The sequence below is a fragment of the Ambystoma mexicanum genome, chromosome 2q, assembly GCF_040938575.1.
Source record: "Ambystoma mexicanum isolate Mex_15411 chromosome 2q, UKY_AmexF1_1, whole genome shotgun sequence".
In the NCBI taxonomy this organism is placed as follows: domain Eukaryota; kingdom Metazoa; phylum Chordata; class Amphibia; order Caudata; family Ambystomatidae; genus Ambystoma; species Ambystoma mexicanum.
In genome coordinates, this window is record NC_090924.1 from 37,963,872 (window position 1) to 38,035,960 (window position 72,089).

Genomic DNA, 72,089 nt, shown 5'->3' on the forward strand with positions numbered 1-72,089 from the left:
CATTTTGTCTAGAGCTGAACTAGCAATTGTTAGATGTAGCACGGTTAACCCTGCAAGGTTCCTAGCAGAAGTAATTGAGGAGGGAGATTACGCCCACGACTGCACCCAAATAACTGAAATGTACTCATGTACTAGAAAAGTTGAAGAAAACGCACTCGAGGGAGGTGAGCTTTTGTTTATTGATGGGTCATCAACTATTGATCAAGGAGATGGGATACGGAGGACTGGGGCAGCAGTGGTAAAAATGATGGAGGCGCCGGTGTGTGTGGCTATGAAATGGGTACAATTACCACAGCATTACTCTGCTCAAGCCGCGGAACTGGTTGCACTAATATTGGCATTGAAGGAAAGTTTTGACAAACGAGTAACCATATATTCCGACAGTGCATATGTTACATCCACTGTCCACTCAGGGCTATCAAAATGGAGAAGAAGAGGGTTTAGGAGAGCTGATGGCACTCCAGTGCAACATGCCCTCTTATTGGCTGAACTAATTGAAGTAATAAACGACCCCCAAGAACTAGCCCTAGTAAAATGCACCGCACACACCCATGGTGAAGACCACGTCTCAAAAGGAAATGCAGCAGCAGACGCACATGCGAAATATGCTGCATACTTTGGTGAGATATGGAACCCCACAGACTCACAGAGAGGGAGAGGGAGGGGAATGGCTAGGGAGATGTTGATAAGAGAAGGGTACACCCATCTCCCAGCCACACAGATTATGGAGCTACAAGCGGCTGCACCAATGGCCGAAAAAGAAATATGGGTAAAAAGAGGATGTACAATGTCACCAACCGACGCACTATGGGCCAGGGTGGCACTGGAAAAGTTGTAATACCGTTGGCACTTTTAAACACCGCCCTGAGCCAATTACATCACCCAGCCCATACAGGCAAGGAAATAATTGCAGCACGAATTAGAGAAGATTGGTTCTGTCCCGAGTTAAATTCTCATGTGTCGAATTTTATCAGCAATTGTCTCACATGTCAACAGTTTACGGCCGGTCATACCCTAAAAGTGATAAGAGGTACCATACCCCGGCCAGAGGGACCTTTTCGGCACCTTCACATTGACTATGTTGATATGATCAACATATGTCAAGGTAATAGGTATATGATTGTAGTAGTATGTCCATTCTGTAGGTGGATTGAAGCAGGGCCCTGTTCACACCCAGATGCATTTAGAGCAGCCAAATTCCTAGTAAGGGAGGTCTTCCCCAGGTGGGGAGTGTGCGAGGTGTTAAGGTCAGACAATGGCCCGCATTTCGCAAACGAAATGTTCCAGCATATCACATCCTTGCTGAGCATAAAACACAAATTTGCATGTGCATACCACCCACAGGCTAACGGTGTATGTGAACGCCTGAATGGCCTATTGAAGGAGGCAATTGCAAAAATACAACAAACAACAAAGAAAAGCTGGTTGTATTGCCTTCCATTAGCCCTATTTGAATTGAGGAATAGGCCAGGGTCCGACCACCACCTCACCCCTCACGAGGTGGTTACTGGACGTCAAATGCGCCTTCCCCTAACGCCAACGTCAAGGGCATTCACTGACCACGAAAGTTCAGCGAGTGTGTTAGGTGATGAAATGTATCAATATGTGTCTTCTTTGATTACTAGTGTTGTGTTTGTGTCTCAACAGCTCGAGCGCACACGGGGCGGGTCTACCAGCAATCAAGAAGAAGGCGCCAGTACAGAATTGGAAAAGGAGAACTTGTGCAAACTTGCCAAAGGTGACCACGTGCTACTTCGCAATTTCAATAGGAAGTGGAACGATAAGCGGTTCACTGGCCCCCATCTGGTAGAGGACGTATCAACAAGAGCAGTAAAACTAAAGGACAAGCGTGCCTGGAACCACCTACATGATGTAAAGATCTACAAACTGCAGACCCGCCCCAGCGCCAACGACAGGTCTATTGGAAGAACAGCAACAAAATCCCCGACAGCGGAAGGAAGCTCTACCACAGACAACGACCCAATTGTTCCCTTACCGTGTCACTACCCAGCTTCCCCGGAAACAATAACTGACGAAGAAAGGTGTGATCCCCATACTGCCCACCCCATGGTCACACGCTCAAAGAGTAAAAATACTTCCGCCATCTGAGCCCAAACCCCCCGCCCATTGACCCCCAAGTATAGTTATAACTGAACTGAAGGACATTGCCTGCACAAATACACATGTAAACACGTGAATGTTCTCTTTTTTCTCTCGCACATACAGGAACTGCGTATTATTGTATTGTTAAGAAAATAGCTTACTAACAAGTTCACTGCCCAGGCGTAGATGGTACTCCCAGACGATAACTACCCAGAAGAATTGTCACACCAATTTGTATACGAAATAAAAAGGCCAACGTACCTAAAAAGGAGAAGGGTACGTGTCTACTACACAGCATTCCTCTTGGCCATAGAATATTCCATGCCCCACCTCCGCCCATACTTGCCGGTCTTAAGAGACAGATCACTTAGAGTAGCGTGGGAACAGCTCTTCGCCTGGGCACTGAATGACTATTTGATAGGGAGAGCTTAAAGGAAACAAACAACTAACATTTAATAACAAGCATTTTGAGAATTTTTAGGCGGGCAACTTTAACATCGCAAGAATACGCTGCCAGGACTGCAGCAAGGTAAGAGCAAAATGCCGGTGAGATTAGCATATGTAATAAAAGTAATAGGGATTTTGATGATCACCGGGTTCTTGGTTGCCTCTGTATGGCAGTACAGCTATGCTATTAATTTTATTGCTGCACCCAAACCTAATATACCCCCGTCCCCTGCTGCAACAGGTGTTACGTCAGGTGATAGTATTAACATTGCACCCAAGCAAAATAGAGTTAAACGCAGCACATAGTCAGACAATAAAGGTATTGATAATTATATACAAGATTCAGCACACGTCACAAACAACATATGGTACCAACACATGACCCGCATTGGTAAGCAGACAACTGAGGACAGCTGCTACGTTTGCTCATTAATACCATACGCCATGAGTGCTTCACGAACATTTGTTGCCACAGAAATAGATGAAAAGACAGCACAGTGCATAATATACTTGGCACTGTTCCAAACGAAAGGAAGATTTCAAGGGACAGTAGTGCACATGACATGGAAAACACGAGACTCATACCCATATGAAAACAACTTCCTCAAGACCTATTTGAGTTACCACAAGAGCAGTTTACATGCTGAAGCATTCAGATACATAACAAGTGGCCCTGCAAAAGGAGAAACAAAGAAAGTAACACTGCAGTATCTACCATGTGAATGGTACGCCACTGAAGTTCCGGGTAAACAAGGATGTTGGGAGAGGCCGCTGGTGACAATAACAGGAAAGGTGTATCTGGACAACAGCTGGGAGATAGGAGTGATTGGCAGCAACATGGTAACAAAAGAAACTATCTCAACTATCGAGGCACACAATCACCGATGTTGGACGACGTGGATCAAGTATGTACCAATGCTCACGTGGGTAGAAACAGATGAAGACCCAATAACAATACTACCGCTGACTGCGCCCAAGGTATGCTACCAGCATAAAGGAGAGGTGGACGTAGGATATAACACCAATTGTGCAAGTGTGATGGAGTTACCTGAGGGGGGAGCAGGAACAGCAGTAATAATGGACCATTATTGGGCCTGTGGAGAAAAGGCATACCATACACTGCCTCCACTGTGGAATGGTGTGTGCACAATGGTGCACGTCAATGTACCATCACTAGTGGTACCTAAGAAGCATGTCAATGTGGCGAACTTTCCCAAAATGGATGAAGGGGACAAGAGAAAAAAGAGATCTGCACCACTTCAGGAGGAGCAAGGGAACAGGACCAACAGCAAAGATGCTGTCCTAAATAGAAGAAAAAGACAAGGAGAGCCACTGACAGGAAATTACCTGTGGGGAAGGTCGGAAACGGCACTAACCTCAATACCGCCAGAACACAGACTATTCAGCAGAGCAGCAATGGTCTTCTCCTCAATAATACACCCGGGACTGCAGGCTTACGCAAACGCAAAATGGCTCCAAATAACTAGATGGGAACTAATGATGACCATCAATTCTACAGTAAATGGGTTTAACGCAATAAAAGAGGAGCTGCGAGCTATAAGGATGGTAGCACTCCAGAACAGATATGTATTGGACCTTCTCACAGCAATGGAAGGAGGAGTTTGTGCAAAGATAGGACAATCATGCTGCACGTTCATACCTGCCAACGATGCTGACAATGGCACACTGACAGAAGCAGTTTCACAATTGGCCCAGATGCACTCCAAAATGATGGATGAAAGTAACGGTGTAAACAAGGATAAGAGCTGGTTTTCACTATTATGGTCATGGATGCCATCCTGGCTGTCAGATGGACTGAAAATAATAGTGGGTTGTAGTATTTTGGCTGGAGCTACGCTGATCATAATTAGATTTTGGAAGGCCCGGAAGGCACGTACCACTGACGAGTTGCTCGAAATGGTGGGAATGCACCCCTTGATGCCAGCAGATGACGGCCAACATACAGGTGTGATAATACAGGAGAGGGAGAAGTTGCGCACCCAAATCATCACCAACCATCTAGACCCACCATCAGTGAAGATCGAGAACCCAAGAAACCCCAGGAGCTACATAGGGAAATGGGTATACTGTACTCCTGGAGGAACCTGTGAATATATGTATTGGTCATTTGAAGATCATGTAAACCATTATGGACATCTAGGAGGAATAACTAAGATATGGCGAGTAAGAGGAGATAACGAGAAGGATATGTTTGTGGTCGACAAGTCGACCAGAGGGGGGACTGAAGTGGGAGAATGGAAGACCAGGCTCCCGTCCTTCACCTCTCGCGCTTGGCCTAAAGGGTCACGACCCAGACACCCGCCACGAGAAGAGTTTGTCCATTTACCAGACGACCAGATACCCTGGTACAGGAACATACGGATGTGTCCATCTGCCTGCCCAGCAGCCCGCACTGGCCATGCCGACACCTGCGGCACGGACCAACTAGACTAAAATCTACACGTCGTTAGAGATGCCATGACGACCTAGACAACGGGAAGCACATCTGTACAAATATACACACTGGACATTCCCACACCGATCTACACGAAGAATATACTCAGTGCTATGACGTAGGCGACAGGCATATTCACGGACGTGCATCTTTATTATTTTTACATAGGCTTTCAGAATGCAGAAACGCAAGACGCGTCATGAACTCATCTACAAAGCTTGCTCACGCTTCTCTTGAAACCAGTTACCACCATGAGAAGTATAATGAAGACACGATACTGGTCATGGAACTATATGCTACTATAACCTAAAGCACCTATGTACCAAACGGACCACTTATGCACCCGGCCCAAGTAGGCCTCAAACAAGAGCTCCCGTGGACATTAACAAAGCAAGAGTCAGGTTGCTGATCCTGCAGAATGAGCCCGGTGAAACAACCAGCCAAGGTCGCAATGTTGCAAACCCACATTCCAAGAACAAATCATCAAAGGCACGATGTTGCAACCTCGCACTCCGCGCACCAACGTTAAGGTCACACCTGCAAATTAAACCAGACACACAGTGGAAAAGCAATATTAATTGTGCAGAATTCTGCCTCAAACACGGTCCCTCCCCACGTGACCAAGCCGAACCTGACGAGATGCCAAACCCAGGAGAGAAGAGGCGTCTGGATCCCTTGCTACGAGACACAGGCAGATACACTTGAAAGGCTCAATGGACATCTGCGACAGTGGGAGCGGTCAGCCTCCCAGCTATGAATAAATCCTCACATTGTCTGCACGTACCCATAGTGAAACATTGTTGCAAATTGCAGGTACACCGAGAGCTGGGAACAGCGGCGGTCCCAGGCTGGGAAGCTCACGGGCGCACCAATCAGAACATGGGGCTCTTATCACTGACGCCAGTAATATTAACCAATCCTCAGGAGTCTTCATGTAACAATTCTCATGTATCTAATTGTAGGGACAACCCAGATATATCACCTGACTACCCTTTGTCCACTAACATTGTTCTCTATATGTGTGCTATACTAACCCTACCACTCGAGCAACCAATTAAGAGTGGCGATAGGTTTTTTGTTAACTTTCTGAAGTGACGCAAGTAGCGCGTCATAATACAGTAAAAAGGGCCTGCGTGTGTGTGTCAGGACGGACGCGTACGCTCCTTGACCCATCCCTGCCGTTTTGTCTAATAAACAGCAGAGTCACCTTGCTCCTTGTGTGTGTCTCATACTCTATCTCATCTGGGATACACGGGAGGAGTTGGGGCCTCCCTGCCTGGAGGTCTGCGGACGGCCCGGCCGACCCCGGCAGAATTTCCCCCCGACAGTAGTATTAATTGCAACGCCTTTTTTTTTACTTTTTGTATTAAGATGATGTTAAAGATTTTAATTGAGATGTCTAATATTAATTCTTGTATGTGTGTTCATTTTATATTTTGATAAATACATGTGTGCCTAAAGTTTTGCAAATAAATGAATGCACAATAACAAATAAAAAATAAAAAGAGTAAAAGCAACACTAAAGGTAAAACATTGTTTCTCTCCTAAAGAAAACACCAGTATCTCTAAAGTGGAAGTTGTGGCAGAGCAATCAGCTTTAAATACATGTCAGTGACAGAATGCCATCTGGCACTGGTGTGAAAGCTCTTTTGATTGTTATCATAATAAAATGATGCAGGTTATTCTGTTTCCGAAAGGAAGGCATTATAAACAGACCTCCTGTCAGGAATTCGACCATCTGAACAGTGGGTTTGCGCTTGCCTTGGCTTTTTAACATTTTTAAATAAAATTGAATGATGGTAGATCAACCTCCGTAGACATATGGATAGACCCATGTACTCTGGTTGTCATATTAGTTGGGATCTGACAGTTGGAGGAAACAATGCATCTCCAGAAGAGGGAGGACCAAACTTTCCCCCTGTTATGGCAAGCCCCCATGGATCCGCCTTGTCCTTTTGTTTAGCCTTGTAGCTGGTGGCAGCATAGGCATACTAATCAAAGTTTAATTCAAACAGGCCCACATGGGTATCAGGTGGCAGGCAGTTCAGCGTGAGAAGTTGGACAGGCTGCTGCAGGCTGGCCTACACAGCCAGAATCATTGTCTCAGGGCTGTCTGCAGAGGCTCTGCAGAGGCTAACAAAGGAGACAGGAAACCCTAAAACCCTTTTATATGCACTGTGTCAATCTGAAGTCAGCTTCAGTATCGATTGATAGTGAAATGTCATGTCTAGGATTGCATGTTTACAGTAGTCATCCCCAAAAGGGGACCCCATTCAGAAGGTACAAGAGTGTGGTTTGGCAAAGCCAGAGAGTCTGGTCTCGCCGCAACTTCAAGGGAGACCTGTTACTTAAATCAGGAACCACAGGGTGCTCCATTAACCAGAGAGACCCTTTGATCCACAACAGACAGGAAGATGGGTGGATTTATAAGTACATGTTTTCACCAATTTACCTTTTCTGTTGCAAGTAACTCTGGTTACGCCCTCACACATACAGAAGATTGTTGGTGGGTACGCAGGATAGGTTTGTTAATGTAGGCTTAGCCTGCACCAATCCCTCTGGTCGATTTGGTTTTGAAAGAGGGTCAAACCGATAAGCAGATCATCTGAAGACTTCCCCAGAAGCAGACAAGAAGATCTCCTCATTGGATCCTGTCTGAAGGTACAGTCTGCCTTACATCTTTTGCCAGTGAAGATAGGCCAGGAACTCCAGGATGGAAGGAAGATCCCTCCCCTAAACTTCCTCCACGCAACAGACAGAGACACTGAATCCAGAAGACCCTCCAGTAGCTCCAGAACTGGTACCCAGCCAGGACACAGCATGCCTTGCTAGGCTCTATTTATTTATTTATGTATTTATTTATTTATTACATTTGTTGATAGCGCCCAGGCCCGGAGGTCTAGGGTGCTAGGAGAAAGCTTCCTAGGTGGGAAGTTCCAGAGAGTCTCTGAACCAAACTAAGGACTATGCAGCTGCCTGCAACACTCTTCTCAGCTTTGGGCCATTAACCTTAAAGGACGACACAAGCCCAGTGAAGAAGATAGGAGAAGTGCATCAACAAACATCTACTGACGTCTGCCTTAAAGGACATTATTTTGTGCCAGTTTAGCCCCTCAAACTGCCAATGACTGCATCACTGACTGTTGTTATGCCTCAGTCGCTAAAGCCGTCCAAGATGCCCCAACCAGTGCTTCAGAACTGCTAACCTACCCTGAGATAATGATTCCTGACCCGAGCCACCGTGTAGGCCAGCCTGCAGTCACCTGCCCAGCTTTGGGTGCCAAATTGATGCCTGATACCCGCAGGTGTCTCCCATCTTGAACTCTGTAGCAGAAGCTGCAAAGTACCCTGAAACTGACTGAAGCCTGTGGAGCACCAAGAACATCTCCATCACAAGGTACATTGTTGTCCTGCCCCCTAGTCCTTCTCCGAAGGTCCTTAGTGACATTTTAAGACTCATTGCTTCCTTGGTACTGAAACCAAGTATCCTTGAATTATTGTGATTATTTACTATACCAACTACTCTCCTGTCAGTATCCAGAATGCATCCCCTTCCCTTCTTTGTAAATGTCTGTCCTCTACATTCCTTGAGAGGGTGTGTTGTATTTTGTAGTGTGCTAGATTTTTCTGTTGTGATAATAATAAAGTAAATATTATACAACCTTGACTGGATAGTTCCTTTTATCATTGGGTAATAATTGCATTTTTCCCTGTGTTGCACCTAACGAATGATCCACAAACTTTTGTGTCTATAAACACTTGTATACAGGCACGTTATTAATGCCATATCATATCATAAGCCTGCTGCTCTGTCCAAGTTACCAAAATTGGACAAGGAGGTTTAAAATTGACTTGCGTTTCCAATCAGTTTGGAACGCCTCTGGCGCACTAGAGGTGTGAGCCTGATTGAAGGTTTAGAAAATAATATTCATCTGTGCACCAGTGATCCCCCTGAAGTTGATTTGTTACACCTCCCCTTTTCATAGAAGCTTCATGCCAAAATCAAATTGCATCCATGTACTATTTTTCTGCACTAGTCTCCTGTCATTGTAGCTCCTGCTCGAGAATTGCAGGAGGAATGTTCAAACGTCACCTGTGTAGGCCTCTCAGCTGTAGTGAGCCAAAGTCACCACAGGCCGAAGTAGGATTCTAACTTTAGCGTCTCTGATATACAGAGTAAACATTGTCTACCTTAATCAGTCTGGTGAAAGAGTAAAGACCATGTCTGGCTGTACAATGGTAACTGATCAGAGCACATAATTATCAAAGCTACACCAATTTAATATCATGAAAATTTCAACTCTGTTAGCCCAGGGACAAGCTATGTAACACACTGTGTATTCATGACTACCCTGGATGTCTCCATTCAACTAAGTGAGAAAATACCCAGAATGCTTTCTCTGTTGGTTTCCCGGGAGGAAGGGCAGCACCTCCCCTCAAGGTCCACCAACTCTCGGTAGGCCATCTCATTGGATTCTGTGCTTCAAAGGTAGAAGTGAAATAAAGTAAACAGACACACACCAGGGTGCAAAACACCAGACAGCTTTTGAAGTCACATGCATTGGAAGGTGTAGGAGAATCCAGAAAGGGATGGTAAGTCTGAGACGGGCCCACCATATTTGTTTTCTTCCAGGTCTCCTTTGCATTACTGTCCCCTCCACCTCCAGCAGGATAAGGCATAACGTGTCTGACATCAGAAGGAAAGGTTCATGTTACTACAACAGGGATTGGACTCCTTAAAGTAGGCTTGCTTTTGACCATTCCCCTATGACATTTTGCTTTTATAAGGAAGGGGTCTTCCACTCCTTCCTTGATTCACCTTTGGACACCAAGAAGAAGAAGAATACTCCTCTTGACCTTTGTTGGGAGTGCAGTCTATTTCAAAGGAAATCTCTGCTTTCAACCATCCAGGAGGAACAGTGGGGTGAACTGCTTTGGACGGCCTGTCTGTCAGCTGTGCTGGTACCAGGTGCCTTACTGGAGGTGACGGAACCCTCAAGGTTCCTGCTAAACTCCATGGACTGGTAGTGCCAAGTAAGAATGAGTCATCAAGTCCTGGAACCCCTGGTTTGAGTCTATCAGCAACCTGAACGTCCAAGAGCAGCTGGAATCCTGTTTCGCCACTTCAAATCATCTTCAAGCTCCTTCGACTGTGTTTGACACCCTTTGAAATGAGACCTGTGGTGCTGTCTTTGGCACTTTAGGCTTGATCTTCGTGTGAGCTACGGACTCGAGGTGCGCCGCAACCTGCAGGAGGCCATTCAACTCATCATTGTAAACGCTGACGTGACCCAGTAGAATATATGTTCTCCCTGCTGACTTGACAGTTAATCGATTCCTCTGAAGACATTGCCTCACCGTTTCTAATGCTGACTCAACCCTTTAGGAGCCTGGGATGACATTGAGATTGGTTCATCTCAAACTGCCTCAAGATCAACACGATGCTAATGCACCAAGAAGCCAAGTTTGACACAGTTGTACTTCCTAATACTGGAATAAGGTACTGTTAAGAAGCCCTGTCCCCTGGTCTACTTTCTAGGACCATATTAACATGTAAACCACCCTTTTCATCTTATTCTTCAAAGACATATCCATTTTGAACAGTGACCTTGTTGTATTGTCTTGCCTGAACACCCCTGCTCTTGTACCCATAGTGCCATACTGTATTGGTCTACATTTTCTGTGTTGTCTTGCATTTTAGTTAGTTATTTGCAAGTTTATTGTTTAAATGGAAGTAGGCCCTTGTTAAAAGTTTGGCGGTGCCAATTTATTTGGTGGTATTGAAATTACCAGAGTCGTGCTGCACTGCCAAATTATAGGTTTTGGCATATTTATTGCTGGTGGAATTACTGCATGATACATCTGTTTTTTGGAGCAAAAGTGGTGGATACCTAAAACATCTAGTAGATTTACTGCACTGTAATACTGCCAGCAATAAATCCATCAGCAGTCCGCATGGAGTCATTGGGACTCAAATACAAAGTATAACACCACCCTACCACCACTGGTAATCCTGTGGTAAATCCAAAGGACCAAGTGGCAGTAAAAGTAATCGAGTTTGCTGGTAATTCATAAGAATTAATGCAGAATTACCACAAAGCCCATATTTTTATAGAACTTTGATTGGACATGCTTTACTTTTGGACTAAAGTACTTTAGTTGTTTGAGTTACTTCTGCCTTCACCTCACACCTCTCCTAAGACTATAGCCTGCCATTGCTCCATGTTAGCACAAAAGTCGAAGGAGGTATACCCATCAGGCTGTGTCTGTTTTTCTCTTTATGATTGGGGTGACTGCTGGTTTAGTAGCAGTGCAAGGCTATGAAAGTGGTTTCACCAATCATCTCAGCCATCCTGCACAACAGTAGTAATGTAATCACAAAGTTTTAATGTCAAATAAGTTCTTAGGTCAAAACATAACAAATATTAAAGCACACAGACATATAAAACAGTAATGGTCAAATAAGCCCAATCACATTTCTAATCTACTCTCACTATATTGTTATAGTCAAATTCCAGGGCTAAGAGGTGGGAAGGGAAAGGGAACTCTAGAAAAGAAAAATATACATTAACATAGTCATGATCAGGATCCAATTTGCCAATACAGAACACAATTACTGTTATTTCTGAACCTCTAGTACATAGTTGTGTAACAAAAAATGTCAGTCTGCTATGATGGAACACGCTTATCAGCTGCTAGAGTAGCACTGTAAAAAGGCAGCAGGCTTGTTGTAATAAAAGTGAAATTAAAGGATTACAACTAATCCATAAATGCTGGGGCAAAGGTAAGTTTAATGATGTGTAGTGGTAGAATGAAATGCGGTAAATAGGCCCTAAAAGCTTGCTTCTGCTTTAAAATGTCTGCAAGCATTTTTTCCTGGCAAAAGGCTGTTGCAGCTGGTGAACTAGTGCAGAGTTTTCGATCCCAGGCCTGAGCTGCAGAAGAACACAGTGGTTGTTTTTTTTTCTCGAGGTCAATAGATTAGAACTCACAGGTTCTGCCAACAAGTAATGAATATATTACCATTTTATAATTCAAAATCATTTATGAAATGCAATTTTCTACTGGAGCCCGCAAGAACCACAGCAGTTTCAAATCACACCATAGACTTTTTTCCCTGGGAAAAGGGTTGAGTGTCCCCGATATGCACCATTTGTGCAGCAGTATGTCCGTGGTTCAAGGCTCTTATGGTGACATGGTGGATAGTCATTCTCATGACAATAAGGATGAGGCGACCAGGGCAGATTATCAAAGTTCCGCTGGTCATCTCAAATGTTTTAACAACTTAATTTTGTGCTGTGGGAATTGGGGTGGATTGTGACATCAGAGGGCATAATTGGGGCCAGTGTGGGAAGGTCTGCAAACCAAATAATTGCTTGCAATGTATGTGTTTCTATATGGCTTCAAAATGCAAGTTCCAATCAAACTTGTGTGGGGAGATTTTTTCATGTTGCACGATCGCAAATGCTAATTAGTTTGTTTTCTATAAACGTTTTTAATATAGGGGTGTATCTTTGACAGCGCCTTTTCATGGAGTTCTGTTCTGCATAAGGTTTGATTTGGCTGTCTCAGATGCATCTGGGGCACTGAATAAAATAGTGTTACTTCTTGCACTGGCATACACTCCTTTTTGACTACTTTTGTAATTTTTTGGTGAGTTCTATGAGGTGAACCCCACTACATTTTTGGAGACCCCAGCGAGATATCTCTGCTGTTTGACCGAGGCACAAGAATTCCTGCCGTGCTCCCGGAGGAGCGCGAGACATCATCGGTTGGCCACTACAAAGAGCTTGAGCCAAGAGAGGGCTATGGATGCTACTTCCCAAAGCTCTAGCTGATCCAGTGTTGCCTTCACTCTGACCGAAAGTGGAGGTCTTTAAAGGGAAACTCCAAGGTCGAAAGAAGTGACAAATCTCCTAGAAGGATACATGAGTATATTAGTACATGAAAGGGCTAGGGGTGGGATGTACTCTCTTTTTATGGTGTATAGAACGCACCCCCATTAGTGGTGAAGAGGGCAATTAGCCATAGTAGCATCAGATATTAGGTCTACCATCGCAATGGGGAGCATGTACATGGTAGCACATCTCTGCTAGAGCAGAGGGTTGCATAGTAAGTGGCAGACCTTGAAAGAAAAGACTTGTGCGTAGTGCAGGCTATTGGTATAGTTGCGTAATTATATTTTCTTGGGAAAGATTTTATTTGTGGTATATGCATGCACGTGTTTGTGAGTAACAGCAGTTTTGTTTTAGAATCTTGGAGAGTTATCTTAGTGTTTGTTTTATGTGGCTGTGGAAAGGACAGAAGAGCCAGAGCCAAATTAACTTGTAAATAGTGCAAAGCTGCGTTGTGCGAGTTGCTGGTATAGTTGAGCGAGAAGAGGAGCAACAGCTTTTTCTAACATGCTAATATCAGGCTTCGTTGTTAAGGTGGTGGGCCTGAGGAGAAGACCATTTTATCCTAATGCTATATAACAAAGCGGGCCTGTGGAGAAGGCCAATGTGTGCAAGTATTGAGTACAAGGTGTGAAAGGGCAGGGCCTGCAGAGAAAGCCAGAGCGAGTGAAACTAGTGCGATCTAGCAAAGTTGTAAGTATAAAAATGGTGTGAGTGGGACTGTTTGACAAGAGAATGAGAGCGTAAGGGATACAAATAATAAAGGGAAGGAAGGGAAGGGAAGAGGAGAATTGTCATGGGCACTACACTGCTGTTAGGGCATTCCTCTACTTTGGCTTTCAGGGGGCTTCAGAACATGCATTTGGGGGCTAAATGGGTGTTAGCGTGGCGTTCCTGGCACCACTTGCACTCACAGCCCACTCATGCCATTGGGGAATAAGCACTTCCTGGTTCCTCAAGATGGCAACCTCAAAGGGCCTCTGGTATCACTCTGAAGGACTCTAGTCTCTGAATGTGGCTGCCTACTTAAGCCATGCCCAGAAACCAGTCTGTGCTTTGTGTAGTTTCTGCTTCTGCAGCTCCACGCTTACCACAGCTCCGTCCCGATCTGCAAAGAACAAGACAACTTTGATTAATACAAACACTTCACCACCAACAGAAAATAATACTTACAAGCATTGCGTGTGTCCGTCAGCAGTCTCCGCTGGGCTCAGACACTCAGCAGCATCCTTACATCTGGATCCTGCATGCTTCCGATTTTTGGAGTCCTCTGTGCCACATTCCCACAGCTGCAGTGGATGGGAGAAAATAAGAGGACACAGATCAGCACAGCGCTCGCAAAAATAGCAGCGCACGCCTCATTTCACTGTGCGCATTGCCAGAATGAATACCAAAAGCCTCTGCACACAGCCACAGGGTTTTGCAGACACTACCTTCTCACACCAATAGACGCTCCCAAGCCACGAGGCAACACCCAACAGGTGCTAGAACTCGCAGCAAGACACACATCCAAGCACGCATATTGGAACTCATCTTTCAGCACAGGATTTGCATCCAAGAGGCCTGTCCATTGATCCTCAGCACCTGGAGAAGGAAGGACAAAGGATTAGGAAAGGAACCCAAGTCTTTGTGCTAAGCGCTCACTGCACACCACAACACGTCCTCCCTCCAATCAGAACCACAGAAAGACTCACCCATAGTTTGTACTCTTACCAAACAGGCTGCATATCTCTAACCGCTGCAAGACGAGTCTAGAGAGCCAGTGAAGCAACTGGCAGCAGCTCATCTTCAGGACTTAGCGCCCCTGCATATCGCAGGACTGAGAGCTCACCCTTCTTACCATACAGGTGAGCTTGCACAACAAACTAGGGAGTCCACTTGCAGGGGGGGAAGGGATACCAGGGGGGACAAGAAGGGAAATCTATTGACCAGAAGAGCCAACTAGTGAGTAATCCCAGGTTTTTGTATTGACAGACCCAGCACCCATTCTGGCCTTGTGCTCTTCCAAGCATCTTTAAGGTGCTGTCTCCAGCACCCCCGCAGAGTTCAGGTAAGCGTGACAAGAATATTTTAAATAGAAAGGAATAAGGTGGCGACAATGTCATCATGTCCTGTTCTAGCAGTAATTGAAGACCATGAGGAGGAACCTGAGGTAGCAGTTCAGATAGGACAGAGGGGATTTTCCTTTCTTATAGATACTAAGGCAAGCAGATCATGTATTTGGAAGAAGGATTTCCATTATCTAACAAAGGTTGGACACCCAAGGCTTTTCAGGGACAATTTTGAAAGTTTCTTTGACAAAAGATTTACCCTTGAAGATAGGGATGCAGCATATTTTAGCACCTTTGCTGCATTCAAAATACATTCCCATCAACATTCTGGGGAGGGACCTACTCAGCAAATTGACCACCACAATTTCATTCTCGGAGAATAGGATGGTGTGCACCACACCCAAGATGTATCCAGCTAGGGTGGCAGTACTGATTCAGGCATACTATGCACATAGCACAATGAGGGGGTACCCACACACATAGAGGTGTTTGTGTATGGGATACATGTGTTGTTGGGATAGGTGCCAGGTATTGAAGGAAAGGTGTTCCGCCGGTTCACATTTTATTTTTTCAGGCCTCACTGTCCCTCCTCAGTAAGTTCATGAACACACACTCTACTGTACTTGGAGGAAGTAGTGGTACGAAAAGACATAATTATAGCAGTTGCCATGGATGAGAACAACATGGCATGGTGTTCAATATTATGTATTGACCCCACACTGACATTAACAGGAGTAAGTGACACATGGTTTTTGGCAACAAAAGACAATGAAGAAGGAGAGGTAGTGTTCAAACTGAGCCTACCTTGTCCCGTACAGTAACAGAAAGGGATGTGCCCCAGATGACCCAGATCACGAAACAAAAAGCGTAATATCTGCAGGAAGATTTGGTAAAACTGCCCAAGAATCTGTGGACAAAAGGACCCCATGATGTAGGAATATTCAAAGGGACAGTGGCGGTACATATCAAGTTAAAAGAGGGAGCATTTTATGCCACGAGTAAAGCATTATCCACTCTCACGAGAAGCAGATGAGAGCCTATATGAGCCACTGCATGCCCTATTGCAGCAAGGCATAATACAGGTGAGCTCACCACTTTGCAATGCTGCTATCTCTCCAATTAAGAAGGAAAAGGGTGGGGCATGGCATTTTATACAGGATTTACGCCCTCTGAATGACCTTATTGAGACAGAACATCCATTGGTTCTCAACCCTGTGACAAATTATTTGCAGTATTTCCACGGGAGCACACTATTTCAGTTTGGTTGACTTAAAAAACACCTTTTTTGCATCGCACTACACCCAGACTCCAGGTAGCTCACCACCTTTACGTATTGCAGGACCCAGTTCGAACATACTAGAATGCCTCAGGGATACTGCGAAGGGCCTAGCATATTCAACAAAGTGATACAAATGGATTTGAGCAATTCACGGGTTGCTAGCACAGTAATACAGTGCGTTGACGATTGATTGGTGTGCATCAAGACAGAAGCGGAGTGTATAGAGGACTCAGTGACACTATAGACTTTACTAACAGAAAACGGATAGAAAGTGGACAGAGAGAAGTTACAATACTGTCAAAAAGAGGTGGTATACTTGGGTCACATTGTGTCAGCAGACAGGAGAAAAATAACTCCAGAAAGAGTAAAGGCCATACACAAGACTCCACAAACAACAACAGTGAAACAGATGCAGTAGTGTTTGGGCTTGTGCAATTATTGCAGAGCATGGGTCTTTGATTACTCCACATACACCAGGCCATTGTTGCAAACACTAAAGGAGGCACAGAAAAACAAAACACACATAACATGGAAAGCTGAGATGGGCGAAAGTTTTGATGAGCTAAAAAATGAGTTCGCACATGCACCAGTGTTAGCAACACACAATTAGAAAGAGAGGTTTCACCTGTTTTCACACTGAGATGGAAAAGTGATGACAGCAGTACTGACATAGAAAAAGGGACACCGATGCAAGCCACTTGCATATTACAGAGGGTCACTGGGTGCAGTTATGCAGGGACACTTCCCAGCTGAGCAGGCACTTGCTGCTGCTTCCTTCACTATTGAAAAAGCTTCCACAATAACCATGGGGTGGTTAGTAGTTCTGTACGTGGAACATGCATTGTTTGCCATACTGGAGAAAACAAAATCAACACTGACAACTCAGAGGTCTTCAGGGTACGAGGTAATAACAACAAACACAGCAATAGAAGTGGTGAGGTGCAGGACAATAAACCAGGCAGAGTTCAATGTAGAACAAGTAGAAGAAGGAGATTATATGCACGACTATGTAGCATGCATCGATTGGAGTGTAGGTAACCTCCTAGTGAAGGAAGAAGTTATCAAAGGGGGTGCATGGTTTTCGTTGACGTGAGTTCCAACATTGATCAAACCATGGGGCAAAGGCACTCAGGGTGCACAGTAGTATGGTATGGCGATGAGTACAAAAAGGGGAGTAATTGATAATGTACACAAAGACACAACTAGCAAACCATAACTCTGCATAAGCGGTAGATCTAGAGGCCTTGATTGAAGCACTAAACATTTCAGAAAGCCAAGCTGTGAACGTCTTCTCTGATTCAGCCTGTGTTACCTCTACAGTGCATTCAGGACTAGCAAGGTGGGAAAGGAGAGGGTTCAAAAGAAGTGACAACACTTCTGTTCAGCATGCAGCATTACTGAGTAAACTGCTAGAAATGTTACGGCTCTCAGTAGAAATATCATTGATAAAGTACATAGCCCATACAGGAGGGCAAGATTTTATCTCACAAGGAAATGAAAGGGCAGAAAGAGTAGCAAAAGAAACAGCATATATGCCAGTGGGATCAAATGTGCTGTACCCGGAAGAAAACATACCACTAATAGCAGTACTGAAAGTGAGCAAAGGGTTCAATACAATCCCAATATTGCAGATAATTGAGTTGCAGGGAGAAGCATCAGATGCTGAAAAAGAACTGTGGAAAAGGATAGGATGCTCTCTGTCCCCAACTGATTCGGTTTGGCGACATGATAGCACAGGAAGGTTGTTATGCCATAGGAATTGTTACAATTAGCATTGGAACAGCTTCACTATCCTTCCTGCATATCGAAAGAGGATGTGGCTGCACGGATAAGTGAAGACTGGTTTGTGCCAAATCAGTATGAGTGTGTTTCTGAATATGTAAGTAATTGTAGGATCTGTCAGAGGTTTGTAAGAGGTCACACATTGAGAGTTGTACAGGGAACATTGCCACGACTGCAAGGCCCCTTCCGGCACTTGCATATCTATTATGTTGATATGCAAAAGAGATTTACTTCTTACAAGTACATGCTTGTAGTTGTGTGTCCATTCTCACATAGGCTTGAGGCAGGTCCCTGTGCCCACAATGATGCCCGCTCTGCAGCAACATTTCTGGTGAGGGAGGTGTTCCCAATGTGGGGATTCCAGATCAAATTCACTCTGATAATGGGCAGTATTTTGCCAACGATGTAATAAAGGAAATGACAACTTTCCTGGAGATAAAGCATAAACAGTGTACAGTTTACCATCCTCAAGCCAATGGTTAGGTAAAGAAGATGAATGGACTGCTGAAAATGTGGAGGGCTAAGCTTATGCAAACTCTTGAAAAATCATGGGGCGACTGCATGCCTCTTGCTTTGTTTGTGCTAAGAAATACACCTGGGGGAGATGATCATTTGACTACCCATGAGATTGTTACAGGGTGGAAAATGTATGTGCTAATTCCGCGGTTGCGTACAATCTCTGATGTTCCCTCTACCTCTGCTATTCTTGGGGGGATTTGATCTGTATCTTAAAGAACTTACCAAGTTTCTAAAGTATATCTCCTCACAGAGGAGGCCTAAAAATCAATCTGGAAAATCAGGTGATCCAAACCAACATTTCCCACTGGCAACACCTCTTTTTCCGGGTATCCATATCTTTGTGCGCAACCACGTGAGGAGGTGGAGCGAAGAACACTTCACATGCACGCACGTGATCATCTATTCAACAGCAACAGCTGTTAAAATTCAAGGACAACGCGGATAGGTCCACATCACTGATGTTTGCAGAGACAAAAGTACAGTATCCCAAAGCACAACCTAATGGGAAGTATTACAGAGTTTTCTTTTCCTTATGTTACAGCCCTCAGAATTTATAAAAGCCTGTCAAAGAGGGAACTGAAGAAGATTACAATGCAAAATGGGTGACAAAGAAAAAGACATTTCCAGGTTTCTGGAGCATAATTATGTTAACATGTATTAGTGTAATTTTAAATTCTTTCATTTTACTTGCTTTTTAAAGAACAAAGTGAAACACATGGCCAAATCACATCTTCCCCACTGTCAGTGGTCGAAGTGGGCGGGAGCGGTCAGGAGCGGTGCTCCTCTACTTCTTTTTTACCGTTCCTATACTTTTATTTTAAAAAGAAACCGTTCCGGAATGGTTTTGTTTTAGAATAAAAGTGTAGGAAGAGGTTGGATCTTGCAGTTTCAGTACACTGCACAGGACGTTTCCTTAAAGAGCAGGCACATGTGTTTTGGGGTTTTTATTCTTTTCGTACACTTCGTACATGTTCCCCTTCATCCGCCCAGTGAACTGGTACATTTTTTTCCCATGGAATAAACTTTGCATTCTACAGAGAGACAGACGCATTAGGCATCCCATCTCCTCATAGGACACAACCTGGGGCAGGAGAACTTTTAACATTCCAACTACATGTGGAATGATAGAGCACGTGTAGCATGTGCCATTTACTCTCTCTTCCCACATACATCATTTCATCATTCCAGATATTGCCTGTCAATGAATTATGCTCTTTGTCAGTGCCATGGTGGAAGCCGTCCACATTCATCACATTTTGCTTTACATTTTTCTTTTTGCATTCAATTGTGTTTCACTTGTGTTTTTTTCACTACATTTTGGAATTTGCTGGGCATTGTGGGTAATAGATTGTTGTGCGACACACACAAGTGAGACCTCTCTGGATTCCCGTGACTGTCTTATTTTTAGAAATGTATGTGGTTCCCTGTTTTCCTTGGCGGCTGCGACACATGAAGCCCAAAAATGTGTTTTGTCCGGATGGCCAAATCCAGTCTTCCCAGCTGCGTTTGGTGTACCAGTGGTTTAGCATTTTCCCTTTGCGCCCAGGTCAGTGCACCCACACATGTGAAATGCCGTTTTCATTGAGAAACCTGTGGGAATGTGGGAAGGTAGGACACGTGTTGTCGCAAATTTTTTTCGGAGGTTTCCTGGTCGCAAATGTCTCAAAATTGTGTTTTTTCCCCAACATTTTGGAATTTGTAAGGCATTCTGGGAAATAATTTGTAGCATGACCCACACAAGTAAGACCTCTTTGGATTCCTACTGGCATCTTCTTTTCAGAAATGAATGGAGTTCCCTGTTTTACTTGGTGGCCGCAACACCTCAGGCCCAAATCTGTGTGTTGTCTAACAGCCCAACAACACTATCAATTTCGTTTCCCCAGGGTATTTGGTGTACCAATAGTTTAGCTTTTTCCCTTTGCACCCAGGTCATGCACCCACACACGTGACGTTCTGATTTCATCGGGACACCTGTGGGGCCATGGAAAGGTAGGACATGTATTGAAGCACGCGTGTTTCGGTGGTTTCCTGGTTGCAAATGCCTCAACATTTTGTTTTTTACCCATTGTGTTGGAATTTACTAAGCATTCTGGGTAGTAAATTGTAGAGCGACACACGCAAGTGAGACCTCTTTGGATTTCTATGGGCATCTTCTTTTCTGAAATGCATGGGTTCCCTGTTTTCCTTAGTGGCTGCAACACCCCCAAGCTAAAATCTGTGAGTTCTCCATTAGTCCAAAAACACTATAAATATTGTCTCCCCAGGGTGTTCAGTGTTCCTGTGGTTTAGCCTTTTCCCTTTGCATCCAGGTCAGTGAACCCACTCATGTGAGGTACTCTTTTCATTGGGGCACCTGTGGAAACGTGGGAAGGTTGAACATGTGTTGTTGCACACTTGTTCTAGTGGTTTCCTGGTGGCAAACGTGTTTTTCCCCTACATTCTGGAATTTGCTGGGCATTCTGGGTAATACATTGTAGTGCAACACATACAAGTGAGTCATTTTTGGATTATCATCGATGTCTTCTTTTCAGAAATGCATGTGGTTCCCTGTTTTCTTTGGTGACTGCGATACACAAGGCCCAAATCTGTGGGTGTATCAGTTGTACCCGTTGTTTGGCATTTCCCCTTGTGCCCAGGTCAATTCACCCATACATATGAGATACTGTTTTCATCGAGACACCTGAGGGAACGTCAAACAGTAGGATATGTGTTGTTGCCCACATGCTTTGGTGGTTTCCTGGTCACAAATGTCTCAACATTTGCTTTTTTCCCCTACATTTTGGAAATTGCAAAACATTCTGGTAAATCATTTGTAGCACAACACACGTAAGTGAATCCTCTTTGGATTCCTACACGTTTTCTTTTCAGAAATGAATGAGGTTCTCTGTTTTCCTTGGTGGCTACAACATCCCAGGCTCCAAACTGTGGGTTGTTCAGGATGCCAAAACACTATCAATTTGGTTTCCCCAAGGCGTTCTGTGTACCAGTGGTTGAGCCTTTTCCCGTTTTGCCCAGGCCAGTGCACCAACACATGTGAGGTACCGTTTTCATTGGGACAAATGTGGGAACATGCAAAGGTAGATCATCTGTTGTAGCACTCGGATTTCAGAGGTTTCCTGGTTGCAAATGTCTCATGCGACACATGCAAGTGAGACCTCTTTGGATTCTTACTGGCGTCTTCTTTTCAGAAATGCATCGGGTTCCCTGCTTTCCTTGATGGCTGCAATATGCCAGGTCCAACTCTGTGGGTTGTCTAGAAGGCCAAAAATACTATAAATATAGTCTCCCCAGGGCGTTCGGCGTGCCAATGGTTTAGCCTTTTCCCTTTGCGCCCAGGTCAGTGCACCCATACGTGTGAGGTACCGTTTTCATCAGGACATCTGTGGGAACGTGGAAACGTAGAACATGTGTTGTTGCACATGTGTTTCTTTTGTTTCCTGATTGCAAATGTCTCAAGATTGTTTTTTCCCTACATTTTGCAATTTGGAAGGGATTCTGGGAAATAAAATGTTTTGTGACAAATGGAGGTGAGATCTGTTTGGATTCCAACGGGATTCTTCTTTTCGAAAAATGCATGTGGTTCCCTGTTTTCCTTGGTGGCTGCAACACTCCAGGTCCAAATCTGTGGTTTGTCCAGAAGGCCAAATCCTGTCTTCGCCATAGCATTCGGTGAACCAGTGTTTTAGCCTTTTCCCTTTGCGCCCAGGTAAGTACACCCCAACATGTGAGAATCTGTTTTTATTAGGACAACTTTTGGATGTGGTACGGTAGGACATGTGTCGTTGCACTCGTGTTTAGGTGGTTTCCTGTTGAAGATGTCGCAAAAATATGCTGTTTTAGCTACATTGTGGACTTTGCTGGGTATTCTGTGTAATACATTGTAGGCGACAGATGCAAATGAGACATCTTTGGATTCCCACCTGTGTCTTCATTTGAGAAATGCATGAGTTTCCCTGTTTTCCTTTGTGGCTGTGACACGCCAGGCCCAAATCTATGGGTTGTCTAGAAGGCCAATTCCAGTGTTCCCCACGGCGTTCAGTATAGCAGTGGTTTTGCCTTTTCCCTTTGCGCCCAAGTCAGTGCACCCACCCATTTGAGGTAACATTTTTATCAGGACACCTGAGGGAACGTGGGAAAGTAGGAAATGTGTTGTTATACAAGTGTTTCAGTGGTTTCATGGTCGCAAATGTCAGAAGATTGTCATTTATTTCCCTACATTTTTGGAATTTGCAGGGCATTCTGGGTAATACATTGTAGCGTGATACAAGCAAGTGAGATCTCTTTGAGTTTCCATGGGTGTCTTCTTTTCATAAATGCATGGGGTTTCCTGTTTTCCTTGGTGGCTGCAACAAGCCAGGCCCACGTATGTGGGTTGCCCCGAAGGCCAAAAACACTATAAATATCGTCTCCCTCAGGATGTTCAGTATACCAGTGGTTTATCCCTTTCCCTTTGCGCCCAGGTCAGTGCACCCACACATGTAAGGTACTGTTTACATTGGGACATGTGTGGGAACATGGCAAGGTAGGACATGTGTCATTGCACATGTGTTTCAATGGTTTCCTGGTGGCAAATGTTTAAAAAACATTGAATTTGCTCAAAGTTTGGATTTTTCTGGGCATTCTGGGTAATAAATTAAAGGCAACACATACAAATGAGGCCCCTTTGCATTCCCACGGGTGTCTTCTTTTCAGACATGCATGGGGTTCCCTGTTTTCTTTGGTGGCTGGGATACACAAAGCCCAAATCTGTGGTTTGTCCAGAAGGTCAAAAACACTATAAATATTGTCTCCCCAGGGTGGTCGGTGTACCAGTGTTTTAGCCTTTTCCATTTGCGCCCAGGTCAGTGCACTCACACATGTGAGGTACTATTTTCATCGGGACACATGTGGCAACATGAAAAGGTGGTACATGTGTTGTTGCACACATGTTCTGGTGGTTTCCTGGTGGCAAATGTCTCACATTTCAGTTTTTTTCTCTACATTTTGGACTTTGCTGGGCATTCTGGGTAATACATTGTAAGCAACACACACAAGTGACACCTCTTTGGATTCATTGGGTGTCTTCTTTACAGAAATGTATGGGTTTCCCAGTTTTCCTTTGTGACTGCGACACACCAGGCCCAATTCTGTGGTTTGTCCAGAAGGCCAAATCCAGTTTTCCTCAAGACGTTCAGTTTACCAGTGGTTTCGCCTTTTCCTTTTCTGCCCAAGTCAGTCCAACCACACATGTGAGATAATGTTTTTATTGGGAAACCTATGGCAATGTGGAAAGGTAGAACATATGTTGTTGCATGTGTGTTTCTGTGGTTTGCTGGTCGCATATGTCTCATAATTGTGCTTTTTTCACAACATTTTGGAATTTAGAAGGCATACTGGGTAATAAATTGTAGAGAGACACAAGTAAGTGAGACCTCTTTGGATTCCCACGGGTATCTTCTTTTGAGACATGCATGTGGTTCACTATTTTCCTTCGTGGCTGGGACACGCCAGGCCCAAATCAGTGGTTGTCCAAAAGACCTAAAACACTATAAATATTGTCTCCACAGGGCGTTGGGTACACCCTTTGAGCCCAGGTCAGTGCACCCACACATGTGATGTAGCTTTTTCATTGGGATACGGTAGGAATATGGTAAGGTACGAAATGTGTTCTTGCACATGTGTTTAAGGTGTTTCCTGGTGGCAAATGTCTAAAAATGGTGTTGTGTTCCCGACATTTTGGACTTTGCTGTCATTCTGGGTCATAAATTGTAGTGCGACACACGCAAGTGAGATATCTTTGGATTCCCATGGGTGGCTTTTTTTCAGAAATGCATGGGTTTCCCTGTTTTCCCTGCTGGCTGCACACACCAGGCCAAAATGTGTGGATTGTCCAGAAGGCCAAATCCATTCTTCCCAAGGGCATTCGGTGTACCAGTGGTTTAGCCTTTTCCATTTTGGAACTTGTAAGGCATTCTGGGTAATAAATTGTAGCGCGACAGAAGCAAATGAGACCTCTTTGCATTTCCTCGGGTTTCTTCTTTCGAGACATACATGTGGTTCCCTGTTTTCCTTGGCGGCTGGGACATGCCAGGCCCAAATCTGTGGGTTGTGCAGAAGGCCAAAGACACCATAAATATCATCTCCCCAGGTCGTTCAGTACACTATTGGTTTAGCCTTTTCCCTTTCCACCCAGGCCAGTGCACCCGCACATGTGAGGTATAATTTTCATTGGGGCACGTGTGGGAACATGACAAGGTAGGAGATGTGCTGTTGCACGCGTGTTTCAAGTGTTTCCTGGTGGCAAATATCTCAGAATTGTGCTGTGTTCCCGACTTTTTGGACTTTGATGGGATTCTGGGTCATAATTTGTAGTGCGACACACGCAAGTGAGACATCTTTGGATTCCTAAGGGTGGCTTCTTTTCAGAAATGCATGGGTTTCCCTGTTTTCCTTGGTGGCTGCGACACACCACGATAAAATCTGTTGATTGTCCAGAAGGCCAAAACGAGTCTTCCCAAGGGCATTCGCTGTACCAGTGGTTTAGCCTTTTCTCTTTGCGCCCAAGTCAGTGCACTCACACATGTGAGATACCGTTTTCATCGGGACATGTACGGAAATATGTACATGTAGGACATGTGTTGTTGCATGTGTGTTGCAGGTGATTCCTGGTGGCAAATGTCTCAAAATTGTGTTTTTTCCCTTGCATTTTGGACTTTGCTGGGCATTACGGGTCATAAATTGCACTGCAGGACACACAAGTGAGACCTCTGTGGCTTCCCACAACTGTGTTCTTTTCAGAAATGGATGGGGTTCCCTGTTGTCCTTAGTGGCTGCAACATGCCAGGCCCAAATCTGTGGATTATCCAGAAGGCCAAATCCAGCCTTCCCCAGAGCATTCGGTGTACCATTGGTTTAGCCTTTTCCCTTTACGCTTAGGTAAGTGCGCCCACACATGTGAGGTATGTTTTCATCAGGACACGTGTGCGGGAAGGTAGAACATGTGTGGTTGCATGCGTGTTTCGGTGGTGTCCAGGTGGCAAATTTCTCAAAATTGAGGTTTTTTTCTACATTTTGGAATTTGCTGGGCATTCTATGTCATAAATTATAGCGCGACACACACAAGTGAGACCTCTTTGGATTCCCACGGGTGCCTTCTTTTGAGAAAGGCATGGTTTTCCCTGTTTTCCTTGGTGGCTGCAACACAAAAGGTTCCAAATCTGTTGCTTATTCAGAAGGCCAAATCCAGTGTTCCCCAGGGAATTCGGTGTACCAGTGATTTAGCCTTTTCGTTTTGTGCCCAGGTCACTGCACCCATACATGTGGGATACCATTTTAATTGGAACACATGTGAGAATGTAGGGAGTTATGACATGTGTTGTTGTACCCATGTCTAGGTGGTTTCCTGGTGGCGAATGTCGCAAAATTGTGCTTTTGTCCCTATATTTTGGACTTCGCATGGCATTCTGGGCAATACATTGTAGTGTGACAGATGCAAATGAGACCTCTTTAGATTTCTACGAGTGCTTCTTTTCAGAAATGCAAGTGGTTCCATTTTTTCCTTGGTGTCTGTGACACCTCATGCCCAAATGTGTGCATTGTCCCCAAGGCCACATACAGTCTTCCCCAGGATGTTTGGTGTACCAGTGGTTTAGCCTTTTCTCTTTTTGCCCAGGTAAGTGCACCTACACAGGTGAGGTACCATTTTTATAGGGACACCTGTGGGAAGGAGGGAAGGTAGGACATGGTGTTGTTTTCTCTTGGTTGTGATAATGTTTTCATACATTTACCTACCGCTATTTGTTACACAACACTATCATTTCGCAAATGTGCCCTACATTTATTCTCTGATTAATGCACTGTACTCTTTTGTGACCTACGCACGTCACCTATCCTTCAAAAGTTCCTCATGTGCTCTTTTTAAAAATGTATGCCCGACATTCTTCACGACAATGGTTTTCAAATGCTTAGTAAGTCAGTTCATGCCATCAGCATAACAATACTGTGCACCATGGCTTGGTTTTTGGCTCGTGGTATTGCCTGTTTTGTGAAACCTTTTGAAAACCTGTGGGATTTCCTAACTAGAAGATTTGGGGGAATGTAGCGGTGCATTGATTTTCTCAATCTTCACAGAAGCCATTACCTTATTAGTGCAAACATGTCCAGCACTTGCTGTTCTTTTCTGTCACTATTACAATTGTCTGTCAAACTATTGGAATTATGGGTACATAGTTGTTACCTGACTTGTGCAAATGACCCCTTCCTGAACTTGTAATTTTATCTATTTTCAGAAATGCATGCTTTTCTGTGTTCCCATTGAGGTTTCCTACACTGCTCTTACATTCTGTGCAAGGATGTCCTATTAAAAAAAGGGTACACATCGCCTACCACCCACAAACTGAAGGTACATGTATGTAAAAAAAAAAAAATTCCACTCAACCTGTTCTTGAAAGCTTAGAAAATTGCAAATTCAGAACTGCAAACCTTTGTTCCTAGCTCTTATAAGAAAGAAGAAAAAAAACACTGGCCTCGTTGTACAGCATGTTAGTGGCATTTTATGAAAAAACACAACATTTCGTAACTTTTGTGTTACTTTCTGACACCACCCTACAGCAAACCATGAATCCTTGCAGGCATTATGACCACCTACATGTGGGAAGAAAAGGGTGCACGTTTTGCCAGGATCTCACTTGTAAAAAAAAAAGAAAAAAACGTTATAATAGATTGTAAGCCAACAATTTGAAATGTCCAAAAAAGGGCCCAACACTGGCAGTGGAAACACTCAGCAGTTAAGGGGTTAAGTAAGGGCAGCCCCAAACCCCAAGATCAATCCTTTCCAAAGTTGTAATCCCTCCTTTCTGATCCCTAAACAGGATCTTGGAAATGCTAGCTACAACGATATTGGATAAAGATGACTTAATGGCAGCAATCCACTTCTGGTTCTTTTGACTCCACCTGTAACTCTGGAAATGTTACCATCAGCAGGGTAATGGGGCAGCTTCTGATTGAGAATTAACTGTAGAGCCTTGTGGTGGATCCCAGAAATACGATTCTCAATGCTGCCCAGCTTAATCTGTGGACATACCACAATAGGAGGGCAATACAATGTTTTGGGGATCGTTGATTTTTGGGCCAGGACCATGCACTAGTGCCTCACCTTTCTCCAAGAGGTTTGAAGGATAAGCAAGGATTGATAATTCTGCTATTCATTCCAGACCACAGATATTCAACCAATAAGTGTCAAAGGGATTATGTAGCATCCTTACATTCCAGTGGGAGAGTCAGGAATACAAATGTGGTATGTGGTGTGTGGGTGTTCAGGGAAGGTCAGTTAACATGAGCTTGGTGAGATGCTGGAGGGGACTAATGGAGTAGCTCAATAAAGAGTACTGACTTACCAGATGCGCCCACTGTGATTTCTTCAAGGGTTATGAGCTGCATGACGGCCAGTGTCCCAAACCGAGTAGCCGGTTGCCTGGTCCCCAATGCTACATGGAGGTCCTTCTGTCCATTGTCTGTGGCTTCGCTGTCCATGCCTGACATCTGTTAACAGTTGAACAAGCCCTGTGTGTCCTATGAGCTGTCCCATTATAAAAGAGGGGCAGGCGGTGAAAATTGGGAGTCTCTAGCTGCATGCGTCATTGGAGAGCTACTGAGGGCAAGCGTGTTGTGCCATTGGCCGAAGACACATTATTAGAGAAATGGCCCTCTAGACGTAATCATATGTGTACCAGGAAGACAACAAAGGGCTTGGAAAAAAGGACCCTATAACCTAGGGGATGTGCAGCCATTTTGGACTTTCTTCTTCAGCACGAACAAAGTAACCGTTATTTGTTCTTCTTCATCTCAGTGGAAACAACAGGAACAAAATGGAGGACACAGCAATCGTTATCATTGTTCTTCTTTGTGTCAGTGCTGCTGGAGATGGGTGGCAGAATTGGGGTTAATCAATTGCATAGGAGTCTGGAAGGTGCAGTTTGATCAATTGCTAAGGGATCTTGAAGGTGCAGATGTATGCACTGGACACACTTGAATAAGACAAATGGACCAAAGGCAAATTCAAAGTGCAAAAACATACAAGGGGTGCCTCAAACCAATTACTTTTTGGAGACACATGGGGAAACCGTGCAAGTGATGGAAGCAACGCTTTGATCACTATGTGCAGTTAGTGGATGATCCATGTTTCCAGTGAAAGGAAAACTGTTTGTTGAAGCATTATTTGGCAATTAATGCCAAAATCAATTTGAGCACCTTCCAGCCCTATCTGAGGAAGAGTCCGGCAAATTAATGTTTGCTTGTTTATTTATTTGCATTGCGCACCAAACCTGACGGCATCAGGGCGCAGAGGTTACAAGGAAGTTCACAGCTTAGTTACAGAAATAAATTATACATGGTAAATATAGCACAGAGTCAGGTGACAGTTAGCAATTGCATATCATTACAAAACAGTGAGGTAGTAACAGTTACAAATCATTTCAAAGCGTGAGGGTGACAGATCTTAGTGGACTGTTGTCTTGAGCCAGTTAATGCAGTTATATCTAAAGTTCTGGTATGAAATATGCGTTAGAATGCTTGACAGATGTTATAAGTAAAAGCCTCAGTATTGTTCTGGAAAGGTGTCATTTTGGTAAGAGGAAGCTGGAGCACAATTTGTCATTGGAACAATATGTGACGGTACTGAGGGGTTTGGCCTCAACGTGTCACTTTGAAAACAAGACATCCTCCAAGAATGCTTGCGAGAACAATCCATGCTTAAATGCAGTGACAGTTAAGTGAGGGATGCCCTCTGATCAAAAACAATCCATCTTTGGAGGAAGTGCTCAGAGTGGCAAATGAAGTCGAACATACACACAAGTGTGTAAAAGCGCTAACCAGAGGCAATAAAGGAAAAAAGGGGTTCAGGCTGTAGAAATCTTAGCTGTACAAAGGAAAATGGAGAGGAAGATGGAGAAGAAGATACAAGTTGTGGAGAAAAACTGATCAGGTTCAAGGAAAGGAAAGTTGAAGAAGAAAGAAGGAAACATGTTAGTTGCCACAGCATATATCACTTTGCAAACACCGAGAAATCTCCAGGTTTGAAGGCTCTCTGTAAGAAATGCAACAGCAGAGGACATTTTACAAACTGCTGCAGGAGCAATGTAGAATACAACAGCTGTGTGAATACGTTGTTTTAAACGATGGAAGAATGAACTTATGCTGTGGAGGAACTAACAAACTCTATTGGAACAGTTGATGGTAATGCTGATGCTGAGAAACCGATTGCGATTATCAAAATAAAAGGGCAAGACATAAATATGGTGACAGATTCAAGGGCCAAGTACAGACTTATATCCAAAGGGATCTTAGAGAAGCACCTGCATGATAATGGGTCTTTGAACAAAGTGGAAATTAAACCCACAGCATATGAGGGCAGACACATTGAGCTTATAGGATGGTTCTGGACCATACTGGGATTCAAGGACAGATGTGCAGAGGTGAAAGTATATGTATCTAGCAAAGGGAGTCATCCACTTCTGAGCTGGTCACATAAATAAATGTTAAGTATAACATGCATTTGATACAAAACCGCTTGAGGCTGTGTATTTGGTGTATTTGGTGTAGTATAATGTAATTTACAGAGGGATACATGAAATACACCATGAGATATTCAAGGATGAGCAGGGATGCATGAAGGGGTACATGCATGAAATCAGAATGAAGGCACATCTGTTGTGCAAAAAGTGAAGGACATTCCCATCAAATTAAGACAAGAAGTGAAAACAGATCTGGAACTAACAGATAAAAAGGCTGTTATAAAAAACGCAGACTCATCTGAGTGGGTGTCTCCTTTGGGAGTTGTGGGACTCTCTGTAAACAATTGTATAGTCCCAGGTGGACATCCTCTTCCAAATATAAATGGGATACTAGGAACAATTGGAGGTGCTAGTGGATTTAGCACATTGGACTTTGTAGTAGTTGCTCGCGCCTCCGCGAGCTGTTGTCAAAGGTTCCAGGCGCGTGGAAGGTTGATTAGTTCCACGCTCGGGGCGGCGGTTGGGTTTTGAAAGGAAGGAGCTGGGAGGTGATGGTGGTTTACGGTGTACGGGTTTGAAGAATAAACATAACTTCCACTTACCTGTTGTTCTACGTTATTACACTGGCGACGAGGATCTTCAAACCTGTCCCACGCGCCTTGACAAGCCGTTAACATCATCAGGTGCCTCAGCTGGTTGTCCGGGCTGCGCTCCTGGACGTGGTCGAGCGCGGCCCCCGGCGTGATTGGTGTCTGCTGGGCCAGCGCTACCTTCGCTTTCAGTGACCGGCCGAGCCGCGCTCCCGGAGGAGGTCGAGCGCGGCACACGGCGGGGAGTGCAGCCGTGCCTCGGCTTAGCGGCCGCTGTTCATACGCAGAAGATCCTGCCGAGCCGCGCTCCCGGAGGAGGTCGAGTGCGGCTTGAGGGAAGGTGCGGCTGACGCCTTTCAGTAAAAAAAAAAAGGGGACTGAAGAGCAGAGCAGGTGAGAGGTGGACCCTGGGAGGGGGCACAGCCCTGCGCTCTTCATAGCCGGGAAGGCGCTAATAGACTACGGGTGTCACGCAGTTCGGCTCCGCCCACTACATGAGGAAGCGAGCCGAAGGCTTCCTATTCATTGGTGGGTGTGTCTGCACTACATTAACTGCAAGGAGAGGAGGGTTAACTCCTTGAGTGCAGACGTTAAAAGAACTGCACGTTTCTGTTGTCCACAATTGTTCAAAGAGGAGGGAAGTGATTAGAGCCTGCCGGTGTAACCATATGGTGCAAACCATTCCACGTATTCTCTGCCAGTAAAGGGTTTTATGTGGAGTAATTCATCATACTAGTCTGCTGTTTAGGACAAGGTGTAGGTGATAGCACCTTATTATTCGAGGAAGTGCGCAGACATTTTCACCTGTTCCATTGCATTGACTTCAGTCAGTGGCTATGTCGGTTCCATTGACCATGCAGCACAGCAATGCTCGCCCTCCCCCAGCATTTCTCCCCAATCCGGGGGAGCCCCCCATTGCATGGGAGCTTTGGGTGGACACTTTCAAGGTATACCTGAGAGCGTCAGGTGGTTCCAGAATGCCTGATGATGACAAGGAAGCGACTCTGCTCAATTGCCTTGGTACGGAGGGTTTGAGGGTGTTCAGGCATCTTCCGGGCCAGGATGTTTTGGCTTTGTCTTCAGGCGAAGGAGATGGAGAAGGGGGGCAGGCAGTGATTTTGGCATTTGAGACTGCTCTTAAAAAGCTAGAGACACGCTTTGGCAAGAGAGCTAACATTGTGCTTGAGAGGTATCATTTCTTCTCAAGGGCACAAGGTCCTGGCGAGAACATTGATTCGTATGTGACGGCACTGCGCACCCTCATTTCTACGTGTAAGTTCACGGGCATGGCGGATGAATACATTCGTGACCAGATCATGATGAGGACTAGTGACTCAAAAGTTAGGGAGAGATTATGGACAGAGAAGGATCCTCCGTTAGAGAAAGTGATAGAAATAGCTCGTGCCCTGGAGGAGTCAAGGAAGAGTGTCAAGGAAGTGACGAAAAAGGCGGACATTGTACACATGGTTAAGCCACGCAAGAATGAAGAAAATCGGGCCAGGGACAAGGATCAAAGAGTGACGCCGAATAGCAGAGATTTCTGCAAGAAATGTGGTTGGAGGGGTCATGTTGCTGGAGCTAGGGAGTGTCCTGCTTCTGCTGTTGTGTGCAGAAAATGCAAGGGAAGAGGACATTTTGCCCGGATGTGTAAGGCTATTCCACAGAAGGAAGTTGTGCGGATGGTGGACCCTGAAGAGGACGATAGTAATGTAACGGTTGTAGGATATGTTAGTCCCTCTGTTATGGCGGATGTGCTTCCAAAAGAAGGTGCGCTGTTGAGTGTGGGACCGTCAAAAAAAAGTGCGTGGGCTACCCTTAATGTGAATGGAGTTTCTCTCAGTGTGTTGGTTGACACGGGTTCTACTTACACTATGATTTCTCCTGAGATGTACAAATCTAAGTTCCATAAGGAGGTGTCTAGTTTGAATCCGTCTGATATTAATCCTTGTGCTTATGGGCGTGTTCCAATGAAAGTATTGGGATACGAGTGGGTTGATATTGAATTTCATGGCCGGAAAACCAGAGGAAAACTGTATGTGGCTTGTAAGGGTGATCCAGTAATTGGGTGGGATGAGCAGGCTGCCCTGGAAATGGAGGTTCGCCCTGGCAAAGCTGTACCTGTGTTGTGTGTGAGCAAGGGAAGAGAAAGTGGTTTGAGTCAAGGGAGTGCGTTGACAGCTGATATTCTCCAAGAGAGGTTTCCGTCAGTTTTCTCCTCTGTCCTGGGCAAGTTGCGGGGTTTCTCACACAAGATCGTGCTCAAGAGGAGTGCTGTTCCCGTTGTGCACAGAGTTAGGCGTGTACCCATCATGGCACGTGAAAGTCTCCAGACAGAACTTAAAAAGCTGATGGAAGCTGGTGTAATTGAGGAGGTAGAATCTTCTGAGTGGTTAGCCCCGGTTGTATTGGCACGTAAATCCGATGGTGGTATGAGGATGTGTGTTGATCTAAGAGATTTAAATTCAAGCATCTGGATAGACAGGCGTCCCTTACCGAATATACACGAAATGCTTTCACTTGTAGGAGGGGCATCTTGTTTCTCCACCTTAGATTTGTCCTCTGCCTATCACCAGGTGGATCTACACATCGAATCACGCCCTCTAACTTCGTTCATTACGCCATTTGGAGCTTTTCGTTTCCGGCGCATGCCATTTGGTTTGGCATCTGCCTCCGCTGTTTTCCAGCGGGTGATGCAAAAGTTGTTTTGTGGAGTGGATGGTGTGGAGTATTTCCAGGACGATATCTTGGTGTGGGGCAGGTCCCGTGAGGAACACAATGAGAGGATTCTACGAGTTTTGGGCATTTTGGAGAAGAGTGGGTTGACGGTCAAATTGAGTAAGTGTAAGATAGGGGTGGAGAGTGTGACTTATTTAGGACACACACTGGATGCCAAAGGGATACATCCCAAGGCTGAATTGGTGAAGGCGTTATGTGAAATATCTCCACCCACCAGTAAGGACCAATTACGGTCGTTTTTGGGATTGGCTGAATATTATAGCAGGTTTATTCCCAAGTACTCCGACAAGACAGTGGCCATGAGAGCGTTGCTCAAAAAGGGTGTACGTTTTGAGTGGTCAGAGTCGTGCCAACTTGAATTTGAAGGCTTGAAGGCTCAGGTGGACCAGGCTCCATCGTTAGCTTCCTTTTCTCCATCTAGGAAGACAGTTTTGACAGTGGATGCTAGTGAGTATGGGGTAGGGGCTGTTCTTGAACAGTGTTTTGATGGATCGTACCGCCCCATTGCTTTTGCGTCTAGGGTTCTTAGTGAAGCAGAACGTAGATATGCTGTCATAGAGAGGGAGGCCTTGGCTGCTATCTGGGCATCCAAACATTTTAGAACATTCTTGTGGGGAGTAGAATACACTATACGCACCGATCATAAACCCCTAGTGCATGTATTGACATCTAAGGGTTTGTTCCAGGCATCCTCTAGGGTGATGCGCTGGATGGCAGACATGAGTGAGTATAATTTTAAGGTGGAGTATTTACCTGGCACTAAAAATATGGTTGCAGATGGTCTCTCTCGTTTTCCCCGCCATGATGTAACTGGGGAAGACTCAACACAGGCTGTGACGAGTGATGAATATGTGTTGGTGGCCAAGGTGTTTCCGGCCGTCAATGAGCAGGAATGGGGTAGAGAGTGTGCAATGGATCCCGTGTTGAACAACATCAAGGTTGCTCTCGCTACCGGTGCTGGAATGGATGAATTGGATAAATCGTTCGGACAAGTATGGTCTGAGCTGTCTGTGGGTCCGTGGGGTATTGCCAGGGGTACCAGGTTAATACCACCTGAATCTCTTAAGGTCAAGTTAGTGGAGTTGGCTCATGAAGGGCACATCGGTAGATCTATGACGAAAAGAAGGCTTAGAGAGGGGTATTGGTGGCCCAAGATGGATGAGGAGGTTGAGAAAGTAGTTAAGGATTGTGTGGCTTGTTCAGTCAGTGATAAGAGTCGGACAACGTCGCCCCAACCCGTACAGCCTGTGGAAGTGCCGCAAGACGTGTGGTCAAAGGTGGCCGTAGACATTATGGGTCCCATGGACACTTTGGGTGGAGGTTTCAGATATTTTGTAGTGTTGGTTGACTACACATCTAGGTGGGTGGAGGCCACGGCTTTGTCCTCGATCACCACTGAGAAGGTGATTGACTTCTTGTCGGCGGTGTTTGACAGGGAGGGGGTTCCTGCAGGAGTAGTCACCGATAATGGTCCCCAATTTGTGTCTGTCGCCATGCAAGAATTCTTCTCCAAACTAGGAATTCGTCACCATAGGATGGCTTTGTACAATCCAGAGGCCAATGGATTAGTTGAGCGGATGAACCGGTTCGTGAAAGGGGCGGTTCAGTTGGCCCTCGCAAATGGTTTGCCGTGGTGCAGTGTAGTGACTGAGGCCCTAAAGGCTTATAGGGTTACCCCTTCATCATTTACTGGTGTGTCTCCGTTTGAATTAATGAGAGGTAGGAAACCAGGCTCTAAACTCCGGGTGGCCGCTCTTGGGGGTGGTGTGCAAAGTTGCATCGACATGCAGGAAGTTCTTGACAAGGTGCGCATTAAACAATCCCGTTTTTGGGAATCTCAGCTCACCAAAAGGAAACCCCTGCGTGTGCAAGTTGGTGATCTTGTGGTGGTGAAAAATCCAAGATTTGTAGCCAAGGGTTTGTCCAAATTCATGAAACCGTGTGTTGTGACCAAAGTAGGTCATGGATATGTTAAACTGCAAGATGGTACCAGATGGAGTTTGAGGCGGGTGGTCCTTGTTAAAGGAAAGCTGGCGAATACTAAGGACCAGTGTTGTGAAGGAGGTGGTGCTACAGTTGGGGATGGTCCCGATTGTGCGTCTGAAAGAGTGGTTCCCCTACGGAGCGATAAGGGTTCCAGTTGTGCTGTGGCAGTTCCTGGACAAGCTACTCGGGTGGGGCATGGAAGTATGGAGATGCCTGTCTCGAGAAGTGATGGTGTTGCGCCATTAGATGGAGCATCTTGTGCGAAAGGGGTGGATGACTCTTCTGAGTGTGATTCTGATAATTGTGCTTTTGGCCCGACTGGGGTGGAAACAAGGGTTGCAGAGGAGTCTTCAGTGCTTGTGTCTGGTAATTCCGTCTTGGTTCCACACGGAAAGGGACTATGCGAGGACTCTGTTTTAGCGGAAGCCTCCAACAAGGTGAATAATCGCCCGACCCGAATGAAGAAAATTCCAGCAAAGTACAAGGATTTTGTTTTAGAATTTGCAGATGATTAATTCTTGAACTGTAGATAATTAGCAATTTTCTATATATGTATTTTCCTGCATATTACCTTGTTTCTTCCTTATTTCCCTATTTCCTTATTTGGTGTTCATATTTGATGTATTTCCATTTGTTTTTGAGGTTTACAGGGGGAGATGTGTAGTAGTTGCTCGCGCCTCCGCGAGCTGTTGTCAAAGGTTCCAGGCGCGTGGAAGGTTGATTAGTTCCATGCTCGGGGCGGCGGTTGGGTTTTGAAAGGAAGGAGCTGGGAGGTGATGGTGGTTTACGGTGTACGGGTTTGAAGAATAAACATAACTTCCACTTACCTGTTGTTCTACGTTATTACAGACTTCAAATCCGTGTAACAACAAATAGTATTACATCCATCATCAAAGAACATCACTGCCTTTATCACTCCAGAGGGTTTATTTCAGTGTGGATGTTGTATTTCAGCATGCGATTTATCAACAGTTTCACAATGAGAAAGGTGTGCTATGCTTCCAAGATAATAATGTATTGGTGTATGGTAAGGATTTAAATGTACATAATGAAAGGTTAACCAGAGTATTGAACAAATGAAGAAATGCTGGTTTGACAATCAGCGAAAAGAAGTTTGAGTTCCACAAGGAAGTAATAAAGTATTTAGGGCATAAGATATTGAGGCATGGAATCCGACCTAAAGAGGCTTTGATTACTGGTATCGAAAAATGTTGCCAGTACGAGTAACAAATAACAGATTGTCTTGTACCTAGTGATGGAATATTATGGCAATTCTTTTTTAAACAAACTGGCCAGCAAAACATACAACATGAGAACGTTAGTGAAGAAAGTTATATATTTTCAGTGGGTTGGAAAGTATGAGGCAGAACATAGAGAAGGCAAAGTGGCAATCACTTTGAGCAGTTTTGATCACATGTGGAAGAGTATTTTGACTACTCATGAGAGTAACTATCATTGTACTGTATTGTCACAGAAGGGTGAAGTAGGAGAGTGCATACTAGCATTTGCCTCCAGAGCGTTTAAGGAAGTGGAAGTGAACTATTTGACTATATAAATGGAATTGTTCCCAGAAACCCAGAAAAGTGGGCAATTGATACATCTGGACCTTATTATATTATTATAATTCTCCTTTTATAATGTGCTTAACACCGGAGATCAGTTTCTAAGGACAAGATCAAGATTCAAACCTGTGTTGGTATGCGTTGTCTTGTTTCTGGCTCTTTTGTGTAGGGTTCATGATTTATGGTTCGTACTGATCACAACACATTATGGGAGGTGATGATCATGAAAGGGTTAGATAATGTATCCTTCAGAATAAGGAATTGGATCACAGGATTGCAGGAGTATACATGGGAGGTAGAGTTTGTGCCTCTGTGAGGAACAAAGTGATTGATATACTTTTTGAGATTGACCAATGTGGTAGAGGACATTGATGAGGGTGATGAGAGTAATGATCAAGTGCTGGAGGTTAGTCAGGATGTGGTGTCAGAGGAGCAATGAAATGAAGCCATGCTTGCAGATCCGCTAATGATGGAGATAAAGGTGAAAAATAGTAGTGGTTTAAGGAGTGAACAAATACAGAACAGTGTACTTCCGGATGCTGTGAGGCTAATATTTGATGAATTGCATGCCAAAGGGAGCACAGTTTAGAGGGGCAACAAAGGATTTCCTACCGAAGGAGAAACAAGCAGGATTCTGGAAGTGGCGCATGAGGGACATCAAGGGATGTTCATGACTAAATGTCTTATACAACAGGATTATTGGTGGCCAGGGATGGATTTGCAAGTTGAGCAGTTAATCATAGACTGAATTGCATTTGAGAACTCTTTGAAGGGTTGCACCAGTCAGGTCAAGCCGATGTCACTGATGACTATTCTGCTGATTCCATGGGAATGTCTAGGTCTGGATATAGTGGGTACAGTGAGAAGTGAAGGGATTTTGAGGTACTGTATTGTGCTTGTGGATATGCTTTTGAGATGGGCGGACACATCATGGGTGTACCAGAGATATCATCACATTTCTTGATGTGGTCTTTAGGAGGGAGGGCTATCCCTCTATATTGGTGACAGCTAGTCTTGTGGAAATGGAGAATTATCTGAAAATTAATGGTATAGAGCACCGCACCAGTGCATTGTATCATCCTGAAACAAATGATATAGTGACCACTTGAACAGAGTTATTAAGGACAGTATTTGCGTTGCCATTTCAGAAGGGGGTGATTGGAGGAAGGCTGTGGATGGCACAGTTGTAGCTCACCGGTGTAGACCCCAGTCTACCACAGGAATATCTCCTTTTGAGGTGGTGAGAGGGAGGAAGCCCAACACTAGTGTATGTCCGCTGTGGTTAGGTGGGGCTGGTTTTAGTAAGGTTGATTTTGGTGCTGACAGGGAGAACATTAAAAGGAGATAGGAAGACAATAAAGTTTGTTTTGACCTGCGTAAGTTGGCTAAGGAGGTGAATGTTGGAGCAAGTGATTGGGTGGGTGTAAAGCTTCCTGTGGGAAGAAGTGGTTGGTCCCATCCCATCAAAGTACTGAAGAGGTTGCATGGTTCTGTTAGGACATCAGATGGAAGGGCCTAGAACTTAAATAAAGTGTGGAAGTAGTCACAAGTGAGATATGTTACTGGGAGCACAATGTGGGAAATGAGGGATGGAGGAATATTGCAAGGGGAAGAGAGTAGGGATGTGTGAAGGATGGGTAGGCCAAAGAGGGAATGTCTAAGACCGAGTTTTTTTAAAGAGTATGTGAGTTAAGTCTTTTCCTACGTTGTCATGTGATAGCAAGGGCTATATATAGTTAGTGGTTTTGGTTCATTTTTTGTTTTTTCATATCATTAAGGTTTGTATTTTAGATTTTTCTGTTTTGTTTGTTGTATTGTAAAGAAGCGAGTTGTGTTGCATCCTTAAATTCCAGTGGGAGAATCTGGAATATGAATGCGAAATGTGGTGTGTAGGCATTCAGGGAAAGTCAGCTAACATGAGCTTGGTGAGATGCATGTGGGGACTAATGGAGTAGCTCAGTAAAGAGTGCTTACCTGATGAGTCACTGTGATTTCTTCAGAATAGGAACAAAGTGGTTATATCTGGGCTTCCTCCATTGTTTCGATATGGGGCCTTTGACCCCTTGGGTGGAGCAAAATCTATCTTAGTCTGAATCATACTACTGCCCACTGCTTTCATTCTTTCATTGGCTCTTGAAGCACGTTACTGAGGTGCATTTATTTTGGCAGCCATATTATAAAAATGCATAACATGCAGAACAATATGATGCTACTGCTAAATTAACAGGCATATGATCTTTACTCAAAACAAATGTGCAAACTGTCTTTTCTGAAATATAGTTTCTTTGCAACCTGGCATTCTTTTATTGGCTAATGTGAATAGTGAAATCTTTGTTTGTTTTACAAATGATGATGCTTTTGCAGAAATTCATATAAGAGGGACATCAATGATTTTAATCAGACTTAGAATGAACAGTGTTATTTACAATATAATGTATATAATATTCAGACCTGCTACAAACATCACACATAGAACTTAATTAGCATTTGTCAATTTATTTCAAGAGGGGCAATGTACAAAGATGCTTCACATTTTCCCATCATAATAGAGTATTTAGTTTTGCATTCACAATGCAAAGGATATAGTAAATACAAAATAATTGTAGAACACAGTGGTATGAACCACTGACAAATCGCATTGCGTTAGCTGAAGTTAGCATTATTGATACTGTGCCCAAATATGTTTGGGCACAAGGTATCAGTGATCCATTTGCAATAGGTATCTTCAATATCATTACAATAGGTAAGGTATTTTATGGATATATTACAACATGTACACTTCCCTGTTTGTCCACTGGAATCCTGCATTCAAATGATATAATCAAAAGGAAGTCAAGAAAGAAAACATTAATTTCGTTTTTTTACATTTAAGAAAGCTTATAAATGCCACCTGGCCATAAACATATCGTTCCACTTTTACCTTAGTTTAGGGACAAAAGATCTCTTAGTTATTCAGGAAGACTGCTCTGTGAATCAATATACACCCTTTACTGGCTCCCCGTGATGCAGCGGATTAGGTTTAAAGCGTTGTGCATTGTGCACAGAGCATTGGACGGCCAAGGGGCTGAATACCTTCAAGCAAAATGAATCCGCTATTTTCCTGCCTGACACCTCCGCTCTGCTGAGGCTGGCCTTTTGGTCATCCCTAAATTCGACAGATCTCGCTTAGGAGGTCGTGCATTTTCAGTTTGTTTGTTTGTTTGTTTGTTTGATTTATTTTTTATAGTGCGCGCCAGACCCGAGGGTATCAGGGCGCAAAGAATAACAAGGAAATGTTCAGCTTCAGTTACATTGCTGTACAGCTATATACATATATATATATATATATATATATATATATACAAATACAATACAAATTATGTACACATTATGTACAAAAGGAATACAGGCAGAAGGGAGACAGATAAGAAATTGTGGACTTGGGATGGAGCAGTTTGTTTGTTTATTTATTTGATAATGCACAACAAACCCTCAGGTAGCTGGGTGCAACAATTACAAGAATATTTAAAGCTTAGTTACAACATATATGGTGGGTACATAACATAACACAACTATAATACATACAATAGGTGTGCATAATTCAGGTAGAATGGTACAGGTACAGTGCAAAAGTGGGGTCAATAGTGTAGTACACATGGGATCACATGGAGTATCCTAGGGTCAGGAATACAGGTAAATAGATGTCCTAGGTGCAAAGTGATTTCTAGATGTCCTTGGTGCGAAGCCAGCTCAGTAATTTCCACCTGAATTTAGAGTATGGCTGTTCCACTCTGAGGGTAGTGGGGAGTGTACTCCAAAAGAGAGTCGCTTTGACTGGGAAGCTGCCTCTGCCATCTTTGGCAAGTCTAAATCTAGGAATGTCTAGGCAGGTGTGGTCAGGTGACCTAGTATGGTTGGAGGAGATTTTTCTGGTAAGTCTGGCAGAAAGATAGGGAGGTGCAGCAATTTTAAGGTATTTGAATGCGAAGGATACCGTTTTGAGGAATATCCTGTCGCTAATTTTTAACCAGTGCTGGTCTCTTCTCAAGTTAGATATGTGCTCTCTGCGGAGTATGTTCAGAGCTGCTCGCAAGACATTATTTTGTAATATTTGTATTTTGTTTAGGATTCTTTTGTTAGCGCCTACATAGAGGGCATTACAGTAGTCTAGTTTAGACATTATTAATGCATTGGCAAGTGTGATGCAGCTAGATTTGGATAAGAAGGGTCAGCAGGCCCTAATCAGTTTACAAGTATAAGCTGGTCTATATGTTAATGGTCATTTTCCTTGATCCAGTGAATGAAGTTGTGCCTAAAGTGTAGGTATGTTTGATATACCCTTAAGATGGGAGGAAAGGAGTTCCAAAGTTGGGCAGTTTTCACCGTGAAACTGCTTCCTCCAGTTTTGGAGCATTTAAATCTGGGCAGCGTCAGGAGGTTGGAGTTGGCAGTTCTAGTAGGGCGATTGGAAGACTGTCTCTTGAATCTGTCTGTGAGGTATTGTGGGGCAGCATTATTAAGGCATTTGTGTGTGAGTGAGGCTACTTTTAGTTAGATTTTATCTTTTGTGATGAGCCAGTTGTTCAATTTCCTTATGTCAGAGATGTGGGCTTTTTTGGGGATACTCAATGCAGCTCTGAGAGCATTGTTTTGTAGGATCTGGATTTTGTTGGTGATATATTTGTTAGACCCTAGATATAGGGTGTTACAATAATCCAGTTTTGATAAAAGTAAGGCTCTTGCCAGGGTAGTGCAGATGTTGGTGGAGAGGAAGGGTTTGGCTGCTGTGATTAGTTTACATGTGTAGGTAGTAGAGGAGGCCATTGAATTGACCTGTCTGTTGAAAGTAAAGGTGGTGTCTAAGTAGAAGCCTAAAGTTTCGACTTCTTTGACTACTTTGATGGTGCTACCATCTATGATAAAGTTAGTGTAGTTGTTGCCAAGTTTGTTGATATTGAAAGAGGTGCCGAAGGACTGTAAGGTCTGTCTTGTCATCATTCAGGCATAGACCATGCAAGGCCATCCATGCCTGGTTGATGAGGTACACTCTATTCTCCAAGGCCAAATCCTTGTCATAATCTCCCGTCAACGGTCTGAGGATCTGGGTATCATCGGCATAGTTGGTGCAGGTGATACCAAGACCATCGAGATCATCAAAAAAGGGCTTTGTGAATATATTGTACAGGGAGGGGAGACGCATGATCCCTGGGGCACTCCACAGGTAATAGGGATGGGATCAGCAGACGCTGAGGTTGAGAAGACATGCATGGTCCTATTGTTTAGGAATGATTGTATTCAGCCTATCGCTTCTTGCAAGAAGTGAGCGGCCGAGTCCAAGCATTACAGAGGATTTTATGGTCTACTAAGTGAAACGCTGTTGAAAGGTCGAGGAGTAAAAGTAATGTGGCTTCACCATTATCTCTTTGTGTCTCAGTCCTGTGTTGGGTTCTGAAACCAGACTGGCGGACTCATAGGAGGTGATTTTGTTCTAGGTAATGCTGTATTTGGAGGTATGCTACCTTGTCCAAAATGTTGTGGTGATGGATTTGTAGTTAGTGGGTATATAAGGGACCAGTGATTGCTTTTTGAGTAATGGGAGGACCCAAGACTCATTGAGGTTGCTACGGATGGTACCAGTGGAGAAGGAGGAGTTGATGAGCTTTTAGATAAACAGTGATAGATATCTGGCTGCATACATTATGGTTTGAGATGGGCAAGGATCGCCTTGGCCGTTTGAGGGTTTAAGGGAAGTATACATTTTTCAACCTCTAAAATGGTTACTTTAGAAAAACTCAAGCTGTGTGAAGGTTTTTGTGAAGGTTTAGTTGTGGTCTGGGACGTATTGCCTACGGGGGTTGAGTGGTGAAGGATTTCTTTTGTGTTGGCAATCTTGACCAGGAGGGTTGCTACTTTATTGGAAAGGGCATTTTGGATACTGGTGCACCAGTTTTTATCCTTCACGCAGATGTCTGGGACTGGGATAGAGTTTCCAGTTCTTCAAGGATTGTGACCAGTTCTTTTATACTTGAGTTAGCTTGAGAGAATCTCTGGTTGTAGGAGTCATGCTTGGCTAGTAGAATATCTTTCTTGTAGAGGGAAGTTATTTTGCTAAGGTTAATCTTGTTGATGTCTGAGGGTGATTGTCTCCATATCTGTTAACTTTTCGTTTTTGAAGTCTAAGTGGTTTCAGGTACGGTGAGAACCAGGTGTTCAGGTGCCTTTTAGGTTTGCTCTTTCTAAGTTTGAGTGGAGCGATAGAGTCTAGTGCAGGGGTCATTATTTTGTCATATTCATTGATAAGGGTGTGTGGATCAGTGGACTCGGTTAGTGAGTTCAGGGTTGGTAGAATAAGAATGACAAGTTTTTCAGCCATAATGTTTCTTTTGTTCTTGGTGGAAATGGTGGGGGCCAGGGGGTTGGTCACTAGGATCGGTGTTATGGCCTCAAGTGACAAGGTTATGAGGTCTTGGTCTGACCAAGACTGAGGAGAGATGGAGGTAATGGAAGTATGGCAGTTGAAGTCAGCTACCCAATTGAGAGTTCTCCCTTTTTTATGGGTAGGTAGAGTTACTTTTTGAATGATACCAAGTTCTGCCAGGGAGCCAGCAGTTAGTGTGGCATGCTGGTCTTTGGGGTTATTGAATCCCAGGTTGAAATCACCTAGGAGAAGGCTTTGGGATGTGTTTTTTAAGTTGTCAGAGATGATAGTGGTTAGGTCCTCCTCGAATGACCCCAGGGGACCGCTGCCACCCAGCTGTGGAATGATCTTCCTGGGACAGTCAAAACCCTGTCTAACCATCTACAGTTTAGGAAAGCACTCAAAACCATTTTGTTCTAGTGCCTGCCTTTTTGAGTGATCTATTCTTCAGTCCCTACCCACTCTAGCACCAAGATACCGTCGGGTGAACGTTGCCCTTTACAAGTTACCATAACATAACAACATAACCTAACAATAGACACTTTTTTAATATGCTGACAATACCGGAGAGCATGACAATGTCATCTCCACCTCATGCCCACAGTGTACAATATTGCTTCCCAAAATGATAAAATAGGTGGCCATTGCCCTAAGTGAATGAAGTCAGTCTTAGCAACTCTCCATCTCTTACAGCTAGTTGGGATATCTGGATACACTCCTGATTCATGGAATTATTTGTGTGTAAAACAGCGATTTGCATGCCATTCTGCTTGCAAATCCCTGTTTGACGAATGGGGATTTGAGGGCAGAATGGCACGCAAATCCCCGTTTTACACGCAAATAATTCCATGAATCAGGTAGCTACTTTAGGGAGAAACATGCCTATGTAGATATAAAAAATGCATAAATATATGTTTATAGTTCAGAAAGGTGTTCTTTTAACTAGCTTGCATACTCAGCTCTACTACTTAATGGATATTTCTACTCCTCGGTCTCTCGCTCATCTAGCTCTAGCCTGTTGTATTCCCTGTTCCCCTAACTGGAGTCCATCTGCATATATAAATTCAACGAGATAAGCACACCGGGAAAGACATCATGTCAGTGTGCGTTCATTAATGAAAGCACAAACAGGGTCGGACTGGGACAAGAAATAGGCCCGGTCACCCAAAAAAAAGTGGCCCACTTCTCGCCTCAAATAAAGTGGCCCACCCCTTCCCTCAAAAAAGTGCCCCACCGCTCTCCTCAAAAAAGTGGCCCTCAAACGTTCAATTTATCAAACTATCAAACTTGATATTTAAATCAATCACTGATACCAAAATCTATGCATTGAAACATCCACTTGCACAACATAATACTAATAAAGAACACGGACATGGCGGGGCTCAAAAGACTAACACAGCATAACACGCAAAGTCTGTCTTCTGGTCAAACACCAGACAGTGCAAGCACAAGACGAGTATTTAACGCAAATCACACAGTGTTGTGAGATTGAAGCCCTACGCTGCCCTCCTCTGCCTCCCCCTCCACACCACAAAATGACCCCTGCACAGTGGATGACAAACAGTCATGCCAGGGACTGGCCAGTCGGCCAATGACTTGAGTACAGGCCTTTGTTGGCCCAAGTGGTCCAGTAAAATGAGTTACTTCACTCCAGGCCACAGCTGGGAAGTTTACCAGTGTTACTGAACAAATATTATTTAAAATGCACAATTTCTAACACATTTACCAAAATGCTCCCCTCTGGTTCTCCCCAAAGCAGGTGTCCTGTCCAACAGCACTGAATTAAAAAGAAACGTCCGGGGCATCAAGGCGCTGTGTTCACACCTCCAGTGTTTTGCAAAATAGTTGGTGAACTTACTTGTCTTCACCTGGCAGCTGGCGTCATGGTGTCACTGATGGCAGTTGGCTCAGGGGCCGGGCTGCCTGCAGCAAGCACTCTGTGTCTGTGCACGTTTGGCCGAAGGCCACTGTAGAGGCATTCATCAAAGTAAGGTAACACTACGGTGTTACCTTTCTGTGATGATTAATACATCTGCGGTGGGCAGGCGCCGCAAAGGAAACAATGTAACTAATTTACGTTACTTAAAGTACAGGAAGATTAGTTCTGAAAGGATTAGAGCCACAGACATCCTTACGAGACTCATTAGTGTGGCTAGGTGGGGGAGGGGAGCTGGCAGGGAAGCAATCTGCACACGTTTCAGCCTCACCTCGAGTTGTCTAACCAACCCTTGGGTGTTGCACTCTTCCCATCTTCCACAAGAGTATGGGGGCCTCATTACTATGCATCATCCATTAACTTGTACAGAGCTTAGGGACAGCACTAAACAAAAAAATCTAACTATTAAAATATGTTGCCAGAAATTGTATCCTTGGTTACATCAGCACTTGCACATTCATTAACCAATACCAACTGCCAATTGTGGGCTAGTTGAGGGGATTGTATCTGCAATCATAAGCCTGCCTTCCATGTAACCTGATGTAATAGAAGCTGGCAAGAAATCAGTGTGGTGGTGGTTTAGAAGGGGTGCATCCACATCACAGATCAGATGTCGACACCAGGTTTCACAACACACCTAGGAAAGCTACTAGGTAAACCCCCTTGCAATCAGTATTTCTATATTAAAGATTTCAGTACAGGCCTTGTGACAGACCGGGCCCAGTCGTTGGCAGAAATTGGCCCCAGGACTTTGCTCGCCTCAAAATGATTTCGGCCCAGCCACGGGCCGAGTGGCTGATGGGCCAGTGTGACCCTGGGCACAAAGCGTGGCATGCTAGCAGAGCAGCAGCGCACAGCGTTTGGACTCCTGTGAAGATTTTCCCAGGCACACGCACTACCATTGAGCACCAGGAAAGACATGTATTTGTGCACATTCATTCATGAAGGCACACACTGTGACGTGCTAGCGGAGAAGCTGGCCATAGCGGTTCAACGTCAGAGAAGATCTTCCCAGACAAATGCAATGCCATTTTGCAGACGCACGTTTGTAGAATTCAGGGAAGATTCCTTGAATCCATTGATTTGCTGGAAATCAAGGGAACAGGTGAGGCTGACCTTGCACACTAAACTGAATTAAGGACAATGACAGCAGTCGCCGTTTTATCTCTAATGGGAAAGCCAGCTAGGAGCATTAAAGAAGAATTGTACAAGGCTTTAATTCCAGTTTAAAGAAGCCAAGGAATGCAGCAAGCTGGCCCATTATAGGTCCTGAAGAAGACGGATTACAATTGTTTCAAAATTGTTGGATGTTCTGTTGAAACTAGTTATAGGGAATGTGCTGTGATTTGTTTTTGACAAGTTCAGACACACTCTTAGAAATGTGGCACGTAACTTCCTATCTGGTTATTTGTTCAAATATTCCATTTGTTCATTTACTTTGTGCTTATTAGTTGGTAAATGTATGGTTAATTTGTTCTTTGATGCTGCCTCCAATGTTCCAATCCAATCCCAGTTTTTCAATCTTTTTTTGTTTTTTCTGGGTTTTTCTCCAGTTCCTCCTCCAAACTTCCAATCACTTGTAATAGTGTTGTGTTCTTATTGGCCCATGAGAGTAACATTTTGTTTTTACCTCTTTCCATTTCTCTGTGAATTATTCCGAAATTTTTCAGCCGAGAGTCGGCTTGGGTTTTCCTGAATAGCATAAGACCATTTAGGTCGACTGTGCCATTCAATGAAACCAGACGCAGCTCACTTCTTATGGAAGCCGTTGGTGTAGACTATGGTAGATTGAGGACTTTATGCCAGAAAAGACCCTCTTGTTTTAACCAGAATTTGTCAGGTATGTGTGGCATAGCTTCTACACCATAAGAGATGGTGTGAACGACTCTGGTCTTTAGAAGTCAGTTGCTGACTTTGTGGAAAAATACCTAAATTGTCTATCTATTGTCTTTGTTTGAGCGGCCAAGATTCTCATTTTGGAAAAAAGTATTGATTGCGTTGCTGTTTGACATGGGCAAGTGTTGAATGTCATTCCCAAGTATTTGAAATTGGTTACTTTTTCCAATCGTTCTCCAGCAATATTCCAGTGAATTTGTTCTTTTCACTTCATTGTTTTTTCCAAGACCATTATCTTTGCTTTTTCCATGTTAAGTTCCAAGTCATTTTCCTTCAAGTATACGAGTAAGCTGTTTAGCTGGCGATAATGACCAATGGCGGTCTGGTCCTGTAATATTATGTCATCGGCATATAAGAGGCAGCTAATTTTCTCATTGCCTATTGTTGGTGGGAACATTCTTGATTTATCTTTGTGGTCCTTGAAGTCCCCTATGTATGTGTTAAATAGGGCTGGGGCCAAGACACATCCCTGGTTGACCCCTCTTGCTTTCTTTACTTCTTCGGGAAGTTGTCCTGCACCGCTAAGTCTGACTCTAATTGTTGTCCCGGAGTACAGTTGTGTTATAGGTTCAATGATGACTTCCGGGCATTTCCATTTAGTCAGTTTCGTCCATATTTTCTACCAGTTAACTCGGTCAAACACTTGGACTAGATCGACAAAAGCCAAAAATACTCTTGGTCTGCCCGCCAGTATTTTGGCTTTTAGTATGCCTAACAACAGAATATTAGATGTTGTTCCTAGGTTCTTTACAAATCCTGTCTGATAGGGATCCTGACAGGCTGATGTTTTGGCCCAAGTTTGGAATTTATCCAGCAGGAGTGATCCGAAGAGTTTGCTGATAACATCCAACAGAGTGATGGGATGATAGCTTCCCGGATTGTCCTTCTGGCCCTTTTTGTAGATTGGGACTAAATTGACCATTTTCCACAAGGCAGGAATCGATTGCGTCAGAAAACAGTTATTAATTACACCAGAGATGAAGGGCGCCCAGTCTTTTCAATTGCATTACAGATCCATATTTGTTATCCTATCAGGCCCTGGGGCTCTTGAGGTCTTGAACTTAGTAATTTTTGATAGAATTGACTCATGGTCGTGTTCAATATCCCAGGGTTTTGGCATGGGCTTTTGCGAAAAGAAGAGTGATTCATGCGGTTTTCGGAAAAGAGCAGTAAAATCGGCCACCCAGTTCTGTTCCTCTATATTGTTTTGTAGGGCTTCCTGGGTGTGTTTTGCTGATGCATTTGCTAATGCCCAAAAATCTCTGGTATGTTTTCCGCAGATTATTCGAAGCATTGCCTCAGAATCTTCCTGACTACAAGTGACACTACAAATTCACCTTTGGTACAAGCCTGTACTACACAGTAAAGTGGTAGCAATGGCTCAGCAGACAGACGTATCTCAAGAGAAAGTGAGCAGTAAGGACAGCAATTACTATGATTCAAACAAACACTGACTCAAGGTTTCTGAGTAAAAGAATATACATTTATTTACACATAAGTAAAGTAAAGCAGTTTAAAAATCACACTCTTAATAAACCACACGACTCCCAATAGGTTCTAGACAAGTTAAGCTCACAAATGAAGTGGGAGTAAAATGGCACTCCAGAAATTTAAAAGGGAGGGAAAGACAAAGTTAGGCAGAAATTGAAGAGCGCCAACAGGTAAATAAGCAGGGCAATCTAGAAAGAGGAACTACAGTGATGGAATCAAATCAAAAAGGCTTAGGGCCAAAGTCAATAGGACAAAAGTCTTTTGCTCAAGATCACACAGCTCACGGTGTTCGTGGTTAAGTCTTTGCCAAGAGTTCCGGACAAAGTTGGTCGGCAGAAAAGTTAGTTTAAAGAGTAGAGAAGGACAAGCCCTCGGATTGGAGAAAGATTTCACACACTTTTCCCTCGGCTGAATGAAACAAACAACCGGATTTGCACAGTACCTTTAAATGGAGAAGAAGCTGTAGCTGACGCAGACGTTCCTGGTAGGTCCTGCAGGCTCATGGTTCCTGAAGCGACTGTCAGACTGACACGAAGAAGGAAGACTGGAGGGTCCTGCACTACCCAGGGAAGAAACCAGCAGCAGAGCAAAACAAAGAATAAAAGGTGCACTCCTTAAAACCAAAGCAGGGTCCTACCTTACTGGCTCTCCGGCCCACTGTATCTCTGTACAGTGAATTCGACCAGACGAGGGAGTCCTGGCTTGCAGTTTGAGCAAACTGGTTGGTCCCACAAGCTCAGGGGAAGAAGATTCCTGGAGATTTTCTCTGTCGTTGGAGTTTGAAGATTCGGACCTGCAGCTGGGCTTCACTGGGTGGTTCAGTCGTGGTAGGGGTCCTCTTCTATCAGCTCCTCTTTGGTTCTTTCAGTTCAGTGGCGACTCTTCCTTTCCAGCCCCAGCGGCCTGCTTTTTGTCCAGCTTTCCCCCATGCACAGAGCCTGGTTGTCAATCACACAGCAGGGTGGCTGTCCCGCCGGCACAGTCACCTAGCCAATCAAACAGGAGTGCGACTTGGGTTACCAAGGGAACCCATGGCAGGGTTCCTCAAACCCCTCCCTCACATCCATCTTACCCAGACTTTCAGGCGCCAAAGGAGGGCTTCTGTGCAGAAGCCTGCAAAGGACAGTGAACAAAGGAACCAAACCTGGTTTAGTGTGCAGACAAAAACACAAGAAAGACATTTTCAAAAAGAAATGGTGAATAAATCCAGCTGGAACCACATTAAAACAAATATGGTCCAGCAGATTTAAGTTCGAGGCTACCAAGATAGCCTAGAATAATAAAAGGTTATTTAAGATAACGACAGTAGGAAAAATAGGGTAGTTACCACTGACACCAGCCAAGTCTTGATGAAAGGGAGTGAAACAGTGCTCCAAGAGGAACAGACAAAAAGATATAAGTATTAACCCTTTCCAGCACTCTACGTAAAATAGTCTGTACTCGGTCTGTGGTTTTAAAGAGACTATTAAAGTTAATGGTAACTTTACATGTTCTGGGAGACAGTAGTCAGTCCCAGACAATGGAGTCTGAGTTGGGAAGTCTAAAAGACAACCCAGTGTCACTGCACTGAGGGTGCTGTGTAACACACAGTAAAGAGATGATGCCTGTGGAGTAGGTGAGGATCCACAGTCTCTGAGCACAAGAAAAAGTTAAACACACACAGCATAACACATGTAAGAGTGGGGAAAAAGGCTCACACTCTTACCAGGTGAAAAAAATAAATCCTAGAAATCCAGCAAAGCTGCTGAGGGACTCAGTAGGTAAGGGAAATTAGCCATTTTGGAGAATTCTCCCTAATATCCTTTAGCGAATTTTGGTTGAAAAGATCTCTCGCTTTCATTAAAGTGAACCACTTTGACACCTTTTCTAATGGACCCACGTTGTTGATGACTCTGTTAAGGATTTTCCTTTTGTTATTCTGTGACTGGAATTTTTCTTCTTTTCCATGATCATGGCACACAGCATTTAAATCACCATATATTATGGTATGAGTTGGTTCATATTCCGTTTGCCGGACCGATAGCACAGCGAGTAGAGCGCTTGCTTTGACATCTGTGCAGAGCCTACTGGCGCAGGTTCAAATCCTGGCAGCACCAAACTCAGCCTTTCATCCTTCTGAGGTTGATAAATGAGCACCGCACACCGTGGGTAATAATAAGCAGCGCTCAGATACCTCAGGGTTTGTAGCGCTATATAAATGGTAAATTATTATTATTGTTTGCATGTCAGCTATAGCTGTTGCCATTTCACACAAGAAGGAACTACATGATTGTGTCTTTGGATTCCAGCATGTGTTGATTGTCAGAAGGAGCACCGATTTTTGTTTGTCTGAGGACGTCAGTTGATTTTTCCAGGATACCAAGTTGACCAACATTGACGAGGTGGAAAGGAGAGTATCTTCAAATGTAGGTTGCTTCCTGATCAAATTGCGGTAGGCAGCCCTGAGGTGGGTCACCCTTTAGGGCCTTTTGTAGCTGGTGAAATAACAATCTCGTAACCATCCAAAGTTGGACGCCTCAGCAGCCAAGTTTCTTGTAGGCAGAGTAGGACAAAATGTCCCAGGTTTACATCCCTTGGAGTTGTAAGGTGGCTAAAACCCTGGGTTTTCCAAGATCCCAGGGTTATTTGGTTTCTGGTAATCTGCCTTAATAATCTTGAGCTCTCTATCGGCAGATTCCTTTGAACTCGCTTTGATGGCTAAGGTCTTGAGTGGTTCGACAATGCTTCCAGAATCCATGCCCATCTCTTTTGCTCTCTTTCCAAGTTTTTGTGGTGGAAATTGGTCTTCAATTCATTCTGGGATACCAAGTGATCTTGGCCTATATTTATTTTCAAATGTATCAGAGGACCTTGTGGTATGCGATTTGTATCAATGGAGGTATCCAGATCTGTTGTTTGAGAAGCGGATTTCCCTAGTCCGCTTTCGCCTCTCCTTTCTTTTTGAGTTTCCATGGTTGGTGTGACTCCGTGTTTATGCTCACTTCTTCTATCCTTAGATCTATTCGAGGCTGAGTCTCTTCTATAAGTCCAGCTGGCCCATTTGTGCACATTTGAACTACGCTGGGATTAGTAAACTTTGCGTTTTCTGCTACAAAAGATATCAACACACACCAAAAAAGAAACTCACATTTACAAAGTATAAGTTTATTATTTTTAAAATAACTCATTCAGCCAAATAATTCTTTGTCTTTTGCATTTTCTATGAATGTATATAATAGAATAATAAAAAAAATGTACAAAAAAAACATCTCACATAGCAGCCACATCAAATAAATTGAGCAATTGACAAAATACATAACAGACAACACCATGTACCTCCCAGTGAATACCCAAACAAGACACAAACAACTTTTGCAAAAACTGAACCACCACAAATTAAAACCCATGATAATTTTGCATAAACAAAAAATGCATCTTTAATCGTTTTCAAGAGTACTACTTTGCAAAAACAAAAACAAAACAATATTTGTATATGTATATATTAAAATATAATCAGGCCATACAAAATAAAAATACTTAGCAAATATGATTCATTTAAGCCACTATATTATGCAAAACATAAACTTATACACACACAGGAAACATTAACATGTACTACACTATTTTGAGGAATATAACATTACTGACATTTACATGTTTAAATTGGCCTTTAAAAAAATATACACCAAATGTATGATGCCTTGCCCCAACATAGCATAACACACCCCATGGCCTTTATGAAGACAAAGATTCAGAATGTCTTTCCTTTCCATCAATTTTCTGTGGTTTGATAGAAGAGTAGCAACATCAATAACTAATATATTTTGTAAACTTAGTGTTAGGAAATATTGATCTTTACTGCACTGTTCCTTCCATTTTAATGGACCCCCAAACCTTCAGCCTTGATTGCTAAACCTGACTTAGAGTTCTGCAGTGCAATGAAGCTTCCAGCTTCACTACACTGACTTTTGATCATATGGTATGGGAAAACTGACATGTGCTTCAGGCTGTAAGTACTGGGAAACATTGTTTCCCTTAGTCAATTACTTTGTTACTACTTTTAGTAACTTGCTATTACTTGTGATAACTTTTTATAATTGCACAATGCACTGTACAATGCAGTACAATGGGGAATATTTTAGTTTATGCCCTAGACTAACACATGTGCTAAATGGACAAGCTGGTAGCAGCAGTAACTTTTTACCATTTTTTTGTTTGTTTTTGTTTTAGCCTTACTGCGTTTACCACGTTTGGCCACTAACTGTGGTTAGTGACCAAACATGGCCATGCCACAAGGTTTTTCGCTTGTCCTTTGGCCATCTTGTCTTTTAGCCTTCTTTCCAGCCTGTCAGGCCAGGACAATCCCTATACGGACTTCCAGTGCGGAGGAAAGAAGAGGCTTTTGGTGGGCTACTGCAGGGCTTATTTGTGATATCATCTTTGATGTCATGGGTGTTAGTCTTAGCAGTGCACAATGGTGGTGCGAAGTTATGGTTGCTTAGCTTACCATAAGTGGCAAGTTTTTAGGGGTCTTCGATTTTATTTGCAACCATAATATCCCTTTAACACACTTTTCCATTGTTTTTGTTTTCATTAGTGAAATTTAACCATAACGTCCCTTTTTCAATGTTTTTTCACTGAATTTCATAGGTTTTTAATAGTGCAGCCTAACCATATCGTCCCTTTAACAAAGTGTTTTCCCAGAATTTCATAGGTTGTTACCAGAATACCCTTAATTTGTGTACATGTCCCATACAGCATACTGACACCCCTGGCCAAACATGGAAGCTACAAAGTCCATGGACTGTGCGACTGTTCGTGGACTTCGGACAGCATTCACACTGCCCAAAAATACAGGGGTTACCTTACATTGTTATAGCATGCAGTGAACAAACAGAAGATGTGTAAAGAGCTACACATATATTTTACAATCAAAAATTAAGTAGGGGGGCAAATGTTAGGAAATATTTCTCTTTAATGCACCTTTCCTTCTAATTTAATGGACCCCTAAACCTAGTGCTTTTTATTGTTGCATCTGACCTATAGTTTCCCAGTGCAATGAAGCCTCCAGCTTCACTACACCAGCTTTTGTGCACCAAGCACAAAAATACCCTGTACATCTAACAATATTACCTCAGTGCTGCTTTGTTTACACAGTCAGAAGCAACTGTCACAAGAACAACCTACTAAGAAGAGAACCATACAAAAAATAGTAAGTACACTATATTTCTTCCTGTAACAGTGGAGTTTGTTGTATGTACATGACTTGTAAGAAGCATTCTTTTTTTTACACAGAAATGGCAAGCACCCTACAGTGGCTAGAGGAACATTTCCAAGATGATGAAATGTGTTGATAATAGTAACTCTAATGGTTTACATTACACTTCTTACAGTAGGAAAAGTAATGCGCATTGCTTACATTGTTGTAGCATGCAGTGAACAAACAGAAGATGTGTAAAGAGCTAAACATATATTTTACAATCAAAAATTAAGTAGGGGGGCAGATGTTAGGAAATATTTCTCTTTAATGCACCTTTCCTTCTAATTTAATGGACCCCTAAACCTTGTGCTTTTTATTGTTGCATCTGACCTATAGTTTCCCAGTGCAATGAAGCCTCCAGCTTCACTACACCAGCTTTTGTGCACCAAGCACAAAAATACCCTGTACATCTAACAATATTACCTCAGTGCTGCTTTGTTTACACAGTCAGAAGCAACTGTCACAAGAACAACCTACTAAGAAGAGAACCATACAAAAAATAGTAAGTACACTATATTTCTTCCTGTAACAGTGGAGTTTGTTGTATGTACATGACTTGTAAGAAGCATTCTTTTTTTTACACAGAAATGGCAAGCACCCTACAGTGGCTAGAGGAACATTTCCAAGATGATGAAATGTGTGATGATAGTAACTCTAATGGTTCACATTACACTTCTTACAGTAGGAAAAGTAATGCGCATTGCTTACATTGTTGTAGCATGCATTGAACAAACAGAAGATGTGTAAAGAGCTAAACATATATTTTACAATCAAAAATTAAGTAGGGGGGCAGATGTTAGGACATATTTCTCTTTAATGCACCTTTCCTTCTAATTTAATGGACCCCTAAACCTTGTGCTTTTTATTGTTGCATCTGACCTATAGTTTCCCAGTGCAATGAAGCCTCCAGCTTCACTACACCAGCTTTTGTGCACCAAGCACAAAAATACCCTGTACATCTAACAATATTACCTCAGTGCTGCTTTGTTTACACAGTCAGAAGCCACTGTCACAAGAACAACCTACTAAGAAGAGAACCATACAAAAAATAGTAAGTACACTATATTTCTTCCTGTAACAGTGGAGTTTGTTGTATGTACATGACTTGTAAGAAGCATTCTTTTTTTACACAGAAATGGCAAGCACCCTACAGTGGCTAGAGGAACATTTCCAAGATGATGAAATGTGTGATGATAGTAACTCTAATGGTTCACATTACATTTCTTACAGTAGGAAAAGTAATGCGCATTGCTTCACATGTCACTGAAACATGCTTCTTTTTTAATAGTACATACTGCAAATGAAGAAAATGAGCTGGAAGTAGCAGCAAATGTCCAAGAAGATGAGCACAGTAGACCCAAAATGCAAATGTTCGAAATGAACTGATAAGTCTCTGTGCTTAAATGGATCAGTTTAACATCAATTTGGTACAGTTGAAAACATTTGTAGAAAGGCATATGATGGACATATTAAATATCACTGACACACTTGTGCCTTTGCCCCTTCCCCCTGTCCCAGACGATCCTTCCCACCAAATCCATTTAGTCAAAGATGCTATGATGAGACCTCAATGCCTTCCTCCCCTGATGAACAGCTTGTGCAAAACCCCTATTCCCCCACATCGTATATATATATATATATATATATATATATATATATATATATATATATATATATATATATATATATATATATATGTTTCCCATTCTGCTACCCCCACCCTTTCCTAATTGAGTGTATTTGTGTGTGTTAATACATATCCATGAGTTTACTGTTGCTGTGTGTGTGATTGGAGTCTGCGGACAGAGCGACTTTCTGGCCTGTCCGTAATAAAAATGGAGGTACCCACGAGCAGCGCGCCTGTCCGGACATGTTCACAAAATCATGAAACACCTTTATATGGGACGGGGACACAGACCCTGTCCTGTGGACACCTGGGTGCATGTGCCTCCAATCCCCTGTGGCTTCCGAACACTGTGCCTGACCGCAGAAGTCTGTAAAGTTATGGCATACTTTTAATTAGCTTGGAGGTCCCGTCCCTGTCCTACGGACACCTGGGCGCATGCGCATCCAATCCCATGTGCCCTCCGAACATCGCACCTGTCTGCAAATGTCTGTAAACTTGTGGCATATTTGTAATTAGTTTGGGGTCCTGCTTCTGTCCTACGGACACCTGGGCGCATGCGCATCTCATCCCCTGTGCCCTCCGAACACTATGCCTGTCCACAGATGTCCGTAAACTTGTGGCATACTTTAAATTAGTTTTGGTGTCCCTCCCCTGTCCTACGGACACCAGGGCGCATGCACAGCTGACCCCCTGTGCCCTCCAAACACCATGCCTGTCCAGAACTGTCTGCTGCACGTGTCACACTTTTAATTAGTTTGGTGATCCCCCTCCTGTCCTACAGACACCTACACACATGCGCACATGGCATCACATGCAATAGGTATTCTATGGACAGCCGTCCTCTCTGCGGTTTTCCAGGGAAATCACCATGTGACCGCATCCACACTGAGCATCAGGGCTATCCGCTGACAGTGTCCTTACCCCAAATACAAAAAAGTCCATTTTGGGCCAGTCCAGGGCATTTTAAGCAGAAATGTCACCCCTTGCAGAGGTCCCAGACCATGCCCTGGTAGATGTAGAGACTTTTTGCAACTTTTTGAGCTCAACTTGAAGCACAAAGTGTCTGCAGAGCAAGCGACTGTCCACAGAGTTCTCCACTATAAAAGGCCAAACCACACTGCTGCTCCTCATTCTGTTTTTGGCTACCCAGGACAAAGCACTTGGCTGAGATTGTAATTGCTGCTGCTGGATTCCTGCTGTTGCACATTATGGCATCCATTGCTGCTACTGCCTCATCAGCACCATACCCCACACCACCACCTTCAGGAGGGCCTGGGGAGGGGAACAGGCATGGTGATGTAGAGGGGGATCAAGAAGAGGAAGAGAATGAGGTAGTGGATGTTCCTACTACCAGCTGGCAGCGTTTGTCTTGGGTGTGGAGGCTATTTACCACCATTGGGGATACCCAAGGCGTGTGTGGCCAAGATTCATTTCACTGAGTGCAATATACTCAGTCATGTTTGTTAAGAAGGATTTCTGAACTCTGTCCTGTAGGGGCAGAGGTTCAGAAGGTCAGCCTAGTTTTTTGGAACAGGGTAATAGTATCATTGGCTTGAAGATGGACTGGCGTAAAGTCCGAAACGCGTTGGCAATACATTGAAATATCCTGATGTTACTTTGGATTGGTGACTTTGAACCAAAGAACTTCATCATATTATTTGATTTTGTTATTATCACATACAGGGAAAAGGGACTTTGCAAATGCAAATTTATGTGCAAATCTATGTGTGAAACAAAACACTTACAAATTGTGAATGTACTAAAACAAATATTGAGAGACAAACCAACCATGGTGGGACTTTGATTATGTTCACTAAAAAAGGTTTTGTAAAATTATACACTTTGGTTGATTAAAATAACCCACTTAGGGTTTTCTGACTCTCTATGGTGTAAATTATTGTATGAAGGAATTGTTCGTTACATTTTGTGAACTGAATGAAGTGCATGACAAACAATTAGTTGTCAAACTATAAGTTAACTAGAGGTTATACACCTATCTTAACTTCACTGAACATTTGTATTTTGAAATCCTAATATAAGCCTTTATAATAATACGCTAAACTTTGAACAGCAAGCAGTGGGGCCTGTATTAGACCCCACATGCCGGCAACATTAAGGTTTTTGGGATTGAACTCGCCTTGGAGTGCACTAAGGGTTGGCATGTAGCAATACATGCCCTCTTCCCTAACCTCTGGACAAGCCAGACCAATCAGGGTAGCTATGGCAGGCGGTCAAGACTATGGGCCTCATTACACGGAAGGTGGTAACTATGGCGCTATTAGCGCCATGGTTGCCGATGGTAATTTACCGATTCCGCCATGGTGGATGGGGAATTACTGCCCCATTCCAAGGTTGGCGGGCGGTAATTCCCCATTCACCATTGGCCCTTCCCCATTCCCATTTGAGCCTCCGTAGGACTCAATGGGAATGGGGAAGGCGGTAATTACGGTACCGCAAATTGCTGTACCGTAATAACCTCCAAGGTCCCTTTGCGGGTCCCGTCCTTAACGGCTGGTAAAACCAGCCGTTAAGGTAGGGACACGCGAAGGGACCTCGTAGTAAGGTGGTAAGGGATTACCGGTAACGGTACCGGTACCGGTAATTCCTAACCACTATCTGTGTAATGAGGCTCTTAGTCTCAGGATGGGTGAGGGTGACTGAAAGACCTCAATGAGCATAAAAAGCAAGGACACTTACAAATTACTCCAGACAAGTGTCATATTAAAATATAGACACATTTATTACAAGGCCTTTGTAACATAGACCATAGCAAAGAATCACAGTAATACTTAGCAAACCAACACATTACACTCAATACAATATATATATACAAGACCATTGGGCTCCAAAGGATTAAATGCACGAAATATGTTGCCAACCTAGAGGGGAAGGAAACAGGCAGTGCAGGTAGTCGTTAGACCCAGTTCCACATCAATAATACACCTAACTACGAGGCAGTCCAAGCCCTACAAAGAGAGGAGCCTTGTGCTCATCAGTACATTCATCCGCTTGTGCCAATGGGCAGGATAGGGTCTCTTCAAGGGTCTCTAGCAGCTCAGGAAGGTGGATGAGGCGATGCAGAACAAGTTCACACTATTCAAGGAGGACCTCCACTTGAAGGCAGAGGCAGTTTGAGAGTGCGGGAAGGAGTCGCTATTTTGCAATATCTGTGGAAAGGAAAGGGGTCCTCAGGGGCCACTCATGTGTAAAAATCGGCTCCTGCACTAGGGGCCACCGGTTGGGGTAAGGAGTACTCACCGGTCCCCGATGCAGGCAGACCCAAACTTCGCCAGTTCAGTCCACTTTGCTGGTAGGTTCTAATGCGGCAAAAAGGACGTCTTGGCACCTTGTTGTTCCCGAGATACAGCGATGATTCCCAAACGGGACAGTGGTGTTTTTTCCACTCCAGGAGGAGGAATCGGCCCAGTTTCACTGCAGCAGGCTTCAGGGGCAAGAGGGTCAGAAATGCAGTGAACTTGCACAGGTTGTCGGCCTGGCAGGGCAATACGGTAACCGCATTTACTCCGGTCCTGGCACACTCGTCTCACTTCATACCTGGAAATGCCAAGTGTACGAAATTCGGTGTGAAGGTGCCGTGGACACAGAACTAGAAGTATACCAAGTTTTGAGGGCCTCCTCGAAATGTTGGCGGTGACAGAGAAAAGCGACTGAGTAAGCTGGTCAGTCCACTGATTGGCCCAGGGACACTTCGAGAAAGCTTACTTGCAGGGTTTGATGCAGGTGCCAAGCATAGTGGGTTCCACTATTCCAATGGGTCGAAGCGTCTTCGCAGACCTTCTAGGATGACCAGACACAAATGGGTCCCACAGGACGACAGCAGGCTCAGGGCGCCAACATGTCCAGCGGGTCACCAGCGTTTCCTCGACTCGGCTTCGTGTTGCAGTATACTTGGCTCCTACCCTTTGTTTGGTGTGAACTCAGGAGATCGACCTGGTAGTGGTGTTTTCAGCCTCCTCTTATCCAAAGTTCCCTTCGGAGAGGCCCCAACGGGAGATCTGCTCACAAACACACATTCCATATATGGACCAATCACGGACCACGGTGGTCCCAGGCATTCAGGGCACTCCAGACTCTCCGGCACCCAGGATGTGTATTCGGATCAGACATCCAAGCCCACATATTGGGGGCACACACACAAGGCATGCAGAAGCCCGCAAAAGCATTTGGATTTGCGGAAAAGTGCATGACCAAATAAGACTCACCCGGGTTGACTCGACCTGGGAAAGGTGAAGGGGCAAGATGGCCAAAGGACAGGACAAAGAACCTCATGCCATGGCCATTTTGGAGCCAGGCCACCTATGTGTGCCAAACGCAATTAATGCGGTTAACATGGAAGGAAAGGGTTAAAAATAATGCAAAACAATAGCTGCCACCAGTCTTGTCCATGACACATCTGCACAGTTCCTAAAAAAGTCCAGCGAGAGGTTCTAGGGCCTTTGGAAATTACTAGAGACCCAAGTGTGCTATATGGTAAGATACTTTGCACACTTGTTACATGTTGCACAACATCGTGGGACACCGCAGGAGGAGGAGAATAGCCAGGCCCCACATGTTTTTGCCCAGTACCAGCCTTTTTGGGATGCCTGATGACCAGGTCTATGGCAGGTATAGGTTTCTACCTTGTATCATCCTAGACCTGGTCATTGAATGGGAGTATGACCTCACATCACCCACCTTGTGCTCCCAAGCACTGAGCCCCTTGGAAAAGGTGCTCAATGTGCTGCATTTTTTGGCCAGTGGTTAATTTCAGTGGACAACTGCCATAGTTGGGGGTGTATCACAGGCCACGCAGTCAAGCTGCCTACACCAGGTGTTGGCAATCATGACTGTGCGCCTCTCAGTCCGCAGGCACATATACATGCCCAGAACACCCGCAGAAAGGCAGTCCGTGGTCCAGGACTTTTACAGGGGGGCACACTTCCCCAAAGTGCTCAGTGCCATAGATTGCACCCATGTGGCCCTACGTCCACCTAGGGCCACTGAGCACACTTAGCGAAACCGCAAGCACTGGCATTCCATCAACATACAGGTTGTATGCGATGCCCATGGAATCATCACCTCTGTCTGTGCAAACTATCCTGGGTCTGCCCATGACAGTTTCATAAACAGAATGTCCGCTCTGAGCTGGGACCTGGAAGCTGGGAAGCATGGCGACCCATGGCTCATTGGTGAGTACAAATGTTTGTGCACATGCATGTATGTCACACAGAGACAAATACACAAACCCAACTAATGACAACCATCTTCACCTCCCCAGGGGACAGCGTCTACCCTCTGAGCAACCACATGATGATGCCAATACGGAACACCACCACACCACCCCAGGTAAGATACAACGCTGCCCATATTGCAAACAGGGACAAAGTGGAGCGCACATTTGGAGTGCTCAAGTCACGCTTCCGCTCCCTTGACCACTCAGGCAGGCAGCTACTATATGCACCCCAGTTGTGTGCAGGATCACTGTGGCAGCATTGTGTCCTGCACAATGTTGCAACACGGCAGGGCATACCGGTGGACATGGTGGAGCCCCCACATCCCCAACCACAGGCACAGGCGCTGCTCATGGGAGGGGAAAGGGCACGTGGTGAGGCAGCCCTGACCCTGCTTGTGGCCACATTTTCCACCTAAACTCCCATCCCTGCGGAGTGCACACAGCCCTGCATATATCAGGTGACAATCGATGATGATAAAGAGACAGTCACCTGTCACAATATTACCACCCTGAGAATGTTGCCAAGGAAGTGCTACATTGTGTGCATCCCTAGCTACTTAAACATAACCAATCCTGTGTGACCAAAAGGAACACATGCAAGGTGTATATCACACCACCCCCCTGCAAAACAGGTATGTCACCCGAACCCTCCCAACCCACATCACCCTTGTCTGCCACACCATGACATGGCATGAAACAGCAAAAGAGCAAACCAAAAGCACAACACATGGCCAATTAGATGCAAAGTGACAAGTGATAAATGGAAAGAGGCCTGAGACAATCACACCTGACATGCAATCAGATGAAATGACTGATCAACAACCTCCCACACATACAAAGTCATACACAAATGCATGCCACCAGCAGTACCATCAACAAAAGACAGAATGCCTGTTGGCATGCACATTGGCCAAGCCAAATCTGTGAATCACAAACCTGTGTGATGTGTGTGTCTCCTGCAACACACTGCTCAGCACACAGCACAGTGAGCAGCCATTGTGTTGGGGATACACCTTGAGCATCATATAAAAAGGACAAGCAACAAAAATAACCTATTGATGCATGTACATGTAAGTGATCATGTGCTGCAGGGACACAGCATGCCAAAGAAGGAAATCTATGTGCACGTGTGGGCATGGAAGGGTGGTTGTATGTGTGGGGGAGCATTGTGTAAGTGTGCGTGTCAGTAGGGACATGTACTCAATACATGCATGTGAAATCTAGTGACCCTCAGTGTCCTGTACACATCACATGTGAACATTGGCCATGTGTACACCCCAGTATGTAAAACCACAACAATCCCCTGACAGCTGAAAAGTAAACACAACACAGGAACATCCATTGACCAGCAGAACACATCATGTACATAGTACCCCATAATGACAATGTCAGAGAGTGCCCAAACATTGTAGCCCAAGTGTGCTGTCCGACAACAAATGGCCCTTCCTCATTTACTCATCACCATGACCTTCAGAAGAACTGTGTCTGGGGTCTGTTGGCTTCTTCCTTCTAGTCTACCTGACTTCGGGATCCCCCTACCCCTTGGTTTCCTTGTTCCACCTTTCATGTAAATAGGGTCCAGCCCCCTCAGAGGCCACCTTGACTGGTAAAAAATACCAAATTGCAGAGAACTCCAAGGAGCCAAACTCCCAAATTTGGGAAAAAGCCTGTAGCCACAAAAAAACCTGGAATAGTCTCCAGTAGATGACTTGAAGTCGCTGAATATGGCCAAGCACATGTCCAAGCAGAATGATAGAATAACTACCAAGGTAGCACAGTTGAACAATGCTTCAACAGGATGGGAAGCAATTTCGGTACACAACAATCAATGAGGATGCAACAACTGGTGTGTAGTGTCACAGCTCTGGTCTCCAGGTGCAGGAGTGGCTCGAACCAACCACCCCCTCTGTGGTCTGGGTGCCTGCAAGGTAAAACTTACACAGGCCTCTGAGACCCCAGCGGGGAAAGAGGGTTAGAGATCTGTTGGTTGGATAGGCTTCAGTATTTAGGATAACCGGAAAGATGGTCAGGAGAGGGGAGGTGGATGGGCAAGGGAAAGTAGTGAAAATACAAAATACAACTATTGACAATTACACATACTCAATCATAGAAACCATGTACTTCATGCACATTCTACAAAATGGCTCCAAGGCCAGCAAAAGAGAGACTTATCTCTGGGGTGAGTGCTGGCCTGCTGCCTGCACACTCCGGAAACAGGAGCAGTTCAATGCTGCAAAGAGAGCGTGAGTTACTATTCTGTGTGTGTTTTCCCCACACACACATAACACCATTCATTCCTCAAATGTAGTGACTCCTCCCCAAACAAGCACTCTTGTCTGCTGCAGAAGACCATGTGTTAAGAATCACACATGATAGAATGTGCCTTAGATGTGCTGCTAGACGCGTGTTGCGAGGTGTGACTTCATTACAAGTTGCGTTCTGCCAGCCGCAGCTTTCTATAGGCAGCACACGTGGCTAATTGCATATGCTAATCATGTGCACTGCACTAGAGTTTGTGCGTCGCTGGGTGCCTCCAATTGCACTGTATTAGTTTGTGGCTAGGAACACTCCTGCGCTAATAGCTTCTAGGGAGCAGGGGGGACTCGAGGATATGGGCGACGTCCCCGCGTGTGCCCCTGACAACTTGGAAAGCTTCTTGGCATTTGCTCCTTAGCGCAGCTTAGCTGTACTGTGTGCATCCTCCCCAATGCCTGGCTAAGCTCCCCAGCACAGGCACTACTTAGCTTGCATGTGCGAGGGGCCTGAGGAAGGTCAGCTGGGCGTGGCCCTTCGTGCTGCTCACCTTGGTTTAGGATTAATCCTGTGCAGTTCCCTTAGGGAGCACTACAGAAGATTATGACTAGAGGTATATGCAATAAATCCCCTTTGGTATCAGTCTGTATCACAAAGATCTAGTTGGTAGCTGTGGCTGAGCAGTGAGACACATCTCAAGAGGGAGATGAGCAGTATTCAGGGTTTACAAAATAGGACTACAATACTATGGAACAAAGAAATACTGACCAAAGCTTTTTATAAAAATAATATATATATATTTATTTTACACACTCTTAAGTTCAACACACAAATCACTATCCGTAAAGCAAGTTAAAACAGTCAAGAAAAGTATATACAACTCCCTATTTAAATTGTAGTCAAGTTTGAGCAAGTGTGAAAACTGAACAAAACGGCACAGTGTAAACCAAGCAGAAATGGCACTCTAACAATTTCTCAAATGGGAGGGAAAGGAAAAGTTATACAGGTTTAGACTCTAAATCACACCAGCAGCACTTCCCAGTTAAATTGTGAACAAGTTAGGCAAGGCATTACTTTAACATAAGCAATACTTAGGTGAAAACCGAGAAAAATGGCACTTCACAATATTAAAAAGGGGAAGGAAAAGGTGGTTATAAGAATTTAGGTGCACCAACACATTTCTGGGTGAAAAGAAATCTAGAGAAGGCAGTTGTAACAGATCTAGCCAGAGCCAATAGGCCTGTGCCAGAGTCAGTCGTACAAGGCAAAGTGCCCAGGATAAAACGGTTCTAGTAGCTGCAGTGAAGTCTTTGTTTAACGATTTGAAAAGGCGGTTGCAGAAGGTAAAAGATAATGTTAGATGATAGGGGCGGCCAACCCAACCTTTGCTTGGTTCTCTTGATTTCAAGGTGACCAGCAAGGGGCACTTCATGCACCAGCTGCAGGAGGAAGGGTCTTACAGCAAGGGGAACCACCAACCTCCTATGGTCTCCTTCTTTAGACTCTGTAGGCTCACTATATGGGAGCTCACATTCCCAATAAATCCTGTGCTTCCCAGGAAGTTCACCCTCAAGCTGGGAACAGGCCTGTCCCCTTAGGCCTTCTAGAGATGGACACTTGCTTTGGCCCTTACTAAACTCTTCCCTGTCAGGACCACCTTCTACTAATAAGTCTTAAGTCTTAATAAGTTCAGGATGGTCATTGGGGTCAAATACTTCAGGTATCACCACTTCCTCATCAGGTCCTGGTGATTGACCAACTACATCCACCTCAGTGGTAGGTGAGTTAGGGGGAACATTCAATCTCCCTCTCTTTGATTTTCTTACTCCTTTAGCCTTGGGTTTCCCATTTGGCTAGGGCAGGGCATTGGTCTTGGCCAGTGCTGCCCTTTTTTGAGACCTTGTGCAGGGTCTGTCAGCTGTATCTCCCACAAGCGCTAAATCTCTGAGATCATTTCCCAGCAAGATCTTTCCTGGGACACTCCTCTGGATGCTCACTGGAATCTTGACTGCTGTACCATTTATAGTAAGATTTACAGGTATTACTGGGAACATCAGAGGTGGGCCATCAGCCAACTTAGTGGGCAACAGAGGAGCTCTGGCAACTTCATCTGGGTCTACCAAGGTACAATTCACTACAGTTTGACTACACCCACTATCCCTAAGAGCTGGAGTATCTACTCCATTGATCAGCACACTGTTTTTAAAGTAGTGCTGATATTATCTGGAATCCTAGCATAAGCCTCTGAGGGTTAGGCTCCCAGGAACCCAGGGAAACTAAAACTACCTCAGCTTCTATCCAACTGGGGAAGGAGTCTGAGAAGAAGGATTCCCCTGTAATCTCTTCTTCCTCATAGGAGGGGAAGGCCAGGTTAGCAGAGTGGACACCCAAGGTTTTGACCTTACATCTGGGATTCCCCTGCACATGGTCAGTTGCTCCACAAGCAAAACAAGAGCCATTGAGTCTGTTTACATAGGGAGGCTTACTATAACCAGAGTTCTGCTTTGGAGGCTGACCTCCACTACCCTGTGAGTTCTCTTGTGTCTTACCCTTATTTTTCTTTTTGTGGCCCTTATGGGAGGAATTTTTATCAGTGTCCCCACCCTCCTTATCTTTGGACTTTTTCCCCTCTTCTTACCAGGATGAATCTTGTCCTTAAGGACAACTTACAAACCCACACATACCTTTTTTCTCCAACAGAAAGAAAATAATGTCTACCAAAAAATCATGTCCATAGAAAACAATGAAAAAGTACAGTAGATAAAACTAAACACATGCAAAATAATCACCCACCTCTAGCAGAGTTTGTAGCAAATGTTCAAACAAAACAGCTAATACAGTCACTCACCACAACAGAAGCAGCTAGCAGGAAAGACAGTATAGCCCCTCTTCCAAAAAGTACAAATAAAAATAAATGTATTAAGAAAAAATAAGTACCAATAGTGCTTGCACTGCATCTACCAATATTAATGTAACCACAGTCAAGCATTCCAAAAAAGTATTTTACCAAAAATGCTCCATCATAGAGTGCTCCAGAATCTCATAAAAACAGCAGAGAAATCCCACTCAACCCTTGAAAATGACTGCAGAAAACGAATCCCGGAAGCTCTCATTGACAGTGCAATAATCCTCAAAAAAAAATTGTTTATATTCATTTTAACCAGAATGAAGCCACTAACAAAATTAATCAATAAACTACAAAAAGTACTTCACAACATGTGCGATGTCAGCATAAATACCTTTGCAAATTTCTGTGCAGGTGAGTGAATTCACACAACCAGCACAGAACCATATTTTAATGACGAGACATACAATGAAGAGCAGAGAAACCTAATTCCGCCATACATAGCAGTGGCCGAGGGCATAAATGGTAGACACCACCATTATGGCAGAAGAAACCCTCATTGAAAGAAACTTACAATCAGCTCTTCATTCCACCAAGCCACCTGTCCCATCTACAAATGGCCCTGCGCCTCAATGTGTAACGTAAGCAAACATCCTTTCACCACATCAAAATCTTAGCGACACACCATCCCACTATACCGAATCTTGTCCAGAGACTGTACTATGCAAAAAGTCCTGCTTTAGAACTGGAGCATTTTAATAACATTCTCCTACAGGAAGCAGCCAAAGAACTCTTTGAAGAAATAGACCACATCCAAAGCAATTATTTTGGAAGCGAAGAGCAGTTAGAAAATCCACTAACTTTAGACAAGAGTAGCAAAAACCTTGCAGATGCCAACCTTCTAATACAGACGTACAAAAAAGAAATAGCGAAGTTTAAAAACACATCTGCTCTAGTACCAATCCAAGTATGTGTGTGTTGTCGCAGACCTTTTTATACAAAGAGCACCAAAACTGTAAATATAACGTATAAAGTAGAAGACAATGAGGAATCCCAATGGTTCCAATAAGTTCTCTATCTGATAGCAGAAAACAAACCCGAAATTACTAACTACTAAATAATTTGCACATACTGCACTACAAAGCTTGTTAATAACCAAATGCCTTCATGGGCTATCACTAATAACTTGGAAATATTCCCACTTCCAAAACCTCTCCAACAGCTAGATTTGTATGAGAGCATTACAATCCAAACAGTATACCCATTACACTACATAGACACACTACACACTACATTACATAGACACTCTGGGAGTGCAAGGGCAACTCGATCAATCTTTGATTATCCTAGTTAACGGTGTACCTATGAAAGACAAAACAATTAGGCAAACACTAGTAGACTTAAACAAATTTAGAGAAGCCCTACAATATCTTCAAGAGAACAATGAATACAACAAATAAATGAAAAATGAAGAAAACCTAAGGGAAACCACCAAAATAATTTAGGATTCCTCATCAACTGGCCAATTTCAAAATGTAGATCCTATTACTGCATCCAATATTTTAGACCAGTATCCAATTCACCCACTGTACTCCAAAGAAAGCATAGACGATGCACTAGAAACATATCAAATGCCACAAGCTGAAGGATCTCCAATCAGCATATGGGAAGAAAATGTAGAAGCACAAGCCTTTCCTCTGCTCTTTCCTTCTGCAAAAGGGGGAAGGTATGATGAAAGATGCATAAAATTACAGCATCTATGTTATGGAGATGCTCACACAATGAAAAGAGGTTCCACTTTTATAAACATCTCTGCTATGCAACTACTTAAAAGGGTACAAGAAAAAGTTGATGTTTTACAGTCAAGTATAACAAATCTCTTGCAAACATGCATGGTAAAAAAGAATACTGGTTCCAATGTCATGCAGATGTACGTGTATACTATGGAACCTTGGTCCACCCACATGGTTTGTCACTTTGAGTTGTGCAGAGTATGCACGGGAAATCTTGCACAACTTCCTACGCATAGCAAACCAAAACAAAGCAGGGATAGACATAAAAATGTATCAAAGCACTTCCACCGCTGTTTTATTGTAATGCAGCACTTCATCTGTAATAAAACAATTCCTCCCTGCGGAGAAGTGCAACACTTCTTTTGGAGAAAGGAATATCAATCCAGAGGAGCACCACACATCCACATGCTTTTTTGGATACAAGATGCTCCTAAATGTGGTCAGGACAGTGATGCCACTGTTTTGCAGGTCATTCACAAATATGTAACTTGCAACATCCCTTCAGAAAGCACACATAGTGAGCTACATACACACATTTTATGGTTCCAAAAACATAAATGTGGCAAACATTGTTGACACAGATATAAAAACAAAGGCAAATACTACACCAAATGCAGATTTTGTTTCCCTAGATCAGTTTCAACAAAAGGACAAGTAAACAGCTTCATGTCTTCTGTTAGACACAGTGTAAAAGGCAAATCATCTAAGAACACATACTGCATTAAAAGAAGTGAAGCTTCAATGTACATCAATGATTATAATGCAATCACTGCCCTCTTGTGGAATGCAAACATAGATATACAGTACATTGCAGACAATTCCACTGCTGTCACACGATATGTCACAGCTTACCTAAGCTAAGAAAGCAGAGCTGAAAGACCCCTGGGATGACCTATCATCTGACAAAACACTGTCACAAAAATTATACAGGTTTGGCATAAAAATGTTCTCCCATAGAGAATGTGGATGCTATGAAACTGCAGACCGTTTAGCAGGCACAGCCTTACATGGCAAATCTGAAAACATAGTCTGGCCAAGGCTTGGTCCTGCTGCATCCAGAAAAAGAGTGCTGAAATCATACAAAGACATAGAAACAAAAGCCAAAATGATCCTAACAGCCAACACATTTTGAAAAACAATGTATTGGACACATAATACTCAAAAAGAAGAACTGCTTTGGAAAACATGTGCCTATACCACATAGCCCAGCATTTCTCATATAAGAATAATATTAAACCAGATGAAAAAAGGAGGTAAATATATATACAAAACGTGTGAAGGCAGCCTTGTTAAACTTACCAAACCCAGCCTAATTAATCATATGAAGCTATCATTTAAAACTCCTCAACATACAGAACTTTACTACCTGTCCCTACTCCAACATTTTAAACCATGGAGAAAAGAAAAAGATTTATTAGGCACCCATGACTCCAATGAAGATGCTTTCAATGCAAATGAAAGCAGTATAACAAATATCAATTTCAAGCAGTACAAAAACATGTTGGACAATGAACGCCAACAAGAGGAAGAAGTTCAAGCACAACTAAATGAAGACACTCCTGAAGACAGTCAACCTTCTGTTACAGGAAGCCAAGAATCACTTGGAGAGCCACTCATAGTAAATTAAGCCGAAACAGCCTTGACTGAAGTACAAAACACCATGTGTCAGTATGAGGAATCTGAAGAAAACTTTGCTCTGCTAAAATTACAACTCAATCATGAGCAACGTAGCATTTTCCTAGAAGTAACTAAAGAAATTGGACATGGTGTGCAGCACGAAAGTAAAAATGTCAAAATGATCAACTTGTACTCCTGTATGTAAGTGGTGAAGCTGGTTCAGGCAAAACATTCTTAATAAAAATCATCAGCAAGTTCCTCCAAAAATTACCAAACAACAAAATTTAGCTGTTGTAACAGCTCCCACAGGTTTAGCTGCCTACAGCATAGGTTACTTTACACCGACTGCTGCTCCTTCCAGTAGAACACCAAAAAAATTAGAGTACAACAAACTTTCAACAGAAGCTGCTATAGAGCTACGTAGAATTTTGAAACAAATGAAAATGCTCCTAATAGATGTAGTGAGCATGGTCTCCAACCTAATTTTGGCTTTGATTCACCTCAAATTGCAAGATGTCATTAAAATAAACTACAAACAACTCTTTGGTGGAAAACACATTATTATTTTTGGAGCTCTCTTACAATTAACACCAGTGAAAGTTGAGCCTATTTTTAAAACCTTAGGACACAAACTGTGCCGTAACACACTTGGCAGCACAGGAAATATAAATCTCTGGCAACATTTCCAATACAGAGAACTAACTCAAAACATGCCTCAGTCTGCAGACCTCACATATGCTAACATTTTAAAAAGCATTGGTCTTCTTTCTAAGGATGCACAATCCATCTTAAATAGTAGACTCATCCATGAGCTATATGGGCATAGCACATCTGTTCCTGATGTCATGGAACAATTAGCACACACAAATGTGAAATGTATGTCTTTAATGCCAACCCTAGCAAGCTATACACAATTCAATGAGACAATGTTAAAAAAAGAAATGCAACCAATAGTGCAAATTAACTCCACAGACAAACTGTAAGTGCACAGCATGACACTCCCTATGTGTCAACAAGTAATAGCACAACTAAATAGCTTAGAAAACTGTCTCTCCAACACAGCTGGTTTGGAGAAAATGTTAACATTGTGTTTAAACTGTAGAGTATTTCTGAAACATAACCTTGACCTGGAGCAAGGAAGGTTTAGTTAATGGAGCACTTGGTACAGTTGTTGGCTTCCAGACATGTCCATGTGACAATAACTTTCAATTTGTCAACATGCACTTTGACAAACTTTCAGAAGTTAAAGGATAGGACGCTAAACAGCATGATTCCTTATTTTAAAGACTTGTATGTACACAGATAACAGTTATCTCTGTCTTTGGCATATGCCGTCACTATTCATAAATCGCAAGGTAGATCAGGCATTGATTGACATTGCCAGCACAGTCTTTAAAGAAAGTATGAGTTATGTAGCACTGTCACGACCATGTACACTCAAAGGACTATTTCTAGTCAATTTTGATACAAACAAAGTCAAAGCTGACATTCCATCCATCGTGTAGTACAACAGACTACGTGCACTCTACATATGTACCTTGTTCCTCGAAAAGGAAAAGTAATGCAAACACAACTTATAAGAGATCTCCCAACCATACCACCAAAGAAAGTGGATGAAGCTGCTACTCCAACAAGTAGCACAGTCACAAATGTATGTAGTGGAAAAGTACACATTCAACAGCACACACAAAGAGAAATATGTCTTCTAAAAAAGAAGTGTAGCTACAGCAAATTACAGCAAATAACAAAGACACTGATGGTTGTATACTAATTGTCGGTCAATTGGGACATATATGCAGAGGGACACCCCCTGCAACCCCTTGACCCAATCCAAAACACCCTGAAACCACCACCCAATCCCCTTATATTATTTATAATTCAAAACCAACCCAATACATATATAAAATAACTAAAATAATATTAAGGTCAATTGTGCAGAAGGTGAATTAGGACCACTATAATGAGGTCAATTGTTCAAAAGTTCAATTGTTAAAGGTCAATTTGGGTAATACCACACAGAACTCTCCGGTCCACCTCCATTTTATAACACAACTGGTGTAAATTGCTATGCAAATGTAGCAATTAATGTTCAATGTTCTGTTCCAATTGCCACCAAATGTTCAAAACATTTACTTGAACGGCACAGACAAGCTGTGTTTGCAAATGCTTCTCCTTCATAGAATTGCAACATAAAATCCTGACACCACTTACAGTGTCTCAGCAATAAGGCAGGAATTGTACTACTGTGTGGGAATGGTGAAATTCACCATAAAGACAGAAGAAGATCCACAAGAATGTAGAATGAACTTACTGCAAGTGCTAGAAAGCAGAAATTTACCAATAAATGAAATCTTCCAGATTTCATAAATGTGGAAACATACATGCACTCTGTGCAACCACGTTGCACAGGAGCAAGTCCATAATGTGCCCTTTGTGTATGTAACTATACCTAATTGAGAATCCATTCCATTTCAGGAGCTGGTGCAAAATGCAAATCTTGGCATATTATGTACTGAGTGCAATTATTCCACCTTACACATAAACTCACATAGCCAGCCAATAAGTAATAGTAATGCTTTTAAGATACAACACAAATGGACAAGTATCGCTTGGCAAGAAAACCTTCACAACAGTAGGCATAATCTACCACAAGGGTGCCACAACCAGTGCAGGTCACTAAACTGCACACATAAAAGAAATGTGGGTGGTTTGAATGCAATGATACTTCTGTTACTCTGAAACAGAGATTACCAACAAATCTTACAAATGCCTACTTAATATTCCTAAAACCTAAATGTACTCACTGAAATGTAAATGTAGCATAAAGGAATGTGCAATAGCCACCAACAGGTATGTAAAATACCCTTT